The sequence below is a fragment of the Olea europaea genome, unplaced genomic scaffold, assembly GCF_002742605.1.
Source record: "Olea europaea var. sylvestris unplaced genomic scaffold, O_europaea_v1 scaffold1289, whole genome shotgun sequence".
NCBI lineage: Eukaryota > Viridiplantae > Streptophyta > Magnoliopsida > Lamiales > Oleaceae > Olea > Olea europaea.
Genome location: NW_019230349.1, coordinates 35,946 through 108,034, shown reverse-complemented (window position 1 = coordinate 108,034; position 72,089 = coordinate 35,946). Strand labels below are relative to the sequence as shown.

The window sequence follows — 72,089 nt, the reverse complement described above, 5'->3', positions numbered from 1 at the left end:
CCACAAGTTCATTTATATGAATATATGGATATCATTCTATAATCATTAATTACAAATGCAGCTTTACTCCTCAACCTTTGTTAGTATATGCCTTTTTAAGTGATATTACAAAGCATTTACCCTCTGCATTAAGTTTAGAGAAGCTTCATTAGATAGGGTGATCGGGACCTAGATGATTACATGAAAGATCGTTGATTTCCTTTGAATTTTGAGACTATCGTGTTTGGTAGTGTCTTACAAGGGGTAGACTCTATTGAATGCAATAATGCGCCAGATAATTACTTCCCTCAAGAAAGTCCAGAACATGGGCATAATTCACCGAGATGTAAAGCCATCCAATTTGGTAGTCACCAAACAAGGAAAAATCAAACTTGTGTCATCTTTCAAATCATATTCTTCAAGATGTTTTGAAGGAGAAAATTGCAGCTCTATTATGATTGAATTTGGAAAAATTATGCATGAAAAAGTGTCTAACCAGCAAATTACATTTGAAATATCATTTGTATTCTCATCGTATGATAAAAGGTATATCCTTAAAAAATCATCTTACTGCCTTTAAAGAAATTGTCACTGATTTGAAAAACTTGGAGATTAACTATGATGAAGATGATTTGTGTTTGATTTTATTTTATTTATTGCCTTCTTTATATATGCTGTTTAGAGACATGATACTTACCATCGAAGAAGTATATAATACTTTGTTTTCAAAGGAGAAAATGAAGCATCTTGTTCAATCAAAGACACAAGGAGAAGACCTTGTTGTTTGTTCATAATGGTTCAGATCGAAGACTAACTTCAACAATCAAATTACTAAATTATAGCAAGAAGAAGAGGAACATTAAGAATGATTGTTATAAGTTGCAGAATAGAGAAAAGTTGGCTTCAAATCAAAAGAGAAAGCAACTAGATACCTCAGGCAAAACAAATTTTGCAAAAATTGCTACAATGACGGAGAACTTTTGGTTATTTCTTACAGCAACTCCAAACCTGATGAGGATTGGATTCTTGATACATTGTACTTTTTTATATGCATCCCAATTGGGATTCATTTTCAATATATGAAGAAATTTCGAAAGGTGTCATGGTTCTGAGAACAGTGCATCTTGTAAGGTAGCCGATATTGGATTATACTTAAAATGTTAGATGGGATGATTAGAACACTTGATGAGGTAAAAAAATGTTCCAGATTTGAAATCTTATTTCATTGAGTACTCTTTATTGAAAAGGATACAAGTTCATTGATGAAGGTGGGAGTTTTGAAAGTTTGTAAAGTTGCCCATGTTGTTTTGAAAGGGTAGTGAAGGTCCCAGTTGTATGTCTTGCAAGGTTGTACAGATTCTTGGAAGATCAATTAACAAGGGGTCTAGTACTTTGGTAGATATTCAGTTTGGTACAGTACCATTGGAGTTTGGTTTGGGTTCCTGTTGAAGAATACAACCCGGTCAAGTTTATACGTTATTGATAATGCCGCTTTGCCACCATTTCTAGCGTTGTCATTGTATTCAATTGTTAGAGACAGACGAAGAAGAAATATTAGGCCTCCACATAGGTATGGAAAAGTTGAATTAGTTGTGTATGTTTTAAGTGTGGTTAAAGGTGTCGAGTCTAGTGAAAAACCTTCTATAAAAACATTTTATGGTGCTGATTTTGTTTTAGGGCGTAATTTATTTTTGTTATTTTGTTGCTCGTGTTGATAATTCGAGCAAATTTTGAGAACTTGAGATAATTCTGATGAGCAGTACTTGGAATCAATTATCCTAGTTAGATTTTGTGAAAAAACTGAAGAATTTTGTTCGTTGGAGAGTTTGTCGATATTCTTGTTGAAGATTTCAATTTTTGCCTTGCTGTGGAATTTGTTTCTATGTGAAGAGTTTTGAAGTTTGTTAATTGCATTGGAATTTTGTTTAAGGTGGAGACTTGTTAAAGTTTGACCATAATTCAATAGGGTGTTTGTGGATTGTTGAATTGGGCTTTGAAAAGGTCGAAATACGGGACAATGAGAAAAAAACATCGCATTGCCGCTAGCTTACAACTATAGTGCCATGCTTGTCCAGCTCAATATTGTTTTCTTGATTCCACGCAATTTTTATACTCTTTCTATCTTTAGGATTTGTATTAGGGTTTCGGCATGCCCCCTATATATAGTTGATACTTTTTTAGAAATTAGAAAATTACAAGAGTTTAAAACACAATACTTTATATTATTTCTCCGTATTATAATAAATTATCCGTTAATCTGCCAAATCATATTTTTGTTCTTATGTTGTGATCGATACTTCATATTGTGTCATATTAACTAGTCTCTTTAATTTCATAACAATTCTATTGGAATTCTACTCCTTCATATGGTAATATGGATCTTAAAGTCGACAGCTGGATTGAAAAATTGTAATATGGAATTGAAGGTATTTAATTATGACTTGAATAAATGGAGAGAGAAAAGTTCGATGAGGCTGATCTTAATGCTTGCAGATGGTGGGATTTGGTGACAAAACTTATTCAAAGAGAGGTTCTCAATATGTAAAGGGTGTTATTTGCTTCAGTTTCTCTTAAGACATCCATATTTCTTGTTAGGCGGAGGTCATGCAACAACAGTTGTAGAATTTTTCTTTCGAGAAAGATACAATGCTGACTTCTGTCTTTGTGTAAAACTAGGGTTTATCTTTGATGCAGGCATATACTATAAAAAAGAATGTGTAGAGGTTTTCATCATCTCGTATAAATGTCTTGCTTGGAGGTTAAAACTATTAGGAAAAATGGGTGATTTTGTGTAGATATTTATCAATTAACATAATCAGTTATAACAATATAAACATAAAACATTCGACAGTAACATAAATATAAAATATAAGTAGAGAATTAGAAAGCAAGTTTTAGGGAGCCATATCGAAGACTTTGTCTTAAACTCGTGTTGTCCCCTTAGTACATGTACTTTCGACACTACACGGTTCTAGAATAAAATTTATATGGCTCACAATTGGTTCTCCTTCTATGAACGCGAACACAAGGAAATAGAGAACAAACCTTTATCAAGTTGCCAAAACTTAGAAATGTAATATGAAATATAGAGCGAGTATTTAATGTATTCAACTTGTATCTTTTATGTTGCATCTAACAATAAAATCACCATCCCTTTTATAGGAAAAAATCAACCCCCACAATAATGTAAAATTAATTAATGCATAACCTCCATTCTAATATTTAACTATATGTTGCATTATAAATTAAGGTTTTCATTAAACCAAAAACTGAAAGTTAAAATGTAATAATTTTGAAAGTTGAAATTTAATATAATTTCTAACACTTCTAATTTGCCCATCTGCAAATTCTTCATTAAAAAATCAGATAAATATATGAAATTTTAATATTAACTTTAATAAAGTTTTTTGGCATACACATCCATTGAGCTCTTGCATTTTACTTATAGATCTATAGTTTAATTTTTAACACTTTTTAAAAGTTAGTTTACGATTAAGAATAATAAAATATAAGATGTTTTTATTTAAACTTTTATACATGCCCACATTCCAAAGATATTAAGCTTGTAGAACTCTTTTGGCACATTCCAAAGTCCCGGAATCTTAATAATACTAATTAAGTATTACGTGAAAATTTAACATTAGGATATAGGGCGGTGCTATACATTTTCATGTGTCACATACACATATGTGCTACGGTAATATCAGTTGACATAAAATATTCCATGAAAATCAATAACCAGCCTTGCATTTTTAAGGTTACGAAAATTCACTCCCTTTTACTTATTTTTCTTATTATCCATTAGAGTATTGAGTTTATCATTACTCAATACAAAATAAATTTGTACAACCTAAACCTTAGCAGGAGCATAGACTTAATACAACAATATGCAAATCATAATACTTCTTATTTTTCAATTGACCAAAATTCTTAATGCTTATTATATGCATCAACAACCAATACACTTACCAAGACATCGTATTGCAATAGAAATTAGAAACAATACCATACATCGGTCTGTAAGTCAAATATCTTTTGCTTTCCAAAATTGTTCTATAATAACATATTTTCATGTCATTTGCCACTTAACTGCATAATTAGGCAATGATTGACTAGAGTAAAAATCAATGCACCGATAATTTTACACACTGCAATATGGACTTGCACGTAACAACGCATTTTAATTATTTATTTATGGCTGGCATCTACTATTGTACCATTAACCATATATTAAATTTGCCTTTAATTTTTAGGTATAGATTTTATCATGAATTAAATGTACCTCTTTACTTTCTTACACCATACATAATCACCAATATATCACTCACTTGTTAAAGTTTGACCATAATTCAATAGGGTGTTTGTGGATTGTTGAATTGGGCTTTGAAAAGGTCGAAATACGGGACAATGAGAAAAAAACATCGCATTGCCGCTAGCTTACAACTATAGTGCCATGCTTGTCCAGCTCAATATTGTTTTCTTGATTCCACGCAATTTTTATACTCTTTCTATCTTTAGGATTTGTATTAGGGTTTCGGCATGCCCCCTATATATAGTTGATACTTTTTTAGAAATTAGAAAATTACAAGAGTTTAAAACACAATACTTTATATTATTTCTCCGTATTATAATAAATTATCCGTTAATCTGCCAAATCATATTTTTGTTCTTATGTTGTGATCGATACTTCATATTGTGTCATATTAACTAGTCTCTTTAATTTCATAACAATTCTATTGGAATTCTACTCCTTCATATGGTAATATGGATCTTAAAGTCGACAGCTGGATTGAAAAATTGTAATATGGAATTGAAGGTATTTAATTATGACTTGAATAAATGGAGAGAGAAAAGTTTGATGAGGCTGATCTTAATGCTTGCAGATGGTGGGATTTGGTGACAAAACTTATTCAAAGAGAGGTTCCCAATATGTAAAGGGTGTTATTTGCTTCAGTTTCTCTTAAGACATCCATATTTCTTGTTAGGCGGAGGTCATGCAACAACAGTTGTAGAATTTTTCTTTCGAGAAAGATACAATGCTGACTTCTGTCTTTGTGTAAAACTAGGGTTTATCTTTGATGCAGGCATATACTATAAAAAAGAATGTGTAGAGGTTTTCATCATCTCGTATAAATGTCTTGCTTGGAGGTTAAAACTATTAGGAAAAATGGGTGATTTTGTGTAGATATTTATCAATTAACATAATTTGTTATAACAATATAAACATAAAACATTCGACAGTAACATAAATATAAAATATAAGTAGAGAATTAGAAAGCAAGTTTTAGGGAGCCATATCGAAGACTTTGTCTTAAACTCGTGTTGTCCCCTTAGTACATGTACTTTCGACACTACACGGTTCTAGAATAAAATTTATATGGCTCACAATTGGTTCTCCTTCTATGAACGCGAACACAAGGAAATAGAGAACAAACCTTTATCAAGTTGCCAAAACTTAGAAATGTAATATGAAATATAGAGCGAGTATTTAATGTATTCAACTTGTATCTTTTATGTTGCATCTAACAATAAAATCACCATCCCTTTTATAGGAAAAAATCAACCCCCACAATAATGTAAAATTAATTAATGCATAACCTCCATTCTAATATTTAACTATATGTTGCATTATAAATTAAGGTTTTCATTAAACCAAAAACTGAAAGTTAAAATGTAATAATTTTGAAAGTTGAAATTTAATATAATTTCTAACACTTCTAATTTGCCCATCTGCAAATTCTTCATTAAAAAATCAGATAAATATATGAAATTTTAATATTAACTTTAATAAAGTTTTTTGGCATACACATCCATTGAGCTCTTGCATTTTACTTATAGATCTATAGTTTAATTTTTAACACTTTTTAAAAGTTAGTTTACGATTAAGAATAATAAAATATAAGATGTTTTTATTTAAACTTTTATACATGCCCACATTCCAAAGATATTAAGCTTGTAGAACTCTTTTGGCACATTCCAAAGTCCCGGAATCTTAATAATACTAATTAAGTATTACGTGAAAATTTAACATTAGGATATAGGGCGGTGCTATACATTTTCATGTGTCACATACACATATGTGCTACGGTAATATCAGTTGACATAAAATATTCCATGAAAATCAATAACCAGCCTTGCATTTTTAAGGTTACGAAAATTCACTCCCTTTTACTTATTTTTCTTATTATCCATTAGAGTATTGAGTTTATCATTACTCAATACAAAATAAATTTGTACAACCTAAACCTTAGCAGGAGCATAGACTTAATACAACAATATGCAAATCATAATACTTCTTATTTTTCAATTGACCAAAATTCTTAATGCTTATTATATGCATCAACAACCAATACACTTACCAAGACATCGTATTGCAATAGAAATTAGAAACAATACCATACATCGGTCTGTAAGTCAAATATCTTTTGCTTTCCAAAATTGTTCTATAATAACATATTTTCATGTCATTTGCCACTTAACTGCATAATTAGGCAATGATTGACTAGAGTAAAAATCAATGCACCGATAATTTTACACACTGCAATATGGACTTGCACGTAACAACGCATTTTAATTATTTATTTATGGCTGGCATCTACTATTGTACCATTAACCATATATTAAATTTGCCTTTAATTTTTAGGTATAGATTTTATCATGAATTAAATGTACCTCTTTACTTTCTTACACCATACATAATCACCAATATATCACTCTCTTCGCCCCACCCCCACCCCCTTTTTTTCCATTTTTTCCCTTCAGTTACTAATATTCATCTAGCAACAATTATTTGTGAAGCCTATTAATATAAATATCAGTTGAGATGAAATTTAAATAAAATATGGTATACAATGTTATAACCTCAATAATTTAAATGTCGATTATAACATTTTATACTATTTAAACTATAAAACTTCTCTTTGAAATATTTATTCATAACTTTTATAACGAATTGGTTAAAACGAAATAAATAAAATTTAAAATGAATAACAATTATGTTCCAACATAGTTTGTTCAATAAGTATTTATTTTCTACTTCCACCTATATGCTTGTAGGTAATTTTAGAATATCTCTAACAAACTTACATCATGATTAATTTATTTACCTAGTCATTGACAAAAAAAAAAAATTGCAAAGACTTATGTTTACTTACAAATATTAATGACTACATAAAAGTCACATAATCTTACCTTCAACTTTGAGCATCCCAGTTTGGAAAATATATTTCGCCTTAGTGGTCAGTAAGTAAATAGTAATTTGTAATCAAATAATAAATAACGACATACTTTATCTGAAAATATATGTGCATGTACACCTCCTTGTTTTCCTGATATACAACAATTTTGAAAATCAATTGCATATTTATAGTAAAAATAGAAGTCTACATCGTGTAAATATTTCATTATTGACATCACATAGTCATATGAATCTTAGTATGGAAACTAAAACTCTGTTTGTCTTCCTTTATCAAAATAAATTGTTTCCTACAGTAACATTTTTCACCACACATTCAAACAATAAAATATTCTACACACAAACCAACAAAACTTTTTAAAATTTCAATCACACATTCTCCAAAAATTACTATTCAAACTCTATATTTTCTCCCAAAATGAGAGACACACAAGCTCTAAATTAGCCAACTAAGATTAAAGCATCAGTTTATTCATTTAAATTATAAATATACCATAGCATTTAGGTGTGTACTCAAACATTTTTTTGATAAGTTTTCCAATTTGCTCATTATCCTTTTCCTTTATATGCGACTCCTACACTTTTCAGTATTTAACTTGTTCACCTCCTTAATGGATTTCTGCAAATGTTAGGCATGCGGAAACTCACTTCCCCGTTTAGAAAATAAACCTTGCACAGAAAATTAGTTCTTTTCATCTACATATTTGAAATATCCTATTAGCATCTCCTCATTTAAAGCTCTATCCAACTTACATCCTAGGTGAGCAAGACCAAATTAGATATACGTAGCCTACTTGGAGTTAGATTTAGTTTAATCACACATACGATTCATCTACACAAATAATCCAAACATGACTTGAAATTATTGGAGAAAATGGGTAATTTGTCTGTACACATTTACTAATTAGCATAATCAACTATAATAATATAAGTATAAAGCATTCAACAATAACATAAACATAAAATATAAGTAGAGAATTGGAAAGCAAGCTTTAGGGAGTCATGTCAATGACTTTAAAGTCATGTTTCATCTCCTTAGAGCGGGTACTTTCAGCACACACGGCTCCAAGATAAAATTCATATGACTCATAGCTGGTTCTCTTTTTATGAATACAATCATAGGGAAATAAAGAACATACCTTTATTGAGTTGTCAAAAGGGTAATTAGCACAAAACGTCCCTACCTTTCGATATTTTTGAGGAAAACGTCCCTACCTTTCATATAGCACTACCTATTCAAATAAAATGGATCTATAGGTGGAGAGCTGACAAAAGGACGTTTTGCGCAAAAAAAAGGTAAAGGTGAGAGTGTAATCCGCCAAAAAACGAAAGATATGGACGTTTTTCACAAAAACATTGAAAGGTAGGGACATTTTGTGCTAATTACCCTTGTCAAAACTATAAAAATATAATATGAAATGTAGAGGGAGTATTTTATGTATTTAAGCAGTATATTTTATGTTGTATCTAACAATGAAATCACTATCCCTTTTATAGGGAAAAATCAACCCCCCACAATAATGTAAAATAAATTAATTCATAACCTGTCTTCAATTATTTAAGTATATGTTCATTACAAACTAGGATTTTAATTAGACCAAAATTTGAAAATTAAAATGTAATTATTTTGAAAGTTGAGAGCATGTTTGGTAGATATTTTGATTCAATTAACATCAATTTTTTGACCGTTATTTCACTATTTCAACCGTCATTTTTGAATTCTTCTCTCACAGATAGGACTCACTTTATCACTAATGGTCAAAAAATCAATTAACAAAATCTCTATCAAATAAGCACTGAAACTTAATATAATTTCCAACAAGAACATTGACTCTCCTAGCTAGTAGATAAAAGCAGTTGTGTTTTATTTTTTATTATCTCAGGAAAATTCACATTCCTTGTCTTTATTTGAAGATGGCATGGCATAACCATTGCTTCAGGTTGGAGATAAACTGATGATTTTATAGATCAGATATTTTTAACTTTAAGAAAATATTGTGTAATTATTGCATATTTACTTCTTATTATATGTTTACATTTTTTATTTTTATTTTTTGGTTATAGATTGAAAGTAAATTTATCTTTTAAAGTTAACAATTTTGTTTGACACTAGCACAGAGGTGGCATTAGCAAGCAAAATTGAAGAATAAACAGTCATTTAATGTTTGAGCCAACCCAACTATAACATGTTCATTAATAATATTAGGTGCCTATCCTATGGTAGCATTTCTTGACAATTATGGACAATTATCGAATAGGTGACAATACGGAAGGGATTCCTCGCTTGAGGAATATAAAATGTTTGGCACACGCGAAAAATAAATGGGAGGTTTACCGAAGTAAAAAATGCATCGTCATTTTTTGCTTTCCTTTAATAGCTTGTTCGATAAGAATGATACAATTCTAAGAAGAAATAAAATTAAGGGTCTGTTTGATTGCGAAGATGGAATTTGGGTGGAAAGAAAATGAATTCCAGGGAATTGAATTACCTAAAAATTATTTTTTTAGGAATTGTAAATTATTGAGTTTGATTGATATAATTTTCCACGTGGAAAATGTTGAAGTAAAAGTGTTTTTTGGTGTTCGTTTGACTTTGTTTCACATGAAAATTGTCAATTTAAGGGATATTCACTTCTACCATTGTTCCTAGAATTTGTTCTCATTGCCAACAATTAAAAAAAAGGTGGAAAACCAAAAACCACCTACCCCTGGGAAAATAAAAAGTGAAAAACCACGCTTTAAGATGTTGTACCTAGAAATTCATAGAAAATCAATTCCCTGTAAAATTTTGTCAATCAAACAGGCGAAAAGTGGAAGTTGGAATTCGAATTCCAAGTTCTATAGAAAATTTCGTGCAATCAAATGGGGCTAAATTTTTATTCAATGCTCTAAAATTAAATTAGTAATATTTACTCTTTTAGTACAGTGTAGTTAAAGTGGCAATCTTTTCTTCAAATTCTTCCAAAACTCGAATCCCTTTTCAATTTTCTTTCACCAAATTCAAAATGGAAAATCAAAAAAAACCTGCACTAATTGCAATTAAATTATTATTCTAAATACAGCTATACATAACTCAAATTTTTTATTTTTATCACACCGAAATGTCATTTGACTTTTTCTTTCATTCCACACAAGCAAGACTGACTTTAGTTAGCCGTTCCAATCGAACATTATCAAAATCCAATATCTTTTCTCCTATGTTTTAGAGAATAAAACACAATTGAAAATTTAAAAGAGAGGTTGAAAAAACTATTTTTTGAGCTGGCAAGACGCAAAAACAGACATTAAGAAGTGCGTTGGTTGGGTGAACCTGGCTGGCGACACGGTGATCTATGCCAGCCCAGCTTTCGTCCCAATATGAAGTCAATTTATTGGGGTCCCACCCACGAATGTGCCCGCTCTACGGTAGTCATTGAACTTTTAGCAAAATTTTAATTTATTTCATTTGAGTTATTAAGCTTCCATTTAGTTTCAAATTTTACTATTTTGTTACATTTCGTCGAGTATTGTCTCTTGAATTGAATGTGGAACTGTTAAGAGAAAACTGCCAAATTGAAATCACATTTTCAAAATTGTAGATTTAGTATTATGTGTACAATCAACAAATTGATTTTGAAATAATAGCATTCTATCTTCGATTTGAATATCAAACAGTACGATTAAGAATTTAAATATTTTGAAACTTCTTAATTTAAAATTAAATTAAAACTTAATGACCTAAGTGAAGCTTCACTAAAAATTTAGTGACCACATAGAAAATTCAACCGACCACTCTCCCACCTCCATTACAATTGTGAGTATTGGGGATTAAAATGTAGATTTTGATAAAAGTTGATGAATCGTGTGATTGAAAATTTGTAGATCTCATAAAATATGTAATTAAAATTAATTGTTGACTTTGATTTGAATTAAACTCTTGATTTTAACTTCCATTCAACAGAGGTGAGTGAGGATTCTAACACTTTCCAAGCAATTCAAGAAATTTAGAACAAATTTTGTATATTTTTTAGAATAAATTTTATTGAAAGTAAATTTTAAAAAATTTATATATCTAATTAATTAGTGGGAAAAAAAATAAAAAATTCGTATCTAAAATTATTTTACTGAAAAGATGATTGGTTGAATTTTTATTTTTATTTTTATAAATAAAATTAAAGATATTGAAAAACACACGCCTCCTCTCTTCTGTTTCACCTTTACGCGTTCTTGCCCCTGATATAGAGAGAGATAATAAATAAATAATAAATAATGCTGCAGCTTAACCTGTCATCATTTAAGAAAGAACAGATTATATACATCAGCTTAACCACTTTTACAGGTTTTCTTTTCAAAATCTCTCTCTCTCTCTAATCAGTTTCCTTCTGATCCGACCTTGGTCTCTGTGAGATATATTCTTGGATTTTCTGTGCTGATTGAAGCTTAGTATTTGGATTTTCATTCATTGCGGTCTTATGGCTTGAATTTTTCATTTTTGGAGTTCAAGTGCTCAAGTGCTTATTGTTAGGTAATTATCTTATTTTCTTGATTTCCTGTTAGTCTATATTTCCTTCTTTACATTATTGCTTTCTTGAGCTTGGTATTAATGGATCTACTAAACTTTCCTGTTCTAGAGTAGTTAAAATCTCATATTTCTTTTATGTTCCAGATCTTGGTATTTAGCTACAGTCGATTCAGATTATTCGGTAGAAATATGTTTGAAAATAGGTAGTTTAATCTTATATTGTTTGTAAATGTTAGTTTCTAGAGTAGCTATGTGCTCAAGTTTTTGTGCTTTTTTTTTTAGGTCAAAACTGATTATTTTCAAATTTCCAGATTTTTTGTGGACTTCCTGGGCTTTATCAAACATCTATGAAGAACAACAATAATTCTCGGCTCTTATTAATTATCAGTTTTCTGTTAGTGACCGTTGTGGTTGATTTAACATCAGCAGCTGATTATGTACCAACAGATAAAATTTTATTGAACTGTGGAGGTCCCCCTGATTCTAGTGATACTGATAATCGAAAATGGACATCAGATATTGGATCAAAGTTTGCATCTTCTCGCGGAAACACTTCGACGGCCACTGCTGCTACCCAGAAACCCTCTGTACCCGATGTACCTTATATGACTGCCAGGATTTTCCAATCCGAGTATACCTATAATTTCCCCGTTGCACCAGGCCGTAAATATGTCCGTTTGTACTTTTATCCTGCATCCTATAATGGCCTAGATGCTTTCAATGGTGTCTTCACGGTTACTTCTGGGCCATATACCCTGTTGAAAAACTTTAGTGCTGCACAAACTGTTGAAGCCCTGAACTATGATTTTTTGATGAAGGAGTTCTCTGTCAATGTCCTGTCCGAAGTGTTAAGTCTAACTTTCATACCGTCCCAGGATATTTCTAACTCTTATGCATATGTGAATGGGATTGAGATTGTTTCGCATCCTGACATTTACAGTACGGATGGGACTATTATTATTGTTGGTCAATCGACTGCATTCAATATTGACAACAGTACTGCACTTGAAAATGTATATCGGCTGAATGTAGGTGGAAACGACATTTCACCATCCAGCGATACAGGTCTTTTTAGGTCGTGGCATGATGATTCAATGTACATATTTAGTGCTGCCAGTGGTGTAACAGAGACAACAGATCCAGATGTGAAGGTCAGCTACCCTCCAGGAACACCAACTTATATTGCCCCAATTGATGTATACAGCACTCTTAGATCAATGGGTCCCAATGCATCTGTTAACATGAACTACAACTTGACTTGGCTCTTTCCTATTGACTCGGGTTTCTCTTACCTGGTTAGGCTCCATTTCTGTGAGACAACAGATGTTATTACAAAGATAAACCAAAGAGTGTTCAGTATCTTCCTTAATAATAAGACTGCAGAGCGGCAGGCAGATGTAATTGCTTGGGCAGGAGAAAGTAATGGGGTTCCAGTTCACAGGGATTATGTGGTTGTTGTTCCTTCTGGGCAGGCTGACCCAGAACTTTGGCTCGGTCTGCATCCTAACCCTGCCACAAGGCCCGAGTATTATGATGCTATCTTGAATGGGGTAGAAATATTCAAAGTAAATGATACTAAAGGCAATCTTGCCGGTCCAAATCCAATTCCTGTTCAACAACCACAAGACAACTTGTTAAATAACCAATCATCTGGAAAGGGGAAATCGATGAACCAAAAAATCATTGGAGGCGGAGTTGGTGGTGGAATTGCTGCAATTCTTCTTGTTGGTTTGTTTGTGTGTCTTGTATCCCGACGGAAGCACAAAAAGGATTCTAGTACCAGTGACGGGTGGCTTCCTTTATCTTTGTATGGAAATTCTCATACTTCAGGTTCTGCTAAGACGAACACCACGGGAAGCTATGCCTCCTCCCTCCCATCAAACCTTTGCCGCCACTTCTCGATTTCTGAAATCAAGACTGCCACTAATAACTTCGATGAGGCTCTCCTCCTAGGGGTTGGAGGTTTTGGTAAGGTTTATCGAGGAGAGATTGACGGTGGCACAAAAGTGGCTATTAAGCGTGGGAACCCACTCTCTGAACAGGGAGTGCATGAATTCCAAACTGAGATCGAAATGCTCTCAAAACTTCGCCACCGCCACCTTGTTTCACTGATTGGATATTGTGAAGAGAACTGCGAAATGATTCTTGTATATGATTACATGGCTCATGGAACTCTTCGTGAGCATCTGTACAAGACCCAAAAGCCTCCGTTGCCATGGAAGCAGAGGCTTGAGATTTGCATTGGTGCTGCTCGAGGTTTGCACTATTTACACACGGGTGCCAAACATACTATTATCCATCGTGATGTCAAGACTACTAACATCCTCTTGGATGAAAAGTGGGTGGCTAAGGTTTCAGATTTTGGGCTTTCAAAAACAGGTCCTTCACTGGATCACACCCATGTCAGCACAGTGGTGAAGGGTAGTTTTGGTTATCTAGATCCTGAGTACTTCAGGAGACAGCAATTGACCGAAAAATCTGATGTCTACTCGTATGGAGTTGTACTTTTTGAGATCTTGTGTGCTCGTCCAGCTTTAAATCCAACACTTCCCAAGGAACAAGTTAGCTTGGCCGAGTGGGCTCAACATTGCTATAAGAAGGGCATTCTTGATCAGATTATGGATCCATACCTTAAGGGAAAGATTGCACCCGAGTGCTTTAAGAAATTTGCGGAGGCAGCAGTGAAGTGCGTTTCTGATGTCGGAACCGACAGGCCTTCCATGGGTGATGTGCTGTGGAATCTTGAGTTTGCTCTGCAGCTTCAGGAGAGTGCTGAGGAAAGTGGCAAAGGTCTCGGAGGAATGGACATTGAAGAGGGGTCATTTGACGTCCCATGCAAAGGAAAAGACCGAGATGCATCCCCGGGTTTTGATGGCAACATAACAGATTCAAAAAGTAGTGGAATGTCCATGAGCATTGGCGGTCGGAGTCTTGCCAGTACAGACTCGGATGGGTTGACACCAAGTGCTGTGTTTTCACAGATAATGAACCCCAAAGGGCGCTAATATTTGTCGGTGGTAAGCCAGGGTTCTCTACATCTACCATACATCTACCATCATTCGCAGAGTTGTTGTTGTCATTTTTATGTATCTTACACTTATATTCAACTATTCGAACATTTTGGTTTTGATATTGATATTTCGTCCTGGAATCCTTGTATAAGTTGAAGTATTTATTACATGGGAAAGTGTTCTATCTGTGAGTGACGGAGTTGTTCATTTGGCAGTTGGACCTCTTAATTCCTGTATTATCATGTTAAATTTAACTGTTCTCAGGGTTTCTCTTAATGTCGATGGATGCATGAAGTTAATTCAAATTAAAATCGCAAGTTGTGGTTTGGCGGGTGATGCAAATGGAGATTAGTATTATCTGACCACATCGGTCGTAATACAGGTGTCTTGTTTAATTTTCAATTTCAAGTGATGGGATGATGTCTCCATCATTATTTGGTGTAAATGCCGGCCTTGAGAATGATAATAGTATTTTCTTTTCTTGATATCTGATATATTTTAAGGTATACTTGCATGCCATGATGTGTGGACTTGGATTTGAGCCTACACAGTGGGGTCGGGTGTCATCGATAATTAGAAAATGTCAAAGAAGTTTTTAGGAATGTCAGAGGGTGGTTTATGTTTGATGTCTAGAATTATGGGTACCACAACCAATCTGTCAGTCCGCGTTTTCTTCATACACAATTGTTTGTCTTTACATGGTAATGTATGTCGGAAAATTCTTGAGGTGGCATGGAGTAGAGGTTTTCAAACTATTCTTGAATGAAGTTGTGTACAGTGAATGCAAATGTAATTTTAATACATGTCATGACCACAGCAAGAAAATGTCAATTTAGTGGGACATAATTCAGCCTGCAACAAAAACATAATAACCTACTTTGAAATTCTACTGATGTCTCGATGCCTAATTGGCGGAACATCTAAAGACATACCTACCTTGGCGTTTAACATTGACCAAAGCTCAATCTTATGTCCATCCTCGAGTGCGACTGAACAACCTTTAACGGAATCATTCACCTCTTTGCCGCAGATCCATCACCCTCCCAACACAAATCCAAAAATGTAATCCATGTAAGATCTCAGCCTTCTTTTACAAGTTTGGTCACCAAAAACTGGAATTTCATAGGCAAAGAGTGAAATTAAATCTCCTAGATCAAAATGTCGATAAAATGAAGATTGTGATGGCTGCTTACCAAACGGCTCGTTCCCAATAAATTCTGAGTTGTTTACAAGAATCGTTTGTTGCAACTGTAATAGGATTCATGTCGTGAGTTTAATAAAATATGATCATAGATGTCAAGCTACTACAACCTCCTTTGCTTTGGACTATAAAAAGCAGAGAGTTGTCATAAGCAGTCTTGTTTAGCTGGTTTTTCACAGATTTTCATACCGAACCGTTTTAAATGGTTTGAGAAAAACCAAAGCGTTATCAAATCTAAACCTAATTAAATAACTTGGTGATATACAATTAACCAAATTACCTATTTCCGTATTAAATATTAGTACTTATTTGGAAGTTAAGCTTATAATTTCAGTCTAATTTCTAGTTAAAATTTAAACTTCATTATTATTATTATTATTATTATTATTATTATTATTATTATTATTATATAATGCTGAAAACTTTCATGCCGGCATATTCAGGTTGACTAGTTTTTCTTACAACTTATTTTTTTCACAATCTTTTTTCCTATATCCCATTTGTATTGAAAAGGCTGCAAACAGAGTTATCTCGATCCAGAATACTTTTGGACCCAGATGTTGGAGAAAAATGATGTTTATAGTCTTGGTGTAATACTTTTTGAACTCTGAACAGGAAGCCTATATCTCAAGGAAGGAACCCTGTGAGAGAGTAACCAGAGGATATAACTATGCTATCATATATATCCTAGAGAGCGTGTTTCGTGTAAATTTTTGCCTAATGATCATACGCTTGCTTAATGGGATGAATTGTGAACATGCATTACAAGCGCACCATGTAAAATTTGTTGCTATTCATTATATCCAATCCATCATCTCAATAATTGTCAGGTTAATGTGGCATTTCAATCTGGAACGATGTTTTCCATCACAGAAGAGAGTATGGAGCCATATCCTTCAGAGAGTATCAAGAAATTTATGGCATTGGCCATCAGGAGTTCTCAAGATGAAACAAAGGATAGACCATCAAGAGATCTCCTGATCAGGGATTGTGAAAAAGAGATGGTATTTCTTTTCAAGTACTTCAAAACATTTGCAATGCCTCAGGGTTAAAGAAAAAGCTTGCTGTCATTTTAATTTCATCATGTCCTTTCTACTTTGATTTGAAGAAACCTGAATGGCATTGCCCTTCAGAACTGATATTCAGTGATTTCAATATCATCTAGCTGTTAAAGGATATGGTTCTACTCATATTATGTTAGGCTTATTAGCTCGAAATAAATTCTCGTTAGCTTTTATAAATTTAGAATGCCTTACACAACCTAGTTTTACAGGCAGATCAGCCAATGACATGGTCAGCCTGAGCTGGACCAAATGCAAGTCAAGTCGTCCAAAAGCCTGGACAGCCCAATCCATTTTACACTTATGTTATTACCTCGTAGTTTTGGGTCATTTTTTCATCTTACTAGCATTCTCAAACTCGCATTTCCCCACTCCATTTGCTCGGACTCCAAAACTTTAAACCTCTATACTCTTCGCTTTTCAATAAGATTTAGGGAAAATTGTAGTCAGTACCAAACATTTCACTTTTATGTAAACTTGATCCAAACCTTTACTTTGTAGCACCCGCAGTATCACCAAGAGTCTAAATGGATGGATTCCATTAGTTTGATAGTTAGTTGACCAAATAATTTACCTTCACCATAATTTTGACTAATTTTAAAAGGATAAAATGACAATTTTACATTTTTCCAACAAAAAAACCAATTATATTAATAATTAAATTTAATTTTTTTTTTTTTTTTTTTTTAAAAAGGCCATAAGACCCCACCCACCACTGTCCTCTTCGTTCCCAACACCCTTATATTGAAACCACTAGCAGTAGTGGCCGGCGCTATCGCCTTCCACCACAGCTCCACTGCCACTGCTCCCTTAACTAACACTCCTCTTAATGCTGCCAAACAATTACACACTTCAAAATGGATCCTTCTCTTATCCAGCAAGCACGTAAGAATTGCAATCATACATATCCTTTTTCTTCTTCCCCCCAATTCTCTACCCTACCCCCTTCCCACCCATACAAAAACTAAATCCAAAGAACAACCGCCACCTTCCGCGCCATTGGCAACATCATTGACACTGAAAAAAGCCAGCAGTCACATCCCCTCCACAAACCTTCCTTCCTCTCCTCCACCGCACTACTTATTGTTTGCGTCTGCAGCTCCCATCTGTTCAAGCCCATTAGGTAAACCTCCTCCACCTCTACTACTTCATTTTCTTTCGGACTGCTTGGGTCTATTCAAGCTCGTTGCAGAAAAAAATCAATTATGTGAAATTAGATTTAAAGAAAATCAAGTTCAAAATAATTGGTTAATTGGTTTGAGTTTGTGCTGAAATCCATAATGTAGATAAATTTCAGAATCTAATTCCTTTTCTGGGTCTTGAGATTTTGAGTTCGTACATCCATGTGTAACTGATTTTAAAGTTTAGATTTGTTGTGATGGGTTGTATTTGAGAGGGAGGGCAGGAGAATAACGTCGAGTCCACAACCATGTTGTTGGCGATGTGTGATGGCAAAGATGGTGGAGCTAAATTTGTTTCGGGCAGGGCATGGATTTGGTTGTGATTGGTCGGGGGTGAGAAATAGACAATTTTACCCTTACCTAATTGGTAAAAGAAGTCCAGATTCATTTTTTTGGGGGGTCAACTAACAATCAAACGGAAGGTTTCCATCTATTTGGACTTCGAGTGCTAATTTTTGAAAGAATTGGTACCGTAAGTGTCACAAAGTAAAGGGTTAGATCAAGTCTACATAAAAGTAAAAGATTTGTACCGCAGCTACAATTTTCCCTAAGATTTTTCTGATAATGTGCAAGAAATAAGCTTAATGTTCGTCTTTCACATTGACTAAAATAGCAGATTGAGACCAGTTAATCGTCTGGTCCCATCAACACAAGAATTCAAACCCAAGTACGAATTCATAGGTTTATGGAAAACATAATGACAACATATACTGTCTTTTCTCATTCAAAACGCAAGCAAATTCTTTTTATTAAAGATTAAAAGATAGAACAAAGGGGAGATTACTTGGACGTAGCCTCGCTAGTTTGCAATTCAGCAGCCTCATTCACCAGATTATCTCCCTCTTCGGCTGATCCTTCATTGACAGTACATGCCTTATTTTGATCAACGCTCTGTGATCCCGTCAACCTTGCTAATATCACAAATGACATCCCTCCAATTATATTGTTCAAGCATCTTAAAACCACAACTGATGACTTAAATACCACTGGCGGAACTCCCTTGGCTAGCAAAAACTCAATACCATTCAAAGTCTGGTATCTAAAATTACTGCTAAGGCCCATGTGAATTGCCCAAGTAATAGCATTCAAAACTGTAGGTGGAGGCTTATTTGGTGTCTTGAAATTTGGATCCATCTTCTTCCTCGTCATTATCAATCCATTCGAAAGAGCAGTTCCAAAAAGTCCAGCAGCAAATCCAACGGCAGCAAACAGAGTCCCTTTGTATACAAATGTACCAAGCCTGTTCAACAGACTATAGGCGCCTGGTTCGAACATGTGGCTTGTAGGAGAATTTGCGAGGATTGCTGGAAGACTCTGACTCGAAGACATAGTTGGAGCCAAGAGATACATGAGAACAAAATTCATAATGGAACCAACAACTAGAGTTGAAAACACGAAATCAAGCTCATTCAGACCGAAATTGGGACGTGATGCCATGTCACCAAGAACGCAAGAACTAACACCAACCAACTCCTCCATGAGAACCTTAAAAGGGAATTGCGGATCTGCCGCAACCCTCGACCTCCATCCATGTAGAAAAGCCCCAATTGGTCCGAAACCATCCAACGAAGACTTGGATTCTTCAGAGTCTCCACCATTACTCCAACCTCCATTACCACTATATCCACCACTACCACCACGTCCAACCCCACCACCACCACCAGCACAGGCGATATAACCTTTGACTGTCGAATCGGTTAACGGTTTAGTTTCAGTGCAAAGGGAAATGGTGCTGGGGGAAGTATTACCAGCAAATCTGGGGGCGAAATTGATCAAATGACGAGTGTGAGTGAAATGGCGATAATGGCCGGTAAGTGGAGAGTAGCGGAGCCGGGTCATAGTCGCCATATTTTCTGGCGAAGATAAAAAGTAAAGAATAAAAGATCTCTGGCTTCTATCAGCCTATTAACCAATGTGATTTTGTAAACATCGTAAATAAGCCGAATAAATTCCTCTAAAATCAAACACCCATAATGAAACTTAAGAAAGATGCATTTTTATTTTTATTTTTTTGGGTAAACACACATATTTACAGAAACAATTTGTAAGAAGAAAGAATCAAGAATCTGAAATAATCGAAAATGGAAATGCATTGAACATCATCAAGAAATATACCGTGTTGTTGTGCCGGGAGGAGGAAATAACAAGGAATCAGATCTGTAATAGACAAAATGCACGAGGACAGATTCTTCAAATGGAATCTAAAACCTAATTGGTAAAAGAGCACAGCAGACGGACAGTGAAAACGTGATTGTCACCTTTTTCTTTTTCTTTTTCTTTTTTCTTTTTCCTCTAAACTCGATCAAAAATTATTTACAAGTACACGGAGCGTAATCGGTCAAACAAGATCAAGTATATACAAGTGCACCGAGTATACTCGGACAAAGCAAAATACATACAAGCGAAAAAGATGTATACATCTACTGCTTGAGACTCAAAATGAACCAAAATATTAGTATATACAGAGGACATAATTTTGTATACACGTGTTTTAATCTGCCTTACAATGCTATGAACACATGGTTTTAGAAATCATTCTATTCCGCGCCATCCAAATATGATAGACCATGCATTTCTCTTGGCCTTAGCTTGCCAAGATGTATCTCGCGCTTTTTTTTTCATCCACTTCTATGCACTAAGTATTGTCGTCGTTGACCTTTTTATTCCCAGCCAATCTTTAATATGTTCCCAAATTTGATTGTGATTTTAGTACTATGTGGGACGGAGCCACATATTCATTAGTGGGATAAAAAACTAACAGGGGTGTCCCCATTTCAGAATTTAATAGATTTCTTAATATTTATAAATTCTCGAGGAATGTGTGAAATTTGATAGAATTTAATAAATTTCATAAGATTTGAATGGATTTCTATTTTGTAGATTTTAAAAGATTTTCATGGATTTTATAGATTCTGGGTAAAATTTATAAATATGTTTAACATAAGCCACAAATTTTTACTTCTTCTTTAACGACTCATTCTTACACATATGCACATTAATAAATCACAGAAAATGATCGAATCCTTGTTCAATTGTTTGTTAAACATTGAATATTATAACAGAGTTTCAATAAAAAATACACACAATATTCAACAAAATGCGAGAGTGGGAGAGGACAAAAAATATATAGTGTTAAATAATCAAAGTCGTAATCATGAATTATTTCAAAAGGCCACAACCTTGTGAAATACAAACACACAGATATACACATACATGACCACAAGGCAATTAATTTCATACCCCCAGAATTCTCATTGACCATGCAGACACAAAAGAAAAATTTATGGGATACTATCCTCACATGTCTTGGCTAGGATTTGCAGGTATATATAGAAAACACACAGCTTTTCCCAAGAAAAATGAATAGGGTACAGAACTTGAAAGACGAAGTTGTTCCAGTATGCATACTAGAAATCGTAAATTACCATGATAATTTCCAACACATCTATAAAATAGTAAACAATATATAGCTTCAATAAGAAAAAATAAGTTCAATAAAAAATCACACTCAATATTCAACAAAAAATAGTAATCTTTCATAAATTATCATCAATTAAAAAGTTCTCATACACGATCTTTTCATAGTAGAGAAATGTGAGATAGAAAGAAGAAGAAATTTTTTTTTCAAGATGGGGGAGTGGGGAATGACATCCATAAAATTGGGACTTGAAAATGAAAATCCATTCAATTTGGATTGACAAATTTTGTACTCGTACTCCATTTTTTCATCAAATAATAAGTTATTTGAGAGTGATTCTTAAAAATGACGAAATCAACTTTATCCTTATCTAGAGAACAAAGTACGGAAACTGGATAAATAAAAGCATCTCCAATGAAGTTGTGGATTATGTTGAAAGTATGCCACATCATGGCAATAAAAAGTGAGCTTTTTTTTAAAAAAAAAAAAAATAATTTTTAATTTTTATTCATGGAGAATATATATAGATTTAATTTTATCATAATTCACCTTGGTTCTTTCTCTACGTCATCTCTTGTCGATGAAGCCCACCATCAATATTTTTGTTTATTTTATTCATGGAGGATATATACATTTATTTTATTTTATTTTCACTCTTTCTCTACATCACGTAGAAGTCCTTTTGAAAGAAACCATTCACAACGAATGAACTAGTTTGCAATTCAACAAGAAGCATAACATAGAAAAATTGCTTACTTTTTCTTTAAAAATTGTAATCAAATGTCTCGATTTTTGATCCTAAGAAAGCCGATTATAAGAATGGGTGAATGTCCTTTATCAAACCCTTATTGTCCAATCTAAGAATAGACAACTAAAATGTTCCACAATTTGAGCAATATTCTACAATCAGTCAATGCACTACCCCATTAGAGATGCTCTTCTTTTTATTTTGCTTGCCACATGTACAACAATGCTCATTGTTGCGTTAAAGACGCACTAGTAGTGAAGTGTGAACTACAAAATAACATTAAAACTATTTCTGTTCTATAAGCCTGTGTTAAGCATGTCAACTATAGAGTCCTCAAGGCCTCGGCAAATGAATCCAAGTCTACAGAAAGGTGCAGCAGGTGTATATACCGCAAGCAATAAACTTCAACCAAATATTCTCCAAGTCTAGTTTACGTTATATATGAAAGCTCTCCATAACTTGAGCATTGTATGCAGGGGCGTAGCCCATTCAGGATCAATGCAGGCATATGCCCACACTGAAATTCTGGGAACAACGAAATTCTAGCCCCTTTTTTTTTAAGCTAGAGCCCACACATTGGTAATGTCCAAAACCAAAATTGAAGAAGCCCAAATTTCCAATACCATTCATGATTCATTAACCCAATACATTTCATTCCAATTCAATTTTCAACCCATTCAATATTCCTGATTCATTGTTCCCAAGTTCCACTTCCACTCTCCTGTCTCCGTCGGCCTCGACTTTGTACTTTTCAATCTGCCGCTCAAGGAAGATTCCACAATGCGAACCCTAGACGTAAGTCAGGTAGCACCTTCAAGCCCTTGAACTTCTCGAGACGCGGCAGCCGGCAGCAGTCCTTCGAATCTACATTTGCACCAACAATTCGACGGCAGAAGAAGAAGGTAAAGCTCCTTGATTCTGATTCCTAAACCGCACTCAAGTCTTCTTAACTTTTTTTCTGTTAGTTACTTATTTTGCTTTGTGTTTTGTGTACTGTTGTAATTTCTTCTTTTTAACATATGAAATTACTTTTGAATTGCTTGAAGTTTTGAATTGGTATTGAATTGCTTTTGAAATTAGGCCTAGAAGCCCCAAGCTTGTGAAGCCCTCGAGCCTAATTCGATGAGTCTTGAACTTTGCTGAAGTCTCGATGCATTCTGTGACTAGGAGTGTGACTGTGAGTTTGCTTACTCCGTCTCTATGACTGAAGCGTGCTTCCATTCCATATTGCTAAATGCTAATGCTACCTCTCTGTGACTATGAAAACATTTTGTAATTCTGTGACTATGAGTTGCTAATTGCTTACTTTGTGAATTGATTCTAGATTTTCCAAGAATTATTGCTATTTGAATTGCACCGTGAATTGAAAGCATTCTTAAATCTTAATAGATATAATGTTTAAATACATAGATGGAATGAAGAGATTATTTCAAAGAAAATGAATACGATTTCTATTGATTGAATTTTCTATTATGGATGGCGGAAAGGCCGGGTGGCTTTGAAGGTCATTTTTAGTATTGTCGTAATATTGTTTTATATTTTTATCATCATTACATTCATGACTAAAAACTTGATGTTAGGCGTGGACGAAATTGCACCAGCACTAAATGTCAATCCTGGCTCCGCCCTTGATTGTATGGTGAAAAAACAACCATCCCAAAGTATAGAAGGTCAATATTATTCTATAAACTCGTTCATCATGCGACCTTGCCAAAATTCGACTATCACCAAACTTATACCATTTGTGAAAGGCCCCAACCACTTAAATGACCTTCAACAAATTGATACAATTCTAGAGAGAGAGAGAGAGAGAGAGAATTTACATTGAATACTTCTAAACTTTTGAAGTCCTAATAATTCTTTAAAAATTTCAATTAAATACATCCCTTTAAGTTTAGATTTAGATTTGCATGTGAGGATTTAGTTTTCGCATATTTTACACAATTTGGTTATATCATACTCAGTTGACCCCATGTGGATCCGTCCATGGTACTATGTTATTGTTGGAGACATGGCATCTGACATTGCAGCTCTATTCTTTGCAAAATATATCATACAAGCATATAATCAAACCATTTTAGCCTTCAAATATCCAAACTAAGAATCTAAGCCAATGACATCTATAAAATTGGGACTCGAAAATGAAAACCCATTCAATTTGGATTGACAAATTTTGTACTCGTGCTTAATTTTTCATCAAATAGTAACTTATTTCAAAGTGATTCCTAAAAATGACGAAATCAACTTTACCTTTATCCAGAGAATAAAGTATGAAAATAGATAAATAAAAGCATCTTCAATGAAGTTGTGAATTACGTTAAAAGTATGCCACATCATGGCAATAAAAGGTGAGATTTTTATTTTAACGATTTTAATTTTTATTCATGGAGGATATATATAGATTAAGTTTTTTTATAATTCACCTTCACTTTTTCTCTACGTCATCTCTTATACATGAAGCCCGCAATCAGTATTTTTTATTTATTTTGTTCGTGGAGGATTTATTTATTTATTATTTTTTTAAATGATTCATCTTCACTCTTTCTCTGTATCCTCTAGAAGTCCGTTTGAAAGAAGTTATTCACAACAAATGGACTAGTTTGCACTTCAACAAGCAGCATAGCATAAAGAAATCACTTACTTTTATTTTTAAAAAAGTAGTCAAGTGTCTCAATCTTTGGTCTTAAGAACGTCGATTTTAAGGATGTGTGTCCCTTATCAGAACGTTATTGTCCATTTTAAGAATAGACGGCTAAAATGTTTCACTTATTTAACAAAATTCTGTGGTCAGTCAGTGCACTACCCCATTAGAGATGCTTTCACTCCATTTTACTTGCCACATGTATAACAATGCACATTATTGCATTGAAGATGCAATAGTAGTGAACTACAAAATGACATAGAAACTATTTTTGTTCTATAGGCCTATGTTAAGCATGTCAACTATAGATAATCTTCAAGGCCTCGGCAAATGAATCCAAGTCTACAAAGGCATAGTATGTGCACATACCACAAGCCATAAACTTCAATCAAATATTCTCCAAGTCTAGTTTATATGGAAGCTCTCGGTAATTTGAGCATCGTATGCTTCGATATGGCGAAAAATCAACGGGGAATTTTTCTATTTAACCTATTACTATTCCTTTTCATAGAAAATTCTATATTGCCATTAATGAAATGATTATTTCTATATTGCAACATATATCCCAATCTTTTTAAACTATATTCTATTTTGAATTTTTAAATATAATTTCATTCTATGATCTAATAAATTGAAATAATCTGCAACATATTGTTCACATTTATTATTTAATATATTATATTCTTCAGAAAATGCATCCATATTTTCTAATTGGGAATAAATATTTTTTATTTTTTCTAATAAATTATCTAATCCTTTAATTGTGTATCTTGACATTTAATCATACAAATAATCATCAAATCATGCAATTAATCCCTTTGATTATCTAAGATTTAAAAAGATTTATTCTAACTTTAACAAAAATTTAATAGTTTTACCTTAGATTTGATCTGGATCTTTATTCTTAGAATCGAGTGACCTTTGAGTTCTGAATATGTAAATTGCTTCCTTCAACGGTCTCCTGCATTCACGGAATCTTTACTATTTCAGTTTCTTGCTCTCGCTGTATCAATTCTAAAAAATAAAATTCTAGACTTTTGTTAAAGAAGAACTTTCTTTTTGCTAAAATAACAAGGAAACTTTCTATTAGATCTTTCAAGAATTTATGGGAATAAAGATTTAGAAACTCATATTGATATCAAAATATGAAAATTTTATTTCGATCAGAATTTATACAAGACTTCTATTTGGTACAAAGAGATTTCGAGAAAAATTGGTTTAGGAAATGTTGATTCTCCACTACAAATTGAGCTTACAATTTGAGAGAAGATACTTTGATTTCAAGATGATTTCTTTCTATTATAATGCCTCTATTTATACAAATATAAGAGGCTCTATTATTGATTTATTACATCATTCAGTATATCAGCAAATGTATACTTGCCTTTCTATTATTATCCTCCTTGGACCTACATCTTCACATGCATCATCTGATTTTTTCTATTATTGTCCTCTTTTTTCATTATCTCCACATGCTTTTCCAACTTTTTATCCAAAGAGCGTCTTTCTTTATTATTGCTATCTTTTTTTTATGTCTTCACATGGAGTTGGGGCACTCCTTTAGCTAGCAAGATTCTTTTATAGTGGTAGGACATCCTAAAAATTGATGTATTTCGAATTTTGTAATATAGTCCTTCAAGATTTCTAATTTTCCATGTCCTCCATTTGATACCAACATCCAGTTTTCATATTGGCACAAGTATGAAAATTTTTTATCAAACAAACTTTTAACAATATTGTATATGGCTTTAATTGCAAATGCTCTTCTATGTCGATCCATGATTTTGTCACTATTGTAACTTTTCTATCATTCTCTGTAACGTCTATTTGGAAATTGGTTGTAACATATCCAATTGAAATTATGTGTTTAACTAGATAGTAAACAACTTCATCATATTCGGAACTAATTGAATAAAATTTCAAATATAGTCTTCGTCCCTTGGCAAATCTGGATATTTCTTTTATAAATATGTCGTCAAATTTTGAAATTTCAATAAGATCTTTTCCTGGATATATCAAATCCATAAATCCATAATCTGCCATAATTTTTATAAATGAAGTTCCATGTCTGTTATTTTGGGATAAACATTATTTCCTAGAAAGATAAAATATGAATCACTTATTTTATTTCATAAACAATTCTGACTATTTTGACATACTCTTCTTCTTTTGGATCTAAAGAGATTGTATCGTCTTGGTTTATGATGCTGATAATTTTGGAATCTCTTTTATCTCTATGTATCATCACTTTTTTGGTTGATGATACAGACGTGGAATCTCCTTTTTTATCAATTGGTACATTATCACGTTTGGGTTCATTGCTGCTTCCAACTATCCCTGTTTGGTATTGATTTGGAAAACTCATTTCTGAACTCTTTAGTATATCTGTCTTAGGCAGTATATCTTTTAGTTGTGCTGCAATAGTATCAACTTGATCTTTTAGTTCTATGGCTTCTTTATGATGCTCAGTAGTGATATTCAACAATATTTTTATATTTGAATTAAATATCTCTGAGATCTGTGTTGCTCCAATATTTATATCTTCATATTCTTTTTTAAGAAAATCTGTCATTTTTTGTATATATATGATAGATTGATATAACTCCATGACTTTAGCTTTATCCATCAGCAAATTCTATATTTCTACTGAGAAAATCTGTAAGAAAATTATTAACTCCTTTAATATGAACTATATCAAAATTATAAAGTGTTAAATAAGCTTGTCATCTATGGAGCCTTCTGTATTGAGCTTCTGATGGTAGTTTATTCATGACTAATCTTACAACTTGAGAATTATCAGTCTCAACAGTAAATTTCTTGAATAGTAAGAATAACGAAAACTTTTTTATCCCTCTAATAATTTCTAGCAATTCTCTCTCATGAGTAATATAATTTATTTCTGCTCAATTAAAAATTCCACTTGAATATCTACAAATCTCATTTAAATCTGTTTTTAATATTATTGCCCAATATTTATCTGAGGCATTAGTATTAACAACTAAATAATCTTTTTCATCTGTTAATCTTAATTTTAGTAAATTTTTACATTCTTCTTTTAATGATTTAACTATTTCTGCATGTTCTTCATTTCATCCTTTAGTATTTATTTTTCTAAGTAAAATTTGTATTCTATGTCTTTTCTTAGAAAGATTTTCAATAAATCCCGATTTTCAATAAATCCTTCTACATAATTTAAGCATCCTAAAAAATTTTGTGTTTATTTTTTAGATTCTAATTTATCTCGAAAACTTTCTATTTTTTTAGATATATGAGTCTGCAATTTTATTCATCTTTTATATATTGACAATCCACGAAAATCTATTTCTTGTTTTTCTATTATAGATTAATTTTTAGAAAGTACGATTCCTTCTTTTTCACATTCATTTATGAATTGGATTAAATGGTTTCTGTGGTCTTCTTTAATGCTAGAACATATTAATATATCATCTATATAAACAATTAGAAATTCATTAAACTTTTTGAATATATTATCCATTTTTGAAAATATATTTGTGTTGAATTTTTTAATCCAAATGACATTACTAACTATTCATATTTCCCTTGAGGTGTACTAAATGCAGTATATTATATACTATCTTCTTCCATTTTTATTTGCCAAAATCCTGATTTACAATCAAATTTGGAATAATATTGTTTTCCTTTTGTAAGGTTTATTAAAACTTCTTTATTTGGTAAAAAGTATCCATCAAATTTAATATATTTATTTAATTCTTTATAATTTATAACTATTCTAGCTTTTCTTCTAATTTGTTCAGAATGTGTTGTAACCATAAAGGCTAGACTACTATAAGGTCCATTACTAGATCTAATAAGTTTCTGTTTAAATAATTCTTTTATCTGATTTTTAAATTCTTATGTATCTTGTATAGTAAACATCATTGATCTGACTCTTATTATGACATTTTCTGTCAATTCTATTTTGGCTTTTGGGTGATGTGGTTTCCAAAATAACAATGAATTTTCTGCATAAACTTTTTCTAATTGTTCAATAATTTTTTCTATACTTATTTCTATTCCCGTTTTCAAAACTTTTTTATACAATATTCTTTTATTTTTTATTTCATTAAATATGATTGGTTTTTTCTCCCATTTATCACCATGCTAGGCTGGCTGAACTCTGTAAGGTTTAAATTCTCTTTGAATTTTTAATAAATATCCGCAAGATGTTTGTATCATTATCATATAATTATTTTGTATATAATATTGAAATTGTTGTGTAAAGTCGTTTCCTAACAATATATCACACCTTAATTTATCATATTTATAAATTTTATTTATTGTAACTTGTTTACTTCCAAGAATTATACTAACTTTATCGGCACTATTTATTATCTGAGTATTTTCTCCTATGACTCCAGTTATTTTTATGTTACTATTATCATTCCATCATTTTATCAAAAAAAATTTAAATATTGTTATATCACTTCCTATATCCATTAAAGCACAAGTTGTTATATTTTTTTCTATAATAATAATTTATATATATACAACAAATGAAAAATTTATTTGATTATTCATTTAATTCTTTTTACATAATATAGTTTGTCCATTATGGACTATATATAATCCTTCTCTTTTTGTATTACAATCTTCTAATCCATATAGAAAACTCATTTCTAAAAGTATGTGGGGGTTTATATTCATATTTTTATCTATATAACACAGTATTAAAAGATTTATTTCTCTTATTTTTATTGGTACTTTGACTTCCAAATCTGTAATATGTACCCGTCCATTAAAATTTACATATCTATATAGATCAGTTTTACGAGTTATTAATGCTTTACTTCTTATTGAAGCTATGTGACATTCACTAACTCCTGTATCTATTAATATATTTGGTCCATTTATATTTTTTTTTCCATTATAATATTCTCCTTCTATTTTCAAATTTCCAGTATTCCTATATAGTTTTACTTTTTTTATATTAGTAAATTCTTCTAACTGATTTTTATTAGTTATTCTAAGACTTTTTGATTAATTTTCCATCCTTAAATGTTATATTATTATAACATTCTCATTCATTTAATTCTGTTATTTCATGTTTATTTATTGTTATACTAAATTCATATTCTTCCGAAATTAAACTTATTTGTTTATTTTGTTCTATTATTTTACTAATATCCTTACATTCTTCATGTACTTCAATATATGACTTATTGGAATAAATATTTCCATAATTAGAATTGGTAAATGTGTATAAAACTCTAGACTCTATAGTTATAATTTGATCACCTAGTTGCATGATATCATCCCTATACAGTTTAAAATGTAATCCTAAAATTTCATAAAATTTCTATTTTTCAATGATACACAATATTTTGGGTAACATGTAAACATTATTTTTTGATATGTCAGATGTCTTTGTATTGTTCCTAAATGACTATCTTTTAAATTTATGATTCTTTCATCATGTAAGGTTATAGTTAAGTGTGAGTCTATCCCTTCTCTAAATAATGATTTAAACATTATTTGTATTCCTACTAAATAAACATATTGCATTTTTTTACTAACATTTGTTAATAGTTCTCCAACCGTATTTTTTGCTAAAAGATTTAATTATGTTGTCCATATGTTGTTCTTACATCTATAATTTTTTTCTATTTTGTGATATTCATTTATTGCTATTATTTCTCTTTTCCAAATTTTATTTAAGACTTCCCATTTCCCTATTTTTAAATCTAAAGATAATTTTTGTAATTTTCTAGATTTATTGCTATCAAAGATAACTTTTAATCCATATCCTTCTATTCCTTCATATTTTTGTATATTTATATTATTACTTTCTATTTCTTCTATTTTCTTATTCAGATTCAGATTCATCATCCTCTGTTTCACTTATATGAACTTCTTGATTATAATGTTCTTCAATATCTGATATTTCACTTAATTCATCTTTTATTTTCAAATATTTTTTTTTATAATATTTTAATTTTCTTTTTATCACAATCAGGGCTTGTATGACAGATTTCTCCACAATTCCAACATTTACATTAGCTTTTATTTTTCTTAATAACTTTTATTTTTCTGTCGACCATATGAAATATTTTTTTCTTTTATAATTTTTCTTCTAGGATTTATATATTTTTTATTAAAATTTCTAAATTTTTTAAAATTTTTTATTTTCTTTTATTAATCTTTCTTTCAGGATTACATCCCTACTGTGTAGGATTTTTCATACCTTCACAATATATTCTAGTTAATTTTCCTGATTTTTTCAATAATTGTCTTTATTGACATATATATGTAAGTTTTTCAAATAAAATTTTTATTCTTAAACTTAAAGTTCTAAATATTCCAGCATTGTCTCTAACATATTTTTCAAATTCTATTTTAAAATATATTCCCCACAAGCCTGGTAATTTATTATAGTATATATCTCGGTATACTTCTTGATTTTCATTATTGTAAAATTAAACATAATAATAATTTCTAAATTCACAAGTATATTCTTTAATTTTACACATATCACATATTTTTAAATTTATTAGTTTAATTCTAGTATTGTCTTTTTCTCTTACTTCTTCTCTTTCAACATTTCTTATCCAATTTTCTCCTAAAAATTCATCTGAAATATATTGTACTAACTTTTATATACTTTGTCTATCTGATTTTATTATTTCTGTTTGTATATTTATTTTTATTAATGTTTTTGTATCATTACTTATTCATTCCCACAAATTTCTAATATATCCTTCAAATGATGCTATTAAAAAATCTATTTTTCTTTCAATATTTTCTCATGTGTCATCTTTATTATATAAAAAGAAAAATATCATTAAATATGCCCAAGTTAATAAGGTTTTTTTAGTATCTATTTTGCAATTTAAATCTAATTTTGTTCCTCCCATGATTAATAGGTTTATCATAATTATCATTTAATTCAAACATGTCTTTATATTTATTTCATTTAGGTGATTGTCTATCTCTTACTTTATTATAAAATTGTCTATATGTTTATTATAAATAGGTGCATAACTTTCATCTAAATCTTGTTTAGAAGTTCTTATTGGATTAGGTCCTCCTTGTTTACTTATATTAGTTAGAATTAATTGATAAAGATTTTCTATTAGTGAATCTAATCTTTATCTTCATTTTCTTCTACTTTTAATTTTCCTAATATTTTTTCTCTATATTCTTCTTCCTCTTCTAATATTTTTGGTAATATATTCCTTCTAAATTCATCATCCATACTTCTTGTTTCTATTACTATATTCTCCTTCTCAATATGTTTTTTTTCCTATTCGAATCATTTCTTTGTCTATTAATTTTTTATCTATTTTCTTTTCTTTGTTTTTATTATTTTCTTTTATTTCTCTAATTTCAATTTTTAATATATTTATATCATTTCTTGTTTTTCTTACTTCATTTCTTAAGTCTTATATATCATTTATTAACATTTTTATTAATGATTTTAATCCTTCTATATATTCACTTATTGACATATTAAATTTTTCTGGTCCTTTTTCTAACATATAAGTCAATTTACATCTTTTATCTTCTTTTTTTTCTATTATTATTTCAAATCTTCTATTAACTATATCTGTATTTACCAATTCTTCTTTTACAGTATAAAAATATTTACTCTCAAGTCTTAATCTTTCACATTTTAATTTTATTAATTGTCTTTTATTTTATACTCTTATTCCTTCTTGTATTAACATTATATCTTGTATTTTTTCCATTTTTAAAAGTAACTTATTCAATTTCAAATCTGTATTATTATTCATACTTCTCTTTATAATATAAATTAATCTCTTCATCTTCATATTCTTTAATAATTTTTTCATACATATTTTTCATACATATATATTTATTTTATCAATCCTATTATTAATTTTTCTAATATTTATTCTTTTATCTCTTTAGGTAAATCTTTAACTATTGTTAATGTCATTATTTTTAATTTATTAGAAATAAATTTTAAAAATATATAACTTCCTCTTCCTTCTTCTAATTTATAATAATTATCTATTTTTCTCATTTTAATTTACATTATCTCTATGGCTCTGATACCAATTAGGGGGTGCTACTCAGAACGAACAAAAATCAAATAAATCTATAAACAAAAAAAAAAATCAAATAAATCTATCAAAAATCAAGTAATATTTAATTTTAAGGACTAAAATACAAGATTTTTATATTATATTAACTTGTTATGAAATAATCAAAAGAAGGGGTATTTTAGGTATCTAAATTAGTCAAAGGTTATTTTGAAAAAATGACCTCTTTATTTAGGTCATTTCCATGTAATTCCCAAAATCAACCATCCCAAATTATAGAAGGTCAATATTATTCTATAAACTCGTTCTTCTGGCGACCTTGCCAAAATTCGACTGTCAACAAACTGATACCATTCGTGAAAGGCCACAACCACTTCAACGACATCATAGGGCTCAAGTTACCATCGATGGTGCGGATGAACCGCATGCAAAATCAGGCGATGTTGTTGTGAACGGACTCGATAGAAATGTGAATGAACAAGCAAGGCAGAGGGACAGAACCTTAAGCAAAGCATCAAAATCCTTCACTTTACAGGAACTCACAATGGCTGAAAGCCAACTACACTGCATAATCAGATAAAACATCCCACGACAATAAATCCACACACTTTTAACAGAATCAGCCAACTAAAAACATAATAGTCCATTTGTAGTGCGCTCTTTAAATGATAAAGAAGATATCACAACAGAAAGACACCCACAAAATCAAGCCAGTTTCCCGATGCATAGGACCAAAAATAACATAACTCACACTAAAATTTAATCACACAAGAATAAATCCAATGATTGGGTATAAATAACCAACATTGACAAGAATTAATCTAAAACCACCTATAGACACTGTTTGTTTGTGTTTTCCCCCCTCCCTTCTGTTTTCAGTTAATTAAGACAAAACAACAGAAACCCAACAAAAGAGCTCAACCTTATGGGCTTGTATTCCTATTTCTTAGATTTTCAATTAGCTAGGAACGCAGATATGAGGTCTTTTGGAAGGTATACTCAATTATGATTCTTGAAATTCTTCAGACGGCAGACAGATTTTGATCTCTTAACGTCCTGTTTTTGCACGTTTCATTCCATTGGTATTGAAAGGTGAGATGCTGACACCTGGTCCAGGACTCTCTTCTCTGAAATTTGAATTTAGGAGGGCTAGTTCCCTCAATTGTTGTCTCTTTATAAAATCCTGCGACTCATCCTGCACAAAAATGAGGATGAGAACATGAAAAGTTCAAGATACCAATAGATAATGTGATGGGATAAAACTAATATTTCATATTACCAAGAGCAATTAATAACATGAAATAATAAAATAAAAGCAATAACAACATGTGATATAACATGCTTCACCCTCCATCTGAGAGCTTTGTATTATATCGAAGAAGAGAATTATAATGTGTTTTGGACTCTCAACTCTTTCTTCTCTCTACTATTGATACACAGATTGGACGCTCACCTTGATACCGGGAAATATTAGGCCGACCAAATACATGTGCAAACCGTGGCCGAGGGGAAAGTGTAGATTAAATTAGGCTCCAAACATCCAACAGATAATTCTTAGCATGAATGATTCGGTGAACATTTCAGCTTGTGCAGTTCAGTTTAACAGATTACTGTCCCTCTGTCTTTACTTGGGAAGTGAAGGGCTAAAGTTATTTTGATATGAGACTAGAAAGTTCTTGTATTTATATTAGTTCACGCAAAATATTGAGGCATGATTCAAGTATCTCAATGGAGCTTCCTTGAAGTTCATTTTATTATAATTTTTTTGGAGACAAAACCATGGAGTTGACACAAAAAAAGAGGGTCATGAGAACGTCAAAGAAACAAAATTGTCTGATTTTTCAAAGATCACAAAAAGATTTGTCTGAGATTAATACCACAGGTTTGAGCAGTTCTTCTATTATCTCTTGAGCTTGCCTCAGTCTGATATCAACAACATTAGCAGGTAAATCAGCCTCAATCAAGATGTGGAGAGGTTCATTCAAATGCTCATAACCTGGTTGTCCCCGTAGCTTCTCTTCCTTAACATTGACAGGCACAAATAGAAATAAAATACAGAGTATTGCAGAGAAAAATAAGTGGCTGTGAATATGAATCACGAAAATGAATGATGCAGTACCAACTCAAATTATGTCTACATAATAGGCGCTTCAGCTAGATTTTGAAGCCTATATTAAGATTACCAATTAATAATAATTTAGAGGAACAAAGAATTTAAGCCTTGAGTTTGTGAGCAATTCGGGTTAAACAAAGTTACAGCAAAAAATTCATATAGCTAGCTCTTAAGATTATTGAGAATAAAGTTAACCTTGAATACAAGCTTGCCCTTTTTCCTTTCCATTGAGGTTTACAATTATAATGTTTGGCTGCTGGGAATCATTGCAAAAGCATGTATCATAGCATAGCCATTCAAAGAAGTTGCCAAAAGTTAAAGAGCAAAAAGTAAACAAGAAATCTAAGAATTGGTCCCATAATCCTTTCATCATTAACTTGAAGGTTTAAATTTATCACAGGATCACAAGGAAAAGCTTTAAAAAACTCGATTTTGAATTACAAGATTTCTAGATCCCAAAGGATGGAAACCTAGTAGGATACTATATTTTGAAAATCAGATCAATGACAGCTCTAATGTGGAATTGCCTATTTGAGTTTCAGGCTATAAAAGTAAAATCAAAGGAGCCTTCTTTCGTGAATAGAACTCCAAATTACCCCTCTTTACTTTTTGGGAGGAAATGAACAAATAATATCTTGAGGTATTCTGAAATTTTCTACATGATTCAATTTATACGCAACATGCTAAATTAAGTTATGATGTCATTGTTTTCATGGTAGAGATTATGATTTCTGCTTTCATGTTTCTCAGGAACAGGCATTAAAAGAAGCAGCAGTGTTAGCTGCTTACTTTTTTCTTGACCCTTTCGTTGTGTGCATCATTCGCAGGTTTTCAATCAACTATATAGCTACTTCATAATGAGTCTTCATAAGTAATAATGAACACCACAAAAATGCATCACAGTATGGTGAGATCCCTTGCATTACCTTGTCTGGGTCCTTTATTGAACCTTCTCCTCTAATATACACGCGGCATCCTGTAGTGGCTTCCACTCGTTTAAGTGAATTTCCTCTAGGACCCAAAAGCCGCCCAACAAAATTGAACTAAGAATCCACGAAGTAGTAATTTAGATAATAATGGAATGAGAAGCACTATAGATTTAAGAAATGAAAATGAACTGAACATTCCTAGAAAAGTAGAACAACAAACAATCTTACATTTGGATAATTCTCAACAGGAATTTCTAGGCGAACAATTCGTTTTACAGTGTATGAACTCGGACTTGCCGGTGCTCCTTGCCAGTCCATTATCATTCCTGTAGGTCCACTCAGTCTCTGCCATGTAAAGAAGAATTAAGAAGGTGTCTCCTTATCTTAAAGTATAAAAAAGAAGATATATCCAAAGAGAGAAAAAAAGGGAAGCATCATCATGGTACCAAGACAACATAGAACTATAAAATATAACAATTAACTTTTGCAAAAGCAAATAAATTATTCCAAGAGTTCCAACTCGAAAATATACATTAAAATCTCCTCATTTTTTGATAAATAAAAACTTTTAAATGTAAATTTTATAAAATAAAAAAATAAAAAAATAAAAAAATAAAAAAAAAAAGATGGAAGGTTATAGAAGGTCCAATCTGTCAGTATCCACTAATAAAGAGAGCCAAATTGAGGTTTTAAGACAACACTTAATTTAGAATATTATAAATTATATATAATAAATCTGTGCGCCTATTACAAAGTAGAAGACTTTAGTACTACAAGTAACTATAAAAGGAACGATTGTGTGATAATCACACAACCAACTATTAGAGAAAATAATCTCACACAGTTAAAAAATATTATAGAGATAATTTTTATAATCTTTTCATATTTTCAACATACCCCATAAACTCAACGTGGTGTAGTGACAACCAAATTGAGTTTGAAAGTAAAATGATCGAATCAAGTCACCATCTTCCAATGGTCAAAGGATACTTCAGAATTACTTGAATGCCAACCAAGCCAAACAAAGAACTCAAAGCTGGTATGAAAGAAAATCAGCATCCACCAATCTAACCAAACCATCACCAAGATTAACAATGTACCCACAAGTATAACATACAAGGCTAAAACAAGAACCTCAAATTGTTTTAATAACTAGTAACCAAGTTTAACAATATCACTTCGAAACATGGATAGTAATCCACTCAAGGATAAAGAAGAGAAAGACTAATCAAACAGGAAACTGGCACACAAGGATGTTAAAGACAAGGTGATGGAAATATCTTCAATGGAAAAATAATGTGATTTTGCCAAAAAGAGAGAAAGGAGCAGATTTAGCTTGAGAACAAAATAGCAGTTGAAACTCACGAACACCAGGTCCTTGGAATCTATATTTCTACACTAAATATTAAACAATTCCACCACCAGAATTACAATTGTACATCGAAAAATATTGATTCACAATTAAACACCAAAGAAATTAATTTTGTGCAAAAGGCTAAGGGCTTGTTTGAGCCACATTATTTTCAAAAAAAATACATTTTTCAACAGTGATTTGGTATCATTTTAACCACACATTCTTCAATAAAATAATATTACACACAAATCTAAAACTTTTCCTTATTTTTTAACCACACATTTCCCATTGATTTGACATGACTAATGCATTTTTTTCATAAAATGTGGTTCAAACATGGGCTAAGAATTAATCGACAATGTCTCCCCTAGTTCTCAACCAAACTGTACACGTGGTAGCTGTGAAATACAATTAAGGCACCAACAGAATGCTTCCGCTTCATCACTTGAAAATAGACAAAAATAGCTGCTCCAACTGGACAATGAAGGGACCACTAAGAATCAAAGAATTGGTCCACCAAGAATTGATTCTTAATTGGGAACCAGATAAAATATTCACTAAAAATTTTTTGGCACAACAAAGGTAGAAAATCTCTACCAGAAGTTTGATTTTGTTAATAAAAAAAGATTGATTATATCAATGATGCAATATTATAGAGATAAATTATTTAATTAGTTTCCTATTTTAATTCGTATTTTAGGAAACATGATTAGAGTGTGATTTAATTAACTTTTATGGCATTTCTTTACTTAGTTATGATTTTTGAAACCCTATAGAAAGGGGACTATGGAGATGTAACAAAACAACCTTTGAATGAATAAAATTTGATATTTTCTCCCTTATTTCCCTCTTCCTCTTCCCCCTCTTCATCTCTCCTTTCTCTTCTTCTTTACCATCTCCCCTTCTCCTACGATTCTTCTATTGTATCCGGCATCAATCAAAGCACAAATCTATATAGCTTCAAACCAACATCAATTGATTATGTGAAAGAACGAGAACCCACACAAATTTAGCAACAAGTCCTCCAAATCAAGGAAAGGACTTAACAAATACACAGCCGTCGTAACCAATGAGATTAAAATTAATTCGAAACTAAAATTCAGATTAAATTAAAAACAAAAGAAGACTTACCCAGACAGGATATATAAAAGAAAGTAAAAGAATTTGGCTAGAAGAGCATATTTAAACAAAATAAGAAAATTTGATTGGACGAAAGGCATGAGGCTGCTCAAAAGTTTACATTTTCAACCGAAAATCAAAATAAACCCGCTCCAATGCCATGCTAAAATATTATAAGTTATTTATAATAAAATTGTGTACCAATTACAAAGTAGAAGACCCTATTTATAAAGCTATAAGTAACTCTAAAAGAAAAGATTGTTTTATAACTGAGGAAAATAATCTCCATACAATTGGAATCTTTCCATATCTTCAACTCACTTTTCAATGAACGACCTAGTTCACAAAGAAACAAAAAGATAACTCTCATTATGGTGAATGAAGATGCATTAAAGCAAGCATGTTGCCAGTTATCAATCTTAGATAGGCCCTGGATAAAATTATAAAAAAGCAACAAAATACTTAAAGTTTTTTGTTGATATGTGCTTATTAACCTGATTTTATTTGTTAATCAATAACTCTTATAATATAAAGTTATTTAATTATATTAGTTCTTGTAGTATAAACGAGCATAAAACTCGGACAATTTAAAAAAAAAATAAAAAATAAAAAAAAAATTCAATTTGGACTAAAAAGTCCAAACTAACTAACCGAACCGAATGGTTTGGTTTAAGAGCTGAAGTGGATTAACTTGGATTGAAATCACTCAAATCGATTAATTTGATTTTGGTTTCGGGTTGGAGTTGAAAACCGAAACCAATCAAAACCAAACCTTGCCCAGGCTTACTCTTAGACCTACTGTCTAAATTAACAACATTGCTAAACTAACTTTGATGTACTTAAAGCACTAGAGAATCCAACAAATGTCATCGACAACTCAAATTTTTATCCATGTGTACTAACATCATCTCTAATTAGCATGTAAGGTTATTATCATATTTAATTAACTAAAAGCTATGATGTATCGACACGAACACACGTGTTCAACACGATGTGTGTCGACAATTTTTCCAAAAAAGTACTGATACAAGACATCCCCAACTCGTTAATTAAATTTTTTTTTAAATTCTTCATTTATATAGTATAAATTTAGTTTTATATTCGTTATTAATTTTTCTTATTGAAATCTTTAAATATAAGTACCTATTTGTTATTCACTAATAACTTTGAATTAAAAATATATAATATATTTAATAAAAAAGAAAAGTGTTTATAGTAGAATGTCCTAGGAGTATCAGTATCAACACGTGTCGAATATGGACGTGCTAAAAGGACTAAAAGCATGTTGTTAGCTCTTGTAATGCTCATACTTGGTATTCCGACCGACACACCCGTGTCGACATGACACGATATGGGTACTGGTATGAAATATTGAACGGATCTTTTAATTTTCAAGCTAACACAACAACCTAGGTGATTGTGGTAGTGGAGCTTGGAAGTGGCAGTTGGTGGTTTAGGTTATGCGTTTTCCTTGATTGATCGAGGATGGGCTTGGTTATTTGTGTTGTTTATATTGGATATGTGATTGAAGACGATGTTGTAGTGGTGATTGTTGATTGGAGCAGGCAATGCGGTGTCAATCGGTATGTATAGATGGTGGTGAATTTTGAAAGGCTTAAGACTAAAAGCATGTGGTTGGCTCTTATAATGCTCGGACTTGGTATTCTGACCGGCATACCCGTGTCGACGTGACACGACACGATATGGGTACTGGTATGAAATATAGAATGGATCTTTTAATTTTCAAGCTGACACGACAACCTAGGTGACTGTGGTAGTGGAGCTTGGAAGTGGCAGTTGATGGTTTAGGTTATGGGTTTTCCTTCATTGATCGAGGATGGGCTTGGTTATTTGCGTTGTTTATATTGGATGTGTGATTGAAGACGATGTTGTAGTGGTGATTTTTGATTGGAGCAGGCGACGTGGTGGAAATCGGTATGTACAGATGGTGGCGAATTTGGAAAAAGCTTAAGAATGAGGATGTGGGCCGAATTAGAGTTTGTGATAGGCTGGGAATGAATTTTGTGAAATTTTTGGATAAAAGGAATTCGAGTCGATGAATGGGTCTATTCAATTGGGCTTTTTGTGTGGGGCTGGATTTAATGATGTGGGCCGAGTTAGTGATTGTGATGAATGCATTTTGCGAAATTTTTGGATAAATGGATTTTGGGCTGATGAATGGGTTTGTTCAATTGGGCTATTTGTGTGGGGATAAATTTAATGGGCTATTGGGATTAGGTGTGTTGGTGTTTGGATTGAAAAATATGTATATGGCTTTGGTTTGATTTGGGCCATGGACCATAGATTGCTCATGTATATTGGTTACTGTAGATTAGGGCTGTTTATATGGGATGGGAGTATTGGTGATAATATGGGGTTTTATTTGAACTTGTGATGCTTGGACTTGGCATTCCAACTGGCATTCCCGGGTCGACACTACACGATAAGTGTATTGGTATAAAATACAAGTCGAATCCTTCAATTTTCAAGCCTACATGGCAACTAGGAAGGATGACTGCGATAGCGCCACCATGAGGAAACTGAGAAAGAACCCAGAAAACTTACCAGATGTGAAACTTAATCAGTTGAAGGACAGAAACTTAATTTGCTCAAGGCTAAAACTCAATTTGTTCAAGGGCTGAAGGGTGTGGGCGGCCAATGAGTGTGGATTGAAGAAGAATTGAAGAAGCCCTAATTTGTTGAAGAATATGTGAAGAGCCATATTTGGCTATCTTGGAAATTAAAGAAATTCATTTGCTCAATTTTTTAACACCACAATTACCATTTTACCCCAATTCAAAAGCAAAAATACTTTTGAATCACTTTATTTACCATTTTACCTCAATGAAAAGACAAACTTGTAAAAGAAGCCTAATCTCTTTCTTTTCCAATTACTACATGAAAATTAACGTGCAAGTCCTTTTTAAAATTAAGAAAGAACATGACATCTCTAAATTATAAAACTAAAAACTCTTATCTTAATCAACTTTTTATGTGTTTTTTTGGGGAAAAAAATTGAAGTTTGAAAGAGTACTCACGTACTCGTGTCCGAAATTTGGACTATTTTTAGTCATATTTCTGTATCCTACGTTTTAGAAAATTAAATATCCAACACTTAGTTACATACCCACACCTGAATCCAAGCACATAGATATGTGAACAGTCATAAATAACTTAATGAACAGCAATGCAACAGCAACATAATGATGATAAATTTATTTTTATTTTTTTGAAACTAATAAAAAAAATCTAAGCTTGAATTTTCGGGCGTGAAGTTTGAAAGACGTACCCACGTACCTATATCCAAAATTTAGACTCGCATGTCCTTGTATCCTACATTTTAGAAAACAAAATATTTGATACTTAAATACATACCATACCTAATATTCGTACCTGAGTCCAAGCATCATACGTTGGCTCCATAAATTGGAATAAGCAAAACAAACTACATCATTGTTCATATGTTATGATAGCCTCAAATATCTATCTTTCACCTTCTTTCCCTGCTTAATGGAGAATTCTTTGGGTGGGGAGTTTTCAAAGGTAGTCATGAATTTTAAAGTACTAGAAGGAACAGTCATAGCAGAGTGATCGATGCACTTAAAGGTACCTCAAATCTATGGTGAGAAAAACTAAAGGCTTCAATTGTGGGTTCCAAGGAATGAATTTACAGAGTACACTTTAAATGAATCTCACAAGTAGTCAAAAGAGATTGCCATATGACTTTTACATACACCTATCTACTATAGGTCTCAAACATTTATTGTCGATCTTGTCCTAACATTTGTAATATTATGCATTTACTACAGAGTAAAAGCATACATGGCCATTCTAGAAAGACTTATTCATCATTCCCAACAGAAATTGGGAGATCAACATATCAAGTTAACTCCTACAGGTTCCATTGTGCTGCAAGAGAAATGAACACTCCAAAAATTTCAACCACTAAGCACATTCATCAAACAAACACAAAGGGTACCTATGTTGCTTCGGGTATGGGTATCGAATACAAGTACATATCAAGGATCCTGTTTCCTAAAATCTTGGGTATGGCAAACTAAAAGTAAAGAAATGTGTGAATTAAATATTTGATTATATTGAATTTTAATAAAAAAAATAACATTAAAATATATTTTAAATCTAATATATCACAATGATGAAGCTGATTTAGTACACACATAAAAAGATGATCAGAAGTTGAAAAGGCTACTATGCTTTTGACCAGACTTGGGAACCCACCACATATTGAAATTATAATTTACTAAACCATTAATAAAGGTACTCCACCAGCGGCTACATGAGAGGGATATAAACATAAACTTATAAACTCCTAAATCTGTGACTTGGGCCTATGTTGCTTGGACTCTCCATTTTTGGCCAAGTATCCATGTCGACACGACACGACACGGATATGGACACGGGATACGGGTCGGATACTCGGCTTTAAACTTGGACACGGCTGGAAATGGCAGACAGGGGCATTAAACCGGTAATTTCAAACAAGCAGACAGGGAAGATGAGGGTTGGAGCTTTGGAGGAGACGAAATTTCTGGTGCATTAATTGCTATTTGATGAGTTAGTCTCTTTCCCCGTAAATTGCACCAGATTTGAAGATTCCTCCTATAATGGGTCAACTCTTGGAATTGCAATTTTTTTTTTTTTTTTTTTTTTTTTTTTTTTGTTGGGGGGGGGGGGGGGGTGGGGGTGTTCAATAAAACATAACCACATTGATTGACATAATATAGAAGTAACCAAATAATCAGAAAACTAATTACCTCCTGCGGAAGTCCATTCCAGCCTGCTAAACCTGTGCCAGCAACATTTGATAAAAGATTTGATGAAGACATGGGACTAGGACTTCTATGTCTTAGTCTATCAAGTTCACCAAAACCTTGGTTTGGCATAATCCTGGAAACCCGTACTATCTCTGTAAAGATAAAATGATAGGGGAATGGTAAGATGACACTTCAAAATCAGCAAAACATAACCTTTGAAAAATGCTAGATCACAACAGTTATTTAACATGAGAGTTAGAACATCCTGTTGTAACTCTAAATAGTGGTATTTGCAGATTTAATATGAATATTACATCTACGAATATCAGTCAACAAAGCCTTTTCTAAACAAATGTTTTACTAAATCTAAATGCTAAAGGGAGAACTCTAAATGCATCGCTCCACATGAGATGCCACCAATCAATAAAAGAAAGTATTGATCAGTTTCAAAAGTATAATACTAAAGATAAATTGAATGTGCCAGCACAAGTGAAACACGGATATCCAATGAAGTTTGTAATAGCATTATTACATACTATGACAAAATATTCTCAAACGTCCCTCACTCAACACTTACTTTTTGTGCTCCTCTCCAGTAAATTAACAAATTTCTGTAGTTATGCCAACCCCATAATCTGAGGTCCACAGTGGAGAAAACTGGTTGGTGTTTTTCCATGAAACTGGACCAATCCCTAATAAGGGTCAGCTATTTAGATTTTCCAACATAACTTCCAAAAAAATGAAAAACAAAAATCATCAATTTTCACAAGAACTAGAAGGCTAAGGGAAAACTGACGAAGTCATACAAATGCAACCTCGTTATCACTACAAATAGACATCAGAAGAACACGTGTGCATCAACCCTATCAAATATTTAGACATGCGCTGATCATTAAGTTCAAGAATTTTGGTCGCCACCAAAATTGATCACATGAAAATTGTTCATTGCAATAAAAATACACAATGTTGGATTTCGTTACCAAGGACACAACTAATTCTCAATCCAGAAATCAAAACCAATCATAAAACAATGGTCAAAGTGCAATTCCACAATGAAAATGCAGTGAATTTATGGGTGAATGTCGAATTACAGCCAAGAACAGCTAGCCACCCACTGGGAAGTACGGGTACCACAAGGTTGGCTATTGTGGTAACTCGAATATGTTCAAAGCCAACAAGTACATCTAAAAGCAAAACGATCACTGTGTGAATTCTCCTAGATGCAACTATAACACAAAGGTTACGTAGATCCAACGAGTACGGGAAGTAAGTATCAACGACTGAAGTAAAAAAGAAAAACTAAAAAATTACCTTGATTCAAGAGTCTGCTACAATTGGGAAGCACTTGCATGAAAGGTCCAAGCTTTTGATGCTCCGCCAACAGCTCTGACAAGTACTGGTTACTAAGATATTTCAAAATGAAACATAACATAAAAAACAAACCCAACATCGATCAAAATCATCCAAAACTATTCAAGTGACCAGATTGAAAAAAAGAGAGAGTTCAAAAATAATGTAATCATACCTTTCTACATCTGGAGTATTTCTAATCTGTGGAGACACAGTTCTTGCAGGAGAAAAGTTCGAATTATAAAGACCCGACATAGCTTGTCAAGCAATGGCTTCGGGCTTCGGGCTTTCAGGGTTTCTTAACAGTATCAAAAGAAAAGGCACAGAGACGGAGAGAAATAGAGAACCCTCGAAAAGGGTTTGTTCAATTAAAAGGGAAGGTAAATATGTATTGAAAAGTCACTGAAATGTGCAGAAAGAAAATCCCAAAAATCCCTTTTCCTTTACCTGTTTACAATTTTCTGCAAAAATTAAAAAAATAAAATAAAAATATCTTCGCCGCAGACTGCGCTATTACACACAGAAAACGACACAGAGAAAAAAGAAAAGTTCTGTAGTGAATTTGAAAAGTAGATGACGGTAAAAAGATGAAATGGAGATGGTAAATAGCGGGTGGTGGATTTGTAGTAGGCGGCGAGACACGTGTCATCCATGCAAGAGAACGGGACCCACCAGTGGGAGCGCATGAGCGCAGTGGTTATTGATGCTGCCAACCCAGTCATAGCTGGTGCAGTATTGACAGAGTGGCCGACAGCTCCTTCAACGGCGCCGTTTTCTGTCTCCTCCCTCTTCCTCAGTTTGGTAGAAGGGATATAAAGCCACTATTTGATCCCATTAAATTAAATTATATTATATTTTATTTTATTTTTTTCTATCCTATTTTTAACTACATAGTCTTTCATAAAATAATATTACACGTAAATTGAAAATTTTCCTTTCCTTTTCAACTACTCATTTTTCTAAAAAATATTATTTTCCCCATTTTCATTTTCAAGTAATAGGGATCAAACAGGAGCAAAATGGGACTATGAGAGCACTTTTGATTCTCATATTTTGTCAAAAAATTAAAAAATAAGATCGTTATTTATTATATTAAATTATTATATTTGACTTTTATTTCTTGTGTGAATTTCTAATAATTATATTTCTCATTCTCATTCTTAGAAAAATGAGAATCAAATGGGCTTCGAAAATAGGATTTACAGAAGTTAGCTTTTGTTTGTCAATCATCCTGGCACATTCTATCATATTATTTTTCTAAAGTATTCATTTTCAACTACTCCTTCTTCATTAAAATAATATTATACATAAATAAATAAAAAATTTCTTTTTTAACCATACATTTCAACATCAATCACTATCCCATAATATATTTTTTTAAATTAAAGGGGCACAAACAGACCCTTAGTTTCATGGGTGGTCACTTAGCTCCCGTTTGGCCCCAATTACGTGTCAATTATAATTTTTTGAATAATATTTTTTAGAAAATGTGTAGTTGAAAAAGATTGATTGCAAGTATGGAATTTGTATGAAAAGAAAATAAATTTTAGGTAATTCAATAGTTTAGAATTCATTGGCATGGAAATTGTAAATTAAATGTGTTTGGTTAATTTAATTTTCAACCTAGAAAATATTATATTTGTCAATTTTTTATTAGTGGGTAGACAAGTAAGAATAAATTTTTTGAAAAATAAAATCTTATTTCCCCTAAAAAAAACATTTCCCTTGATTTTAAGGAAAATATGATCACATGACCAAAAATAGGAAAATATCTTCCATGAAAAAAGGGTAATCAAACAGTACAAAAGTAGGAATTTAAAGGGAAAAACACATTTTTAATGAAAAATATTGGCAACCAAACTCACCCTAAAAGTTTTTTGTATACGTGTAATATTATTTTATGAAAGATTGTGTGATTGAAAGGAAGAAAGATAAAAATAAATTTTTGGAATAATAGGGGCCAAACTTAACATTAAGTAAAATTTCAATTTAATACCTGTTTGGCCCCCATTAAATTTCTATTTTTTTCTCCTATTTTCAATCACACAATCTTTCATAAAGTAATATTATATGTAAATCGAAAATTGTTCATTATTTTTCAACCACTAATTTTTCAAAAAAAACACTATTTCACTCATTTTCATTTCTAGAAAATGGGAGCCAAACGGAAACTTAGTCACTAAAAATTTAATTTAGTTTCAAATATCAACAGTTCATCACTTTTCGGTCTCTCAATGCATTTTTAGACAAAACTACATTGTACTCATGTTTGGTTCTTATTGATTTTAATTTAAATCAAAATCAACAATTAATTTTAACCACACATTTCATAGAATTTAAAATTTTTCAACAACATATTTCAAAATGTTTTATCAACATCACTAAAAATTTAATTTTTATCCCACCAAACATGGGCTAAACATGATTTTGGGGTCTCAAAAAGCTGTACTTTTTTATACAAAAGTAGTTTTGGCCTTCTAATAGTGATTTTGGGCTCTCAAAAAAACCTTCTAAAATACTTACTCAAAATTAAATTAAAGTTACATAATCCTAAAGTTCATGGATTCGATTACATTTAAAGTTTCGTGACCGCAGATAAAATTTATTCCAAAATTTAGTTTGTATGGCAAAATGAAAAGATAATAATAATGTTATGATTCTCTAATGCCAATTTAAATGATAATATAATTCAATAAGTGATCATAAACTAAACACACGGTCAACAGGTAATAGATGGGATTAGTCCTGCTATGCTGTCAGATTCTTTAACGCGAATGTTTTGAAAAAATTAATAATAAGAACCATCATTAAGTCACCTTTTTCACACACCTAGCGCTTGTTTCATGGGATTAAAATTAGATTTTTAATAAATTTTGATAGAAGTTGATAAAATGTGTTTTGAAAAGTTGCGGGACTCATAAAATATATAGTTAAAATGAACTGTTGAGTTTAACTCGAATTAAAATCTAGATTTTGATCAATACCAAATATGGGCAATATAATTCAATAAGTGATCATAAACTAAACACACGGTCCACGGGCAATAGATGAGATCAGTTGTGCTATGTTGTCGGATTCTTTAAAGCGAATGTTTAAAAAAATTAATAATAATAACCATCATTAAATCACTTTTTTGACACACTTAGAACATCTCCAAAAGACTCTCGATTTATACAAAGCATCTTATGCATAATAGAGAGTATCTTTAAATTTATAGAGTAATTTTTTATACACTTCAACAAATTATCTACTTTGATTCTTTATTTTGTTTTTTTTTCCCAATGAACATTTAATAATTTCTCCACATATTTTATTTAAGTATAATTTTTTATATATTAATGTCAACCAATTCAAAAGTAATTTGAAAATTTTAAATTGTACAATATTGAAATTTATAATGTATTAAATGCAATTATTTCACATTAAAAATAGAGAGTGGGTTTGGCTCTCTAAATTTGGAAAGCCAAACACACTTTCTATTTTAAAAAATTAAAATAAAGAGTCTCTTGTACTCATTGTTAAGTATTGACTCTTTAAAATAGAGAGTATTTTGTGTTTAAAGAGTCTCTTGAAAATGTACTTAACTCTTGTTTAGTGAAGATTAAAATTAAATTTTTAATAGATTTTGATCGAAGTTGATAGTGGGATCCATAAAATATGTAGTTGAAATGAATTGTTGACTTTGACACAAATTAAAATCTAAATTTTAATCAATACCAAACATGGGCTTAATCTGTCAACCAAGATATTAAATCCACATGGTAACACAACATTACTCTAGATTGATAGCTTGCAAAGAGCAATATTCAAGTAAAAATGGATTATTGGTACAATGTCGATGAATATGAGCTCAATAAACTATGTATTTCACCATGGGCCAAAGCTCAAATCGAAGTTCCATGTGAAATGACCCACGTTTAATCAACAATGGGGGAAGAAAGTGGAGGAATTAGTGGAAGATGGCCAATTCCATAATGGCCGTCGATCGGCATTTAAAAAAAAAAGAAAAGAAAAAAATGTTTAAAACTTTTAAAAACTAATGACTTCCTATTTATATCCTCGAACTGTGAAGAAGAGAGAAAGGAGTGAAAAATTACTGTAAAGAAATCGATGTCCAGACGCTGATCAACACCAAGAAATTGACGATCCAAATCGGGGAATTTCGGGTGAGTTGCTCGAAACCATCATATACAATTAATTTTTGAAATAAAGCATGATTATTCTCGAATTTATTTAAAAATGTATGCAAAAATGGATGGTATTTGATAGTACATGCTCTTGGCTTTGTTTAGGTGGCGGAGATTGCCATCATAACATTAATGGACGCTATCTGAATCTATTTGGATCCAAATGGCCCAGTCATCTGGATTGGCCAGACGCTGGGCCTTTATTTAAGTAAATCATAAATAATTAATTGAAATAAATTAAATAAATATGAATAAAACAATTAAAATAACTAATTGAAATAAATTAAATAATTAAAATAAATAACATAATATTAAATATAAATAAACAATCATCATAATTTACAAAATGCTTAAATAAATAATTAAATGTTAAACAAATAATATACATAAATAATTAAAATAATTATTTAAAATTTTAATAAACAATTAAAATAAGTAATTAAAATAAACTAATTAAATATTAAGTAAATAATATAGATAATCAATAAAAATAATTAATGAAATATTTAAATAAAAAATTAAATTAATTATTAAATAAAAAAATAAAATAAGTGATTAAAGTAAATAATTAAATATTAAGGAAATAACATACGTAAACAATTAAAATAATTAATGAAATATTTAAATAAACAAGTAAATTAAATATTAATTAAATAATTAAAATATAAATAATTGAATAACTAATTAAATATTAAGTAAAGAATATACGTAAACAATTAAAATAATTAGTGAAATATTAAATAAACAAGCAATTCAAATATTAAATAAACAATTAAAATAAATAATTAAATAAAGTAATGAAATAGTAAGTATAAAATATACATAAACAATTAAATTAATTAATGAAATATTTAAATAAAAAATTAAATTAAATATTACGTAAACAATTAAAATAAATAATTTAGTTGTATAATATTTTTTTACGCTCATTTTCTTTATTTCATTATCTGTTGATTCTTGCGTATAGTAGTTTTCGGTTATTTTAATTTTTTAATATTATGCTTCATCCATTATCTCTTGCACGAGGTTCTAACTTTTGAAATTTTGTAGGATGAAAAATCATTTGGACGATGCCGTCAAATAGATCTCCGACAAAGTTACGACGAAGAACTGTAACTTTGCCAGCTTTACAATGGTATTAAATTTGCTTGATGAGGAGTACACAGACATATTGCGTCAATCTTACTCATGGCCTTTGTATTTATTGCACGACATACAATTTTCTAGATAGTTGTTTGATGCATTGCTATGTCGGCTACTTAAGCTAATTGACGAATAACGGATATGCTTTCTGTTTAGATTCGAGGGGCAAGGTAGCTACATTCTATATATTCGAATTTGCCCTCGTCACCTGATTGAGATGAATGGCCCAAAGAAGCATTAATGGCCTGTGTTCCGAGAAATAAGAGACTACTGAATGAATATTTTCATGGGCAGATGATAGTGGCTCTGGCGTATTTTGGATAAGCGTTCAGGGAGTACGACCAGATGTCTGATAAGTTAAAGCTGGTCTTAGTGCTTATCCTCAAAAGCGTACTCAATTGTTATCACAAGAAGATGTGGATTGACGTTTTTCATTTGGAAGTTGTTGACGATATTGGTACTTTCAACAACTATCCATAGGAACAGAGGTGTTTTACAAATAATTTACGTGTCTTCAGGAGAGAGTATTCGATGCGTAAGGAGAGTAGGCTCGAGCGCAAATATAATTTATATGGCCTACCGTTGACTTTGCAGGTAAATGTTTAACATAATGAATTATCCAATTTTTTTATTAAATTCTATATATAATGATTGTAATTGTTGCATATATGGGCGTACGAGACTGTCCCCATCTTGGCTAGCCGATATGCAAGGAGAGGGGAGATATGCTGCCCTCGTATGCATCATTAATGAGCCTAAGACAAGCCACTTGCCAAACAATTATTAGCTCTCCTCGACGATCTTGAGGTACATATTATACATTTGCGATTAATGTTGTACGTCCTTTCGAAACCTTGATATATGGTCATTAACTCGGTGAAATGTTAATGTGCCAGCTTGACGTCCTCGTCGAGTTGACACAGTCGATCGAGGAGAAGGGTCAGAGTTATCTCCGTAAACTGTCTGTTCTTATTGCGCTAGACTATCATATGCCTGAGTCAGGCGTGGATCGAAATAGGGTATGTTAATTAAATATAATTTGTTGATTGTCGTTTTGATTTTTCTAATTTAATTAAATTATTCATTTGTAATATTCATTTTTTAGGAGTGTCATCCAGTATCACCTTCGTCGAGAGGATCACCTCCTGCACGTAGTTGTTGTGCTTCCATGGATGATTTGTTCGAACTTCTGACTACATTTATGAGGGAGGTGAAAAACGATATGGTGAAGTTACGAGTTAGGTCTGGAGACCTTTATGTTGAAGTCGCAGCTATACAAAGTGACATAGCAGGTTTGCAAGGGATTGGCCACTTTCGGGATAGAGGGGAAGACGAAGGATTGGCGGTTATCGGGATGGATGAGATGACAAAGAGACTAGCGATTTTCATAGGCGAGAGAGTGATGGATGAGATGGTCGTATGGGGTATGATGATTTGTCGTAGCCATCACATGCTGCATTTGAGTCATTTTTTTACACACGACAGAGGGTGTGGCCTCCATGAAGGTGATGGAGGGAGTACAAGAGGATGTAGTGGAGGGATTACTGGAAGAGGCGACGGAGGCGATACAGGAGGAGGAGAGGACGCCAAACACGACTGACGATGTCATCTTTGTGTTAGAGGGGGTGACAAAGGAAGGAAGGGAAAGAAGTGTACTGTTGATGTGCCGGCACTGGTGGTCGGTAAAATGCTAAGATTGTTGTTACAGTGCATCGTTTCCTTTTCACGGTCGAGATTGTACACATATGTACGTTTTAGTAATCGCGAACTCACACTGCTTTGCAATTAAGATCGCATTTGCTGATTTCACTATCTATGTGTACGACTCAAATCATAGCTATCCGACACAAGCTTAGCTGGAGCCAATAGCTGTGACTGTCCCCATGATAGTTAGATATGCAATGATTCGAGTATATGACAGATTAGCATTATGTGGGACAGACGATGGCGAGACTTACCAGTTTTAATTTGAAAACTTATTTTTAGCTATATGTGTCGAACTAATATATGATTATTTACTCGTATGGACGATTGCGGTATATTCACAATAAAGTATATAGAATTTGAGTATTCGTCGCAAGGTTGATACAATAAAACAATCTTAGATAGATATATGGAGGTTGAAGTTAGTATACGATTTGTATGAATACAACTGTGATCCATAGCACATTGTATATTATTGTATTAAAAAATGTAAATATTGTTAACTTACTTTTGTTGTGATTCATGTTGTAATAGAATAATTATATGTGTAATTTTGAGAAATTTGACTGTATAAGTAAACAAATAGTTAGAAATCATTCTTAGTATTTTATTTTCTATGACAATAGATTGAGGTGTTACCAAATAAAAATCTTGACATATTACGATTTCAAACTATTAATTTAAATTTAACATGAGACATCAAATGCTCGAACACAAAAAACTATTAAATAATGGACCATTTCACTAAATAACCAATGTTAAATTTAGGTTCATGTAAAAATAGTAAATATAAATTTGGGGTGTTACATTACACATTCGGACAGTTGTTATGTAGGAGAATCTGACTTGTACAAAATCAGTGAATATGCCCTATTGTGCTACACTTACGAGGTAGAAAAAATTCTCCAATAGATAGTATTCTAGACGTACGTCTACGTCGAGGAGTACATGGTCCAATTTCGGGTGGCAACTCATTATTATTTGAGAGAATGTGGTCATGAACTTGCCACTCAGCTTCATTTGGTACAGCAAATATCGTTTCGACATACGATGCTATCCAATAATCAACCATGTAATAATAATTGCGTAAGGTATGTGCTGGAAATCTTCTATGTATAGCCATTGCCATTGCATGCATACATGGAAATCTTTCTAACTGAAACTTTCTACACGTGCGCGTGTTATCATTGAAGTCCATGATTTATCCAATGTAACGGCCACATCTCATGAAGAAGCAAAACTAATCCAGTGATTCCACACACACTTTCTCGCCACCTCCAAAGTTTTCAAGAGTTTATCTTCCTGAGCCGAGGTTAGCACACTCGTGCAACTTTGTAATTCCTCATGTCAATTATGAAATCATTGTTGTAACTTGTTACAAATGTGCTCAATCATTGCGAGAATTGTCAACTCTCTATCATTCTTGAATTATGCATCAACCGACTTTGCATTTTTTAACGTCATCATATTGTATCGACATCCTGAAAAATGTGATCGTGCCCAATATTCGATCCCATCTCTGTTAGATACTCCTATGTAGCATGTGATTTACTTTATATTTCAACCATGAACTTATCAAACTCTTCAAAAATATAAGTCTTTGTAGCTCTCCTAAATAATGCAACAATGCCATTGCCTCGATACTTAGTTTTCAGGTTGTCCTATGTATGATAAATACAATAACCATGCTGTATCTCGGGAAAGACTTCGACGATGTTATTTATTATTAACTGTCCCTGGTCAGTTATGAATGTAATGTTCTTGATGTCCCCAATTACTTCCCTCAACTTCTTGAAGAACCAATGCATTGCTAGATCATTCTCTTCATCAACTATTTTGAATGTAAGAGGGTAAATTTGGATGTTGACATTTTGATATGTTGCAATAATCAACTTGCATTCGTATATAGTCTTAAGGGTTGTACTGCTGACTAGAATTAGGGGTCCCATCGTGTTTTGAAATCCCCGAATGCATTGTCCAATGGCTATGAAAAAATACTTGAAACTATTCTCATCCTCCGTCTAATAAAAAATGTCGATTTAGAATTAATTTTCTTCATGTTATAGTAATACTCAGCCAATTTAGCATAACTATCCTCGATTGAACCCATTAAGTTCTCTAATGCGCATTCCTTAGCTTCCAGACATTTTGACAGCTTATGACCACCCTAAACTCTCGACGAACGTCGTTAATGATGTCCGAAGTTCTATATATCGTTTGTGGGTCCTGAAACTTGTGCATTATTTGTCGATCAATGAACCATGTTCTGGCCTTCCTGTGATCATTTTGATGAATATCAACTTCGTAAGTATGTTTTCGTGCATACTAGCGAACCATAAAGAACTCATTTATGTCCATCTTCGTCGCTCGCAAACATCAATAGCAACTGTCGTCAACAAAGATAATTGTATACGTCGACTTATTGAATTTCTTCACTTAAAACTCAAAGTTGTGTTTCAAAGTAATCCATGCGCAGCTTCCGCAAGTCTTTCTTTGTTTCAAACAATTACTCAACATACAAATCTTTATCATCGGGGACTACAAGTTAAAAATAAGAGGACCGTGTACTCATTCCAGTCTATGAGTTCTCACCCTACTCATGTCTCCGATGGGATAACACTATCAAATCCTCATTTGTAAATTCATTTTCATTCTCGTTGTTTTGAACTATCGAATGAATTTTGTTACATGGGATCATGATGAGGAACAACTGTCTAGGGAATAGTCATATCATCTTCACGAACTATCTCCATCATGTTCCAAAAATCATTCACATTGCGATCCCTTTCATCGAAATCTTCGTGTTCACTCTCAGGGACATTCTTTTTAACTAGAGTTACGTAAATAGGAGTCGTGTGATTTTGGTTTAATTTAATTAAAACCTTCATCTCAACTTCGGAAGTAACCATTACAGGTGGAATTGAAATGGACGTATGTTCCCTGAATAGAAATCTCAATTCCATGTTGTACTAAGAGAATCGACGTTGATCTTGTTCTATAAATTGTATTACGTTTTCTGTATACGAAGTACTCGATCTTATCACAATTACAGATGGACCATGCCTTTTACTCGTCCATTTCCACACTGATCTATCATTTTCGTTCATTTCAAATTTACCAAAGTAACAAATTGGAATTGTAGCTGATTCCATATTTGTATACGATGTACTCGATCTTATCACAAATAATTTTTTATATTGTTCTTTAAAAAAATTATAGATCTGTTTAAAATTGTAAAAATTTATCTGCCCATATAAGAATAAGATTTAACGATTAAAACAATTTACTAATTTAACGAAAAGGAAATTAAAAATACATAAATATACTTATCGATTCGAAGTGACGACTATAAATAATATTGTTTTTGTTGAGTGTTTGATAAATTTAAGATATTTCATGGTTGAAGAGATGAAAAATGAAATAGTTTTTATCGTGTTGGAATAAACAGATAAAGAAAGTGGGTCCGTTTTAAAATTTTAAGTAGGAAAAGTTTGATTTCTACTTTGTAACTTAAGGGTATTCTTGACTTTTTAAACAAATTTATATCTTTGTAATGGTATAAATTATTTGAGGATAATTTTGTCTTTTAATCAACGAAAGGTCAGTTTGGTGAATGAAAAATTTGTTCAGTTGCAGTGGAAAATTGGTTTTTGACTTGCTTATTTTAAAAGTACCCCAGGTGTGAATTTCTGAAACAAAGAAAGAGAGAGATGGCGATGATATGGCTCGAGGCTGTGCTGCCTTTGGGAATCATAGCCAGCATGCTTTGTGTGATGGGAAATGCTCAATACTTCATCCACAAGGCAGCCAATGGCCGCGTAATTATCAATTTCTCTTCATCTGTTTACATTTTTTCAGATCCATTTGTTTTTATTTTCTTCTTGATTTGATGATTATGATTACTGATATTGATTCTTGGCAGCCGAAGCACATAGGGAACGATGTTTGGGACGTGGCAATGGAGAGACGGGACAAGAAGATCGTGGAGATGCTTTCTTCTCCTTCACCTTGTAATTAGGCACTTCTCGGCTTTTTCTGCTTTTGGTACTCCTCTACTTCCCAATTCTTTCACTTCATTTCATATTTATTGTATATGATAATTGATTACCTTTGTTCCCTGCATAATTAGGGTTTAAAATTAGTTTCATATATACTTTAATTATCTTTGTTATTAAGTTAGCGAACGGGATCAGGTTTCAGTTTAAGCGTTCTAGGGGGGAGCTCTTTAGAATTCAACCAACCTTAGATCTGGAAACTATTTGTTAGTTTAAGGAATTGAGTCCACTGGACATTTGTCCTCACTTGAATGGACTTTGGAGAGAATGTAGTAACATTATGTCCTAGTTTGATTGAATCTGAATCTTGTATATTGCAATATATTTCTGCTTTGTAACTTATCCAGAAGTGTAAAAAAATGTACTTTCTCTGTGCTAAAAGTAACAATATTGATATGTATGTGTGAGGAATTGGTAAGTGGTAAAAATATGAACAATTCCTGTTCAGTAATCTAATGGATGAAACTGATAAAATTATCATGCTTGTCACACTGAAGAATTATCATATGGATATACTCTGTAGGACCGTTACAAGGAAATGTAAGTACATTAATAACACGATTCTAATGAGTTATATAACAGAATTCTATTGACATTTTGTAACTAAAATAAAAAATCAGTTAACATGGAAAAATGTGTCGATCAGTATTCCACTGGTTTTTATCTATGATGATCAATATATATTTCTCAAGAAACTAATATACATTTAAAAATGTGCTTTTAGTCACCATGCACCTGTTGAATGTCTTTTTGGCAAATCAAACTTTTCAGCAAACGAGAAATGGTATCTTTGCGGATCAGAAATAAAATTTCATATATAGAATTTTTCTTAATGGGACCTAGACAGCTGAATCTCTTCAGTTGGGTGGCTTTGAATCTGAGGGAGGGGATGCTGTGGAAGCTTCACCAGGTGTGGATTCTGTTGAGGATTGTGGTTTGGAATATGGAGAGTTAAAGAGTTCTAAAGAAACATATTTGGCTGAAGATTGTGATGAGGATGGTGGGTTGAAACTTGGAGATTGTGGGTTAGGGATTTGAGAATGGCAGCTAGGGGGTTTAAAGCTCAAAATTCAGTATTATTAATATAATATCTGACCAAGTAGTATGTATACGTTAGATTAATCTTTTTTTTTCTTGATGAATTAGGCAAAGCCCTCTGTTTCTTCAATATTTAAAACCATTTAGCAAACTGAGATTTTCATTTTGCAATGAGCATGAAACAATATTTTCGGTCAGCTTTACAGAATGAGGCATACCACTAGTCCTTTCAGTCCATGACATACTTATATAACTATGAAAAAAACAAGACCAACAGCATTACTTAAAATAGAAGACAGTCTGAGAAGTAGTATATTTGGTTGACAACTAAAGGGTGATAGACCAAAAAGAAATCAGATCCCTTCAAGGTTGTGTTATGCTTTTCTTCTTTTATTCCCTGAACATAACTATAAAATTGTATAAAGCAATGCAACTGCCACCTGGTTCTGCCCCTGTAAAATTAGATCCCTTCTACTTCTCTTCCTCCTCGTGCTCATTCTGCTTTTGGTACTACTCGTCCACATTTTCTGGTTTCTTCTCGAGGAATAGAAATAAAAGCCATTTACTTTCACAGGAGAAGCTGAGGTTACAAATCATCCTCTGGGAAGATCATAGCAAAAAAGTTGAGACCTAACAAAAGAAGTCTCACTATTAGAGTATATATTTGGGTTGTGTAATTATTACCCCATATTTATACAATTATAGGTCCTGACTTCGGTAATATTGCACATACTTATTTCGAAAGATATAGCACTTAATGGGAAATTTTTGGTTTCAATTAATTTTATGGACAGCATCTATATTCTCACAACGTCCAATACTTTATTTTCTCTATGCCTTGGAACCCTGGTGTACATGTGATGCCATCTGTTTTTTTGCTTCTCTCCAAGTTATTCATTTCTCTCCATAGATGTAAGCCCAATTTGGTTGCATTTTCGTTTATACATTTCTACATGCACATGTCTGTGAGAAAACAAAAGGTGCATTTGTTTTATCCTTTCCATAATACATTTTTCGGAAAGCAGAAACATGAACAGTACCTGATATGTACAATGCATTTTGCTGTTTTTGTTTCTTTTATTTACGTATCTTTCGGAAAAAAGAAAATGAGATTTCCCTCTGCTTTCGAACAAATGGACCCAAGAGTTGTGAAATATTCAAAACAATCTCTGAAAATTGAAACATAGTTCAGATCTTTCATTCGGAACACTTTAAAATTTAGGATTTTCTTCCAACCATATTATTTTACCACTTTTAGTCTTTGAAAAGAAAAAGGTAAAAAAGGGAGTAACCTGTATATTCATTTCACCCATGAATTGGAGAATAAGGGATGGCAATATCTCATTATATTGTATATTTTCATAATTTACATTGTAAAATTTCTTTTATTATCAGTACTGGGGGATCCTTACCATGTCAGAATGCATTTGTTTCAAGCTGCGAAGTCATGCTAGATAAAAATATAATGGTCCTCGTGCAAGATTGGTGTCTGGGGTAAGCAGATGTCAAAATGTCCGATGCGGCTTTAAACACTGAAATTTTTATTTGTTCATTTATATTTTAAGCTTCATTATTTTTTTTGTCCAGTTCCGCAAAATCAAGATTTCTGAAAGATGTTTCATGTCCCCAGTCCCCTCCTAGCTTTTCATTTTCTGTTTTAGGTTTCTTGCATAAATAATATTCGGAATTTGCATATCATTTATTTTGTGAGTTTTGCATAGATATTATTATTATTATTATTATTATTATTATTATTATTATTATTATTATTATTATTATTATTATTATTTCTGGGTAAAACTTATTACTTATGTTTTCCTCCTCCTCTTTTTTTTTTTTGGCTGGTGATGCAGGAAGTATTTTGAAGGGCTTGTTAGAAATAAAAGATCACATTGGTTCCCAATCTGTGGATTTTTGTATGACCGAATAACTTGTTCTTTTCTTGTGTATGATTCTGCACAAACTCTTGAACATTATGTAAAATGTCATTTGGCGAGTTTAATTACTTGTATTGACCGGTAAATTTAATCTCGTGGGTTCCAAAATTTCTTCTTTGCGTTGTGGCTCAAGGGTTTAAATTTATCTTTTTTGTTTTATTCTTTTGTTAAGAAGTATTGAGGGAAATTTTTGGTAAACGAGTTGCATTGCTAAACACAAGTGGTGGTAGTGCTAAGAGCTTTGAAAATGTTTGAAAGTGGTGTTTTTTCAAAGAAAGAAAAGAAAAGTCTACAGGTAATTTGTTGATTTGGTAGGTTTGCGTAATGAAATGGGGTTGAACCCCAACCTTGAAGGCCTCCACCGCTCGTCTCTAAAGTTTTGTGAGGGGGGTAAATCGCGATGTGTCCCAACAGGTCATGAAATAAGAGCTGTCTGTACAATGCGCTTACACGGAGTTCAATTTCATGTTTCAGAAATCGAATTCCCACATTGCGACCGTTAGCGATGCGTGAGATAACCATAGAACTTTTGTGCACTTATTTCTACAAACAAAATGTTGATGAATTGTGAAAGTTGGATGGAAGGATCCGTGTTATTTCTCAAGAATTGAATCCATTTTTGAGGTCTTAAATGTTGGATGGATTTTGTATTTGCCTGCTCCGTTAAGATTATTTCTTTTCCGTCTGGATTTGGATTCATCATTTATGAGTGAATTTTAGAAGTTCACAGTTGTACTTCATTTGTAAGCAGGAAAGATTTGTAAAGTGGCTGAGTTGTACAAAAACTTGGAAGCTTTAAAGAAATAGTACATAAAGTTTTTACCATAAAATTCAAAAATTTGGTTAAGAATTGCGCAAGGTTATGGACTTTATGGCAGATTTCAACTACGAATTAATACTTGTTAAGAGGTTTTAAGGGAAAAAACTTAACTGTGGCCTTTAATCCTTTATTGCAATAAATATAAAAGTTATTTGTGTTTGAACTGAAGTTAAATAGCTGTTCCAAATCTTAAAATTGAATTTACAAAATTAAATTTTAATTTTAATTCTTTGTTGTCGCAGTGTTTTGTATTCAAACTTTTTAAAAATAACATTTTTATGTTTATCGTGTTAGTTAACTGTAATTATTTTGGCATTAGTAATGTAACAATTAATGTTACTTGTCCAAGGAGTAGGGGGTATGAACAATTCAAGTGTCCGTAATGCTTAAATTGGTCCGTGTTTTTCCGAAAAATTATTTGTTCATCAAATGATTATTCATTCGCTAAAGGGACAGTTGTGTAAGTTGTTCCTCGATTGTTATCAAATTTTTATTATTTATAATAGAGTAATGTTATTTATAGTCACTTACTGTGGTAGTTATCCTACATGACAATTTGTGATTTGATGTATTAATGTGATAATTTTTTTTTACCTTATATATCAAATTACTAATCGACACATGTATATCATGTAAGGCGATTGCGATAGTAAGTGACTGCAAGTAATATTATTCTTTATAATATCTTCATCTTTTGTTCTCATTATGCACAGATGTTGGCATATTTGTCTTTTACTTTTTCAACTGCACGGACTAAATATACATTGTTAACCCTGAAAACGGAATTCGCGAACCTAATTAGCTATGAGCGAAGTGTAAAGCGACACGCGAGGGAATGAAGATACAAAAGACTTGCCTAAAGTTTATAAAACATTTTTCGCATTCAAGTTGGCTACAGATAGTTCAATTAAAGGCACGTGGGCCAATGAATAAAGCGTAATTCTTAACTGAATTGGTTATAAGATAGTCAATAAGGATCTGCACCTGTTATTCCCTTAAAATGATCAAATTACACCCAAAATTTGAAAGAAAATCTATAAATACCTCTCATTTGAAAAGAAAATCTTGTAATTCAAATATTTCTATCTCAAATAGCTTTTTCCCTTCTCGCTTTGATTTAGCATCAAAACTTGAGTTTAGAAGGTGAAAATCATAGTTAGGTGAATATGACTTGTTGATCAGATTTGTATCTTTAACAAATTGGCGTTGTCTTTGGGAACTCCTTGAACAATATAGAGCACGAAAATTTTGTTACATCTAAAAAGGTTCGAAATTTCTAATATTTGAAATCATAAGTCAAATTGAAGGGAAATCAGAGAAGATGAAACATTAGAGAAGGAAGTCGGAGAATGTAGCGATTGTCCACCAGACATTGACGTGAATTGTGAAAGATAGAGGGAGAAGACTACGGCAGAAGCCCAGGCCGGCATCTCTTGTGCACATCGTTGTCGCTTGCAGAAAAATTTCTTTTACCAAAATCATTCGAGAGATGGCTAAAAGCTTGAAAGCGATGACATCATAGAATGCTTCTCTATAAGCAATGATGGAGAACACAAAGGCAAGCAAGCAGGAGAAATTAAGTAAAATGAAACAGATCCCATTAATAGTACTTTTTGTGATGATACTAGCGTGTAGGTGTAAAAAACCAGTGACAGTACATCGGAAAAGACGCTCAAGTGGCATTGCACGAATAGGCCTACAAAAGAAAGGTTTTCGAAGGAGGTTACCTCCCATGATAGGAGGAATAGTTAGTCGTTAATAGGGCCGGAGGTTTGAAACCCTTTTCAATACCTCATATAACACTCTTCTGGATGAATAATATGAGGGAATTGGATGACGACGACGAACATCTACCATTCTCTAGGAGGATCAAGGAGTCGTCGATTCCGGATAAATTCATCGGTCCGATTATGGATAAGTACAACGGCAAAGGAGATCCTACGTACCCTTTGCGTGATTACATGACATAAATATGATTGAACAAAGCAAGTCTTGGTCTTAAATGCCAAGCCTTTCATCTTACTTAGTATAGATCGACCAAGCGATGATATAGTAAGTTGCCACTAGGTTCAATTCGGGGTTGACCGCAGTTAAAGCAATCTTTCCTAGGGCATTTGTAGGAAGCAAGATGGGGCAAGCCACAACTACGAGACTCAATGACATGCGGTAGGGAGAAGGTGAGTCTCTTAAGAGCTACTTTGCGCGTTTCAGTGTAAAATCGATAGCTTGCAAAACGATTTTGGATGAGAAGGCTCAAAACGCCTTATGGAACATATTACTAATGGAGACTCCCTTTTGAAGGATGCCTGTAACAAAAATCCTACCTCCTACCATTAGCTAGTAAGTTTGATACAAAAAGATATCCAGAATGAGGATAAATATAAAACTGAAAAGCAAGTAGAACATGGTCGACTTCTCAACCTCGACATATGCACCTAGACCGCCAAAGTATCAATACCCATGTCTTAATGACCACAAAAGTAAAGTGCACGTGATCTCTCCAGCTTCTTCACAAGTAACAGACAAAACTCCTTCGTCCTCTAAAAATCGTAAGATAAAATTTTGTAAAATTCATTATAGTAGGGATCATGATACGGATGAATAATACAAGGTAATAAGGATGGCAAAGTTGTGAGGTCTAAAAATAAAACCATCGAAAGCCTCCATAAACAAGGAGCAGAGGGTGAGGTTGCGAAGATTGGTCAAGGCATGTAGACTCCTTATGAGCACCAACAGGCAGCCAACACCCTCGACCTCCAGTAAGAGAGATCCATACTATTATTAGAAGTCCTTATATTGGTAGGGAAACAACAAATGTGTGAAAGAATTATTTTTGAACTGCCAAGAAGCCTTGGAGAACTTTTGGATTCGAGATAACGATGATGAGCAGGGAGTCATATATCCCCACCGCGATGCACTAGTAGTGCGAGCTATTATAGCTCGCAACGCCCTTAGCCACATGCTATGTATAATGACAGCTCTTTTAATATATTATTTGAAAGTGCTTTTAACCAAATGTGGGGCCGATCATCCATGGGTACTCACGGCTGAACCCTTTTATAGTTGCTCTGATCCCTAGAGGACAGATTACCCTAACCATTGAGATAGGCAAGGAGCCAACTGTATTGTATTGATACATAGACTTTCTAATCATGGATGGTAGGTCTACACACAATGGGATCTTTAGGAAGTGAAAATCATAGTTAGGCGAGATAAGATTTGTATCGCCAACATACATTCACCTGAAAAAGACAGCTTCACTAGACTCTGGTTTGTTTATTTGTTTGTGCTTGGATACCCAGCTGTGAACTTGCTTTTACTGTGCTTCACTTGGCAGCACCCTTAAATTTACTAAACCCATGCACTCAATTCCACATCTCTACAAAGCCGGGGACCTGGTTCTACGCACAACTACAACCCTAGATATAGTTGCCGGTTTTGTTAGACAAATACCAACCCACATGCCATTTTATCTTATTTTGGCATCAAGATGCAACCCGCACTCAGTTCTATGAGAAGTTTTGACCAAGATGCAACTCAACTCTATAAATCACATTCAAGCATGTTAAATCTCTGAATAATGCTATTCGTCCGGTCTAGGTGCCACTAAGCCTCTTTTCATTATCTGAATTAAATGCTGGCAGACACCCATTTGACCGTATAGACATCCATTGCTGTGAAGTAATCCAAGAAAGCATGCCACAATGTATTAGCCAAAGTAAACAACTTGTGCCCATAAGGAAGCATTTTTTAGTTCAACTTTGTCACAAATAAGTTTCCAAATAAACATTCTCCCATTAAAATAATTTCCCATGAACCCATAACTTATATTACTTTTTAACAATACATTCTTCCAAAAACCATTTTCCCCATAATCTATTTTAAAAAATTTCTGCCAAACAGGGGCCTAGATTTTTCACTTTTTCAAGGGGACAAAGAAATTAAGAGTGCTTAGGCTTCATACAAAATACAAGAATCTGGAAAGAAAAAACTGCCATTAAACTTTATTCCTTTTCAGAGGGACAGAAAAATTTATCAGACATGAAATCTGACTGTCTTGGTTTACAGCCAAATGCAAACCATAGCAAATCGATTAAATGAGAGGTGACAGATTATTATGTACACCAATTAGTCCTATATTCCTCCACATGACAACCAATAACCTACCAAAGAACGAACTAAATAATGGATTGGACACCAAGAAACATAGGGCACTCAGAAGAACATGGAAGGAAATGAATCTAAGATGAATGCGAATGGTTGAGAGCTTCCAGTAAAAACAGATGTCAAATTTAGGGCACATATTCAGTCTCAATTGTCGGTTTTGTCCTCGTCACTGTAGCTGCTGGTGCTTTTGCGCTTCCAACAGTAGTCATGTGCAATATTTCCCCAATATCTGCAGCCCTCTCCATTTGCTGTATTCTCCTCCTATGCATGTACTTGCGCAGCCAGGATTCCAGAAGTCCGAGCAAAACCAACAAAGCTAATCCTCCTACCACTGACCCAACAGTTATCCAGACTTTCGAATTGTTCTTTTTCCCTTTGCCATTTGTTTTTGGAGCATGCTTTGGGGCACCTCCTGGTGGTACTGGTGTAGGAGAAAAGTTAGTGGGAGAGGGTGCAATTGATTCAACCACAATAGAGAAATGCCCCTGTTGGAATGTTGTACATATGTTTTCTGACAACACGTTGCTGAAATTCTCCGAACCATTTAAATGAAATGAAATGCACATTAGAACTGAACCCTCTGGCACAGTGCCGATCCTGTGCTGTTGGGGCCTGGGGCGAACTTAAAATATTAGGCCCCCCTCCCCCACCAAAAAAAGAAAAAAAAAAAAAATTTGCATGCAAAATATGTGTATTATGGTATCAATTGTTAATTTAATACTCAACTGTAAAACAAAAACAAAAAAAAAAAAAAAAAATTTGTCTACTACTCCAAAATGCATTTTATACCAAAAATGGGGCTCAAACAATTGATCCTACGATTAAATCTAACAAAAGTCAATATAATTCGACAAGAGTGCAATACTACAATGCAATATATAAGCCGACAAGGCTTCGAACATTTCCTATATGTTTAATAGTTTATAAATAAGCATGGGCAAGCCATTGCTTACTTGAAAAATATGAATTGAGCAAAAATTATGAAATGACACAATGCGGCACTTTGAGAATTCCACTATCACAACTCACAATTATGAAATCAAAATTTAACAGCAACCACGACAACCAATTAATTGTTGAAGATAAATTTAAATTGTATATGAAAGATAAATTTAATAGCAACCATTAAGTAAATCCCTAAAACGTCTCTGCATTTCTCTCTCACTCCATTCTTCTCTACATTTGCATGAAGTAGAATATAATTTTCAACAACAAGAAGGATCTTGGCTAAATTCATTCTTGAAGTGGACAGACATGAATACGTGAGAGCTTAAAATCTTTCGATCTCAATACATCATTCTAGAAAGACTCGCACAGCTAAGGTTCTACATTTCTAGTATCAATCCATGCACTGATATCTCATTAAGAGACATCAATTAACTTATAAATAATTTTGTGACCAATTAACTTGATAAGTTGTGACCAAATATATAGATTTGTGGCCTTAATATGTTTAATTAATAAAATATTTTTTTAATCAATTATTTCATTAATAGTATCTGAAATTTGAAATTGCAAACCTTCTCCTCTTAATTTTGAAGTAGGCTATAAATAAACTCTTACAAATGAATTTTTCCCATTTGTAAATTAGGCCCCCCAAAAGTCAAGGTAATTACAAAATTCAACAGTGTATTATGAACCCAATATTAAAATACAGTGGGAGAGAGACTAGTGCTTGATCCGGTGAGCTAGATCAACCATCAATGTCCGTCTTAGCGGTATAGTTTATTAATATTTATTAAATAATATTAAAAATTTTCAATCCATATATAAACATAATATAACGTAAAAATCATATACAAATTCCCCTCACAATAATTCTTTTTTCAAAAATCTTTCTCTACATATTCACAATTTCACAAATTGCCCTCACAAATCATAGTCCACAGATTTACAATTTCACAAATTTTTTAGTTTTCATAAATTATAAATCATCACAATTCACATACTGAATCATCAATTAAATGATGGAGACATATAAAATATCACTTCAAGACTTTATGTTCTAAAGGAGAAAGGCATGAAATTGAACTTAAAAAAATAAAAACGAAAAAAAAGGGAAAAAAAGAGAAGAGAGGCTCACAGCACCAGTGACGGAGGCTCACAGTGAGTAAGATACTCATTAGGGTATGTATGAATTCTACAAAAAAGGGCAGCCAACAAGCCTTTGGCCCAATTGTTTTAAAATCCAAAAACAGGCCTAAAACAAAGGCCCACTACTTAAAAAAAAATAAAAAATCTACTAACCTTTTCATCTCCTTCAACCTTCAGCAGCGGCAATCATCTCCCTCAGCAGCAGTCGGCAATGACTGGTTCCAACGTTGGACTTCCAACCTGTAAATTTCGTCGGAGTCATTGGGGGCGACCGACCCCACTCGGCCTTAATGGGTCCGCCCCTGTCTCCTTCCAGCTTTTTCATTTAATTGCAAAAAAAAGAAAAAAAGAAAAAAAAAGGAGAAAAATGGCGAAGTGAGGCCCCCTTCCAATTTTGGCCTGAGGCGCAGTCCTCATCTGCCTCGCCTCAGGACCGGCTCTGCTCTGGCGCTGCTTTCAAATTCGAAAACTTAATGGATATTGGCTGACCAGATGCCCGAATATCCAGTTCAGGCAAGTTTTTAGCCATCAAGTCAGAAGCATCATAAGCAAGAAAGCCTAATACAGGACCTAAATATGTATAATCAGGCAGAGGATAATACACCTTAGACCGATTGCCCAAGTTTTGGTAGACCAAAACAAGCCTCTAAACATAAGGTTCCTCTCGAACTTCTTTAGGAATTTCAAATTCTTTGAACATGTGATCACCCTTTGTCCTCAGGCTTCCACTTCTAAGCCTTAATGCTGAAATCGTAATTCCTGTCAAATTAGAGGGAACAGTCCCATTATATACAACACCAGTCCTGGGACGAACAAATGCCTGATAAGTATAGCCTTGGAGAATTAAATCTAGAGCACGAGCATCACTTGTTGAAGAATTAGGCGACTGCGATCTGGAAACTCTTATCAAGAAAAATAACCATATTGAGAGAAGAAGCATCGCAAGACTTCTAAAAAGCCCCATCGATGCTTCCTAATATCAAAGAATCAACAAAATGTTGATAATTTTGAACTGGTAGATCCAAACAAATAAGAGTCCAAAGTCAAACACAAAATAAATGTGAATAATTTTAGATCCATAATGAGTGGAATTTCCCAAATTGATTCACTTTAGTAACTCAAAAACTGGATTCACAATAACTGTTATTCCTAAAGTATAAGTTTCCCCTTCAAACAATTCGAAAGAATTATCATAACAGTATTATAGAAATTTAAATTCGAGCCCACCGATTTCACGATATTTCCTTAAAACGAATTTGTTACCTTCAACGGTGCTAAAGGTGTCCAACAATCGTTTTCCAGGATAGAACGAATTTCATCTCCTACGGAAACAGCACAGCAATCTGCAGGAGTTCCAACCAATGCAACGAAGTATTTTTACTTCGAAAACAGTATTGGAACGAGAGGGAGAATGAGATTTAAAGCAGAGAAAATTTGCAATGAAAATGATGTAATTTTTCTGACAACGAGGCAGGCTATTTATAGACTCGTTCGTGACCATTCGAACACCCTTCAGAATAGTCGTCATTGTTCAGACAGCCTCCAAAACTCCAACAGACATGTTAGTTCAATACTGTGTCTATTAAGTTGGTTAACGGTCAATGGTTAACAGTCGACTATTTGGTCGGTTAATAGTTGACTGTTTAACAATCATCCAAAAAATTACCCGGAAAAAGCCATAAAAAATAAATTTTATTAAGTACCCAAGAATTTGATTGTATACAATTTGGTCCAAAAATTCAAATAAATTTTGTTCAAAAAATTAATATAATGCAAGGACGCACCCGTACCGAGCTAAGTCGGCCGGTCGTACAGATGGCGACGACGGCGCGCGCGTGTAGACTTATGATCGAACCCGATATGATATAGGCCTCCCCCCTTCCAAAAACTATTCGTACCCCTTAGGGCCCAAACCCAATTCTCAAACTTGCACCATATAAATTACACCAAAGTTTTATAACTTTCCTAAGTGGGATAAGTGTTTGGGCAAATCAAATTCTTCACTAATTCATAGTTTCAAGTGAGTTACTTTGACATCAAATATTTCATTCAATTCTAAATGGTTTTCGATAAATAAATATACCACGTTCATCACCTTGCGGAGTAGAGCGTGAATATACTAGGTCCCGTATTAATTAAGATGTGTCCCACTGAAATTTTGGTCCAAAGTTGACCCATTTCATACCATTTTCTAACAATCCCCCACATGAATGAAATATGTTGGCCTTTTCCAAACAACAACATCTGATATGTTTTTCTGAAGAAAATTGAAGAAAACTGCATCAAGATAAGTAGCCAAAGACTTTGAACTTTCTCTAGTAAAATCTATCGGATTTACTTAGCCAATTAGTAGCAAATTGCTTTGAACAGTCAGTTGTTCATGTAAACTTAGACAAGAGAAGTCACACAGTTCTCTTTGAACACAGTTGGTTCTCACGTTTGTGTCCATTTTGGCCTTGGACACCTCCTGGTTCATGAGTGTTTTTTAGAGAATTCATCTTCATCTGATTCTCTTAGAAGCGACCCCTTCTCACCCACATAGGTGATTTTCATAAAGAGTATTCTGCTATACTCCATTTAAACGAATCAAGATATAGAAACCATTAAAAGCATAACTTAACCTATTTCACGGCAGTTAGGCACTGGCTCATCATAGGAATGGGTAGGAGTGATAATCTACCCAGTGCTTCTAAGTTTTTCACAGTTAGATTGTCCAATTGAACCTAGATCTTGGGATCTCCAGTCAACTAGGTTGGGTTGCCACCATGAAAACATTTGATTATTTTATTAGTTTTAATCCCATCCCCTTTGATGAACTTTCAACTTGCTCTCTTGTTAAACTTTTAGTTAGCGGATCCAAAATATTCTTTTTTGATTTCACATAATCTGTAGTGATAATGCCAGTAGAGAGCAATTGTCGAACGGTATTGTGTCTACGACGTATATGTCGAGATTTACCGTTATACATAGCATTTTGTGCCCTACCAATTGCTGATTGACTATCGCAATGGATACATATAGCAGGTATAGGTTTTATCCAACATGGAATATCTTCTAGGAAGTTTCGTAGCCATTCGGCTTCTTCTCCAGCTTTATCTAACGCGATAAATTCAGATTCCATCGTTGATCTAGCTATACATGTTTATTTTGAAGATTTCCATGACACTGCAGCACCTCCAAGTGCAAAGACATATCCACTTGTTGACTTGGAGTCTTTAGTATCCGATATCCAATTTGCATCACAGTATCCTTCAAGTACTGCTGGATATCTCGAATAGTTCAATCCAAAGTTTTTGGTATGTATTAAATACCCTAAAACCCTAATAATTGCCTTCTAGTGATCAACGTTTGGATTGCTTGTATATCGACTTAGCCTACTAATTGAATAAGCAATATCAGGTCGAGTACAGTTCATGATATACATTAAACTACAAATAATTCAAGAGTATTCCAATTGAGACTTACAGTCACCCGTTTAGAAACAAGATGCATCCTGACATCCATAGGTGTTTTCATAGGAATAATATCATTTTTTTTTATTTTTTCAAGAATATTTTCAATGTAGTGTGATTGAGACAATATGATACCATTGGATGTTCTAGAGATTTTAATTCCTAATATAACATCGGCCACACCTAATTCCTTCATTTCAAATTTGTTTGTTAGCATCCTTTTAGTAGCTTGAATTATGATATCATTGTTACCATAATAAACATGTCATCTACATATAAACATACCATGACATATCCATTTTGAATGCTCTTGACATAAACACATTTGTCACACTCCTTAATTTTGAAACCATTTGACATCATAACTGTATCAAATTTTTCATGCCAATTTTTAGGAGCTTGCTTTAATCCATAAAGTGATTTAACAAGTCGACACACTTTCTTTTCTTGTCCTGGGGCGACAAATCCTTCAGGTTGCTCCATATAAACTTCTTCATCTAACTCTCCATTCAGGAAAGCTATTTTAACATCCATTTGATGTATATCCAAACCTCTCAACGCTGCTATCGCAATAAGCATACGTATGGAAGTGATCCTTGCCACAGGAGAATAGGTATCGAAATAATCAAGACCTTCTTTTTGCTTGTAGCCTTTAGAGACAAGTCTAGCCTTATATTTATCAATTGATCCATCTGCTTTCATTTTCCTTTTGAAAATCCATTTACATTCCAATGGCTTATTACTGTGAGGAAGATCTACTAATTCCCATGTATGATTTTGTAGTATGGATTCAATTTCACTATTAACAGCTTCTTTCCAATATGAAGCTTTTGTTGATGACATAGCTTCTTTAAAACTTTGAAGTTCATTTTCTAACAAATATGTTAGAAAGTCATGCCCAAAGGAGGTTGACGTCCTAGCCCTCTTACTGCGTCTAGGTTGTTCATTTATAGGTTCTTGATTTATAGCCTCCTCATTTTCACGAGATCTCTTCTATGAATTTGATTCACTTTGTATGTTATAAAGAAAAACATTTTCAAAAAATGTAGCATCCCTTGATTCAATAATCGTATTAACATGCACATCGGGTATTTCAGACTTGTGTACCATAAATCTGTATGCATTACTATGGTAGGCATAATCAATGAATATACAATCAATGGTTTTAGGTCATATCTTCACCCTTTTAGGTTTATGAACTACTACCTTGGCCAGATATCCCCATACCTTTAAGTATTTATAATTAGGTTTGTGACTTTTCCATACTTCATAAAGTATCTTATACGTTTTTCGATGTGATAATTTGTCAAGAAGATAATTGGCAGAAAGCAAAGCTTCCCCCCACAAGTTCTGCGGTAATCTAGAACTTATCAACATAGTATTCATCATCTCTTTCAATGTTCGATTTTTGCATTTAGCAATACTATTGGATTGAGGAAAATAAGGCGCAGTAGTTTGTTGAATTATTCCGTGTTCCGAACAGAATTGTTCAAATGGCGAATCATATTCACCACCTCTATCACTTCTTATAGCCTTAATCTTTTTACTAAGTTGATTTTCAACTTCCAACTTGTAATGTTTAAACTCTTCAATTGCTTCGTCTTTGCTTTTGAGTAAATACACATAGCAATATCGAGTGCAATCATCAATAAAAGTAATAAAGTACTTATTACTTCCTCTCGTTTGAACAAATTTTAGATCACATATGTCAGTGTGAATTAAATCTAGAGGTTCGGTACTTCTTTCAATAGAACGAAAGGGTAAACGTGCCATTTTGGCTTCTACACATTAATCGCATTTGTGATTAGGATTTAAATCGCACTTTGGTAATAAATCCAATTTGATTAGTCTACGCAAAGTACTATAATTTGTATATTCTAATCGTTCATGCCAAATATTAAGCGACTCAAGCAAGTAAGAAGAACAAGTATTTTTATTCATAATCGGAGGTACAATAGTCATTACATTCAACTTAAAGAGCCCTTTATTGAGGTAGCCCTTTCCTACAAACATTTTGTTCTTCGTAAGTACAAATTTTTCTGAAACGAATACTAGCTTAAACCTGTTCTTGCTTAATAGTGAACCCAATACCAAATTCTTTCGAATATCGGGCACAAGAAGAACGTTATTACAATAGGCATTATATTCAACTTAAAGAGCCCTTCATTCAGGTAGCCCTTTCCTATAAACATTTTGTTCTTCGTAAGTACAAATTTGTCTGAAACGAACACTAGCTTAAACCTATTCTTGCTTAATAGTGAACCCGATACCAAATTCTTTCGAATATCGGGCACAAGAAGAACGTTATTCAAAGTGAGCTCCTTTCCACTTGTCATTTTCAACACTATCTTTCTATGTCCTTCAACCCTTGAAGATGATGAGTTTCCCATGTAGAGTTGTTGATCATGATTCATTGCTTTGTAGGTAGAGAACATCCCACGGTTTGAGCATACGTGACGAGTAGCTCCAGTATCCGCCCACCATTCCTTAGTTTTTCCAACTAAGTTGCATTCAGTGATGACCGCAGAAAGATTTATTTCTTGTACTTTGTCAGAAAGGTTGTCATGTTCTGTTACATTTGCCTGGTGAGGTTTTTCCTTGACATTTTTTGGCTTTCGACAGTCTTTGGATTGGTGTCTTACCTTGCCGCAATTGTAACAATTGCTCTTGAACTTTTTAGCAGGCTTTGAAGAACTAATTTGCCCTTCGCCATTGTGTTTTCTCTTTTTGCTAGTCTTTAAACCTCCTTCCACAATGTTGGCTTTTGATTCCATCAAATGAGATGTACCACTCCTCTTTTCAAATTTGCAATTGTCTTCTTCTATTCTCAAACGAACAATGATATTTTCAAGTTTCATTTCCTTCCGGTTGTGCTTTAGATAATTCTTGAAG

At 32.8% G+C, this 72,089-nt stretch overlaps 5 protein-coding genes and 1 long non-coding RNA gene across 7 annotated transcripts; 3 read left to right on the top strand and 3 right to left on the bottom strand.

Annotated features, from left to right (window-relative positions):
- The first annotated feature begins 11,431 nt into the window (after window positions 1-11,431).
- On the top strand, window positions 11,432-14,960 carry LOC111374777 (receptor-like protein kinase FERONIA). Of its 2 annotated transcripts, none has more exons than XM_022997515.1 (2): window positions 11,432-11,678; window positions 11,958-14,960. In XM_022997515.1, exon 2 carries the CDS (start codon window positions 12,023-12,025, stop codon window positions 14,678-14,680), a length of 2,658 nt encoding a protein of 885 aa, XP_022853283.1. In that variant the 5' UTR covers window positions 11,432-11,678; window positions 11,958-12,022; the 3' UTR covers window positions 14,681-14,960. The 2 variants fall into 2 exon arrangements, with proteins under 2 accessions (XP_022853283.1, XP_022853281.1); XM_022997513.1 differs by having other exon boundaries at window positions 11,433-11,678; window positions 11,987-14,960.
- Window positions 14,961-18,705: 3,745 nt separating this feature from the next.
- On the bottom strand, window positions 18,706-20,379 carry LOC111374776 (protein RETICULATA-RELATED 3, chloroplastic-like). The gene is made up of 2 exons (XM_022997512.1): window positions 20,245-20,379; window positions 18,706-19,982 (listed from the first exon to the last, which is right to left on the bottom strand). Exon 2 carries the CDS (start codon window positions 19,975-19,977, stop codon window positions 18,910-18,912), a length of 1,068 nt encoding a protein of 355 aa, XP_022853280.1. The 5' UTR covers window positions 19,978-19,982; window positions 20,245-20,379; the 3' UTR covers window positions 18,706-18,909.
- A 2,516-nt stretch (window positions 20,380-22,895) lies between these two features.
- Window positions 22,896-23,649, top strand: LOC111374769. The gene is made up of 2 exons (XR_002699203.1): window positions 22,896-23,197; window positions 23,376-23,649. It is a non-coding gene; the product is annotated as an uncharacterized LOC111374769 (long non-coding RNA).
- A 9,947-nt stretch (window positions 23,650-33,596) lies between these two features.
- Window positions 33,597-45,151, bottom strand: LOC111374775 (KH domain-containing protein At2g38610-like). Its single transcript, XM_022997511.1, has 7 exons — window positions 44,776-45,151; window positions 44,562-44,653; window positions 43,251-43,402; window positions 36,231-36,347; window positions 36,000-36,116; window positions 34,838-34,981; window positions 33,597-34,155 (listed from the first exon to the last, which is right to left on the bottom strand). The coding sequence occupies exons 1-7, from the start codon at window positions 44,853-44,855 to the stop codon at window positions 34,009-34,011; spliced, it is 849 nt and encodes a 282-aa protein (XP_022853279.1). The 5' UTR covers window positions 44,856-45,151; the 3' UTR covers window positions 33,597-34,008.
- A 10,134-nt stretch (window positions 45,152-55,285) lies between these two features.
- On the top strand, window positions 55,286-58,783 carry LOC111374774 (NADH dehydrogenase [ubiquinone] 1 alpha subcomplex subunit 1-like). The gene is made up of 3 exons (XM_022997510.1): window positions 55,286-55,452; window positions 55,557-55,678; window positions 58,581-58,783. Exons 1-2 carry the CDS (start codon window positions 55,345-55,347, stop codon window positions 55,650-55,652), a joined length of 204 nt encoding a protein of 67 aa, XP_022853278.1. The 5' UTR covers window positions 55,286-55,344; the 3' UTR covers window positions 55,653-55,678; window positions 58,581-58,783.
- Window positions 58,784-63,080: 4,297 nt separating this feature from the next.
- LOC111374770 lies at window positions 63,081-66,070 on the bottom strand. The gene is made up of 3 exons (XM_022997505.1): window positions 65,917-66,070; window positions 63,786-64,273; window positions 63,081-63,158 (listed from the first exon to the last, which is right to left on the bottom strand). Exons 1-3 carry the CDS (start codon window positions 66,068-66,070, stop codon window positions 63,081-63,083), a joined length of 720 nt encoding a protein of 239 aa, XP_022853273.1.
- Window positions 66,071-72,089: the final 6,019 nt, after the last annotated feature.

Coding starts and splice junctions, on each gene's coding strand:
- LOC111374777 (XM_022997515.1), top strand. CDS start 12,023: ATGAAGAACAACAATAATTCTCGGCTCTTATTAATTATCAGTTTTCTG.
- LOC111374776 (XM_022997512.1), bottom strand. CDS start 19,977: ATGGCGACTATGACCCGGCTCCGCTACTCTCCACTTACCGGCCATTAT.
- LOC111374775 (XM_022997511.1), bottom strand. CDS start 44,855: ATGTCGGGTCTTTATAATTCGAACTTTTCTCCTGCAAGAACTGTGTCT. Junction 43,403..44,561: donor TAGCAGACTCTTGAATCAAG/GTAATTTTTTAG, acceptor TTATCTTTACAG/AGATAGTACGGGTTTCCAGG. Junction 36,117..36,230: donor CTGTTGAGAATTATCCAAAT/GTAAGATTGTTT, acceptor GTGGATTCTTAG/TTCAATTTTGTTGGGCGGCT.
- LOC111374774 (XM_022997510.1), top strand. CDS start 55,345: ATGGCGATGATATGGCTCGAGGCTGTGCTGCCTTTGGGAATCATAGCC. Junction 55,453..55,556: donor ACAAGGCAGCCAATGGCCGC/GTAATTATCAAT, acceptor GATTCTTGGCAG/CCGAAGCACATAGGGAACGA.
- LOC111374770 (XM_022997505.1), bottom strand. CDS start 66,070: ATGAAAAAGCTGGAAGGAGACAGGGGCGGACCCATTAAGGCCGAGTGG. Junction 64,274..65,916: donor GATGATTGCCGCTGCTGAAG/GTTGAAGGAGAT, acceptor TAATATTTTAAG/TTCGCCCCAGGCCCCAACAG. Junction 63,159..63,785: donor CGACAATTGAGACTGAATAT/GTGCCCTAAATT, acceptor ATTACTTCACAG/CAATGGATGTCTATACGGTC.